General features: G+C 35.4%; 3 protein-coding genes across 3 annotated transcripts; all 3 read left to right on the top strand.

Moving 5' to 3' along the window:
• Positions 1–1,431: 1,431 nt before the first annotated feature.
• On the top strand, positions 1,432–15,727 carry LOC141297617 (next to BRCA1 gene 1 protein-like). The gene is made up of 21 exons (XM_073828038.1): positions 1,432–1,640; positions 2,047–2,109; positions 2,965–2,983; positions 3,099–3,121; positions 3,257–3,439; positions 3,610–3,687; positions 4,409–4,623; positions 5,139–5,258; positions 6,153–6,404; positions 6,645–6,804; positions 6,894–7,139; positions 9,114–9,236; positions 9,332–9,407; positions 9,522–9,632; positions 10,132–10,308; positions 11,016–11,147; positions 11,272–11,737; positions 11,829–11,911; positions 12,146–12,212; positions 12,552–12,654; positions 14,815–15,727. The coding sequence occupies exons 1-21, from the start codon at positions 1,539–1,541 to the stop codon at positions 14,992–14,994; spliced, it is 2,979 nt and encodes a 992-aa protein (XP_073684139.1). The 5' UTR covers positions 1,432–1,538; the 3' UTR covers positions 14,995–15,727.
• Positions 15,728–16,347: 620 nt separating this feature from the next.
• On the top strand, positions 16,348–23,036 carry LOC141298183 (transmembrane protein 106B-like). The gene is made up of 8 exons (XM_073828695.1): positions 16,348–16,415; positions 18,062–18,228; positions 19,722–19,785; positions 19,881–20,034; positions 20,126–20,266; positions 20,386–20,429; positions 20,949–21,002; positions 22,542–23,036. The coding sequence occupies exons 2-8, from the start codon at positions 18,105–18,107 to the stop codon at positions 22,654–22,656; spliced, it is 696 nt and encodes a 231-aa protein (XP_073684796.1). The 5' UTR covers positions 16,348–16,415; positions 18,062–18,104; the 3' UTR covers positions 22,657–23,036.
• A 4,547-nt stretch (positions 23,037–27,583) lies between these two features.
• Positions 27,584–30,057, top strand: LOC141297830 (ADP-ribosylation factor-like protein 4D). The gene is made up of 2 exons (XM_073828292.1): positions 27,584–27,716; positions 28,789–30,057. The coding sequence occupies exon 2, from the start codon at positions 28,917–28,919 to the stop codon at positions 29,517–29,519; it is 603 nt and encodes a 200-aa protein (XP_073684393.1). The 5' UTR covers positions 27,584–27,716; positions 28,789–28,916; the 3' UTR covers positions 29,520–30,057.
• Positions 30,058–61,574: the final 31,517 nt, after the last annotated feature.

Genomic DNA, 61,574 nt, shown 5'->3' with positions numbered 1-61,574 from the left:
TTTAGCTGGTTTTTAGCTTTTGTTGCTTAATCAGCTGCTTTTAGCTGTTTTTTCTTTTAAGTTTGTTTTCACTAAATTAACTGGATTCAGAATTTTTTTTTGCTAAATCAAGTGGTTTTAGCTGTTTTTTTAGCTGGCTTTTTGTTAAATCAGCTGATTTTAGTTGGGTTTAACTGGTGTTAGCTAATTCAGCTGGTGTTTTAGCTGTTTTTTTTTACATTGTTTACACTAAATTAACTAGTTACAGTTGTTTTTGTTGCTAAATCAGCTGGTTTTAGCTGTTTTTTTCTAAATCAAGTGGTTTTAGCTGGTTTTTGTTGAGTCGGTTGGTTTTAGCTGGTTTTCGTTAAATGTTTTTTAACGGAATCAGCTTGTTTTAAGCTCTGTTTTTGCTAAATCGACTGGTTTCAGCTTGGTTTGTAGCTTGCCTTTTTGTTAAAATAACTGTTTTTAGCTGGGTTTCGCTAGTTTTACATGGTTTTAGCTGGGTTTCACGACAATAATTGTTTTTTGCTAAATCAACTGGTTTTAGCTGGTTTTTAGCTTTTGTTGCTTAATCAGCTGCTTTTAGCTGTTTTTTCTTTTTAGCTTGTTTTCACTAAATTAACTGGATTCAGATTGTTTTTTTTGCTAAATCGAGTGGTTTTAGCTGTTATTTAGATGGCTTTTTGTTAAATCAGCTGGTTTTAAGATGTTTTTTGCTAAATCAGCTGGAGTTAGCCATTTTTTTGCTAAATCAACTGGTTTTAGCAGTTTTTTTACCTTGTTTACACTAAATTAACTGGTTAATTGGTAGTTTTACCTGGTTTTAACTAAATTAATAGTTTTTTTGCTACATCAATTAGTTAAAGCTGGTTTTTAGCCTTTGTTGCTAAATCAGCTGCTTTTAGCTTTTTTTAAACAAGTGATTTTAGCTGTTTTTTGTTACTTAAGCTGGTTTCAACTGGTCTTTAGCTTTAATTTCAATAAGCTGGCATTAGTTGGTTTTTAGCTTTTAAAAACTAGCCAATTACAACTATTTAAAACTGAAAACCTTTAAACTTTAAGCTTTTAAAATTACTTAACTTTCTGACTAGGCTTTTTTTAAGCCAACTTAAAGTTTGTCTACAAACCTTTTAATCTATTTTTAAATCTGATATCATGTGAGAGAGATGCAGAACCAAATCAATAAGCATAGCTAAACGGTATCTATCTATTCATACATCTATGTTCAGGACGACTTCGAAAGACGCAGGGTGCATGCGTGCGTCATATTTTTCACTGTAAAATATTATTTAATGGAATCACAAGATAGGCACTTACAAGAACCAGTTAAATACTTTCACGAGCCTTTAAATGTGTTTCATTTTATTTTTTTTAATAATAATAAAACGTAAAGTAAATCTGACACACTTCCTCTGACGCGTGTTGGGGGCGTGTCCGAATCAACGATGTAAACAAGAACGCAAAAGACAAGTCTGACAGTGTTGACACCACCACGGGCATTTAGAGCGTCACATCCCCGCATCAAACGCATTAGTTGACTCTGGCTAATAGCCATGAACCTCCCCGTCACTGTCAAAGTGAACTTTAGGGGCAACGTGAAGAAATTTCCAGTCTTGGACACGAACAAAGCACAGTGGGAGACTGTGGAGGCCTGGGTAAGGAGTCATTAAGCCTTGCTGGGTGGCGTTTATGTGGGGACGTTTACATTTCTTGGTCCTGGAAGGCCGTAGCCGAGGCCTACATAAACAAACCTTAACCGGAGGGTATAAGACGTTTAACCTTCAGTCTAAACATTTAATCCTATTATAGCAGATATGTCTTAACATATATCACAGTTGGGTCTTTTTAAACAAACCATAGTGATATAAATTGCAACAATATCTGTCATTTGCTCTTGACCTTTCTGTTCGGCCATAAATCAGATGACAGCTTGTAAATAAAGGGTAACGTTGGAGAATATCGATTTTCACTCGAATCTGCCTGTAACTCTTCGACGTCTTTAACAAAGTCTCTAGTTTCTGATGGTGTTTGTTTACATTGTTACCTTTTTATAACTTCTAGATTAAAACTACATTCGGCTTGAGCCATTTTCAAGTGAAATATTTTGACGAGGACAACGAGGAGGTAAATAACAGTTTAATAACGAGTTTATATCATTTTGAATGTAAATGTGATTTCATAGTTGTTCATTGATGGATTGTACACTACCAGTTAAATGTTTTTGAACAGTAAGATTTGTAATGTTTTTTAAAGAAGTCGCTTCTGCTCACTAAGCCTGTGTTTATTTGATCCAAAGTACAGCAAAACAGTACAATTTTAAAATATTTGTACTATTTAAAATAACTGTTTTCTATTTGAATATATTTTAAAATGTAATTTATTTCTATGATTACTCCAGTCACACAATCCTTCAGAAATTACTGCTTAAAAAACATTTATTATTATTATTATTATTATTATTATTATTATTATGTTGACAATATATTATGCTGTGATTATGTTGGTATAGTGAATGGTATAGTGTATAATGTGTATAATGTCATCAAAGAATCCTAAAAAAAATGTACCTAATTGTTTTGAACATTAATAATAATAACAATAATAAAAATGTTTCTTGAACTGCAAATCAACATATTAGAATGATTTCTGAAGGATCATGTAACACTGAAGACTGGAGTAATGATTCAGAAAATTTAGCTTTGATAACAGAAATAAATTACATTTTAAAATGTATTCAAATGGAAAGCAGTTATTTTAAATAGTAAAAATATTTCACAATATTACTGCTTTTGCTGTATTTTGGATCAAATAAATGCAGGCTTGGTGAGTAGAAAAGATTTATTTAAAAACTGTTAAAAAAATTATGACTTGTAGTGTATTTTTTTTAAGTACAAGTTTGACAACAGTCCATCGACTTTTTATGGTTATGAATGTATTTTCAAAAGTACTTCTGTTGACTTTGTCTTCTTATTTTTACAGGTGTGCATAAACAGTCAAGGTATGTAATACATTCAATCACCAAATATGTTATCTGCGTGTTCATATATTGATATTAAAGTGAATAAAAATATTATTGTTTATATTAATTACTATTTTTATTATCATTATCACAGATGAATATACAGAAGCTCTAAAGGTAAGAACACTAATCTTTTTTTATCTTTTGTGTGATGCATAAGACAAAGCTGAGCCATGCTGCACAAAGGCATCATTATAATGATCATAATTAAACAAATTTTAACGCAATGTTGTCATTATATTTTTCATTTAGAGTGCATTTAAGCAGGCCAACCAGCTACATATGAATGTCTATAAGATGAAGGGTCAGGCAGAGGGTGGTGCAGTAAAGGCAGAGCTGAAGGAACTAAAGATAGATCCTAGACCAGCTCCGCCGTATCGAGCAAGGGTCAAGATGGCAGACAAGGAGACCCAGGTGACCCCCGAGCGGGACTCGGTAAGCAGTTTTCAGTCTTTAGCAATGAAACATCTTATATGTCATTTTTATAGTGTGAGCTGTTTATTAGTTCATGCCTATTTTGATGAATAAGACGTTGTGAATAATAATGGACAAACTGAGATCATCTCAGACTGAGAAAACCTGTTTCTGTTGTTTTCCTTAAACAGGCTGTGGCCAAAGAAAACAAAGGGATGAAAACTGAAGAGGAAGCAGTACCAACATGGTTCAAATCCTACATGGACAGGGTACTGTATCCTAAAAAAAAAGATATATTTATAATTTTATAGATCTTTGCTTTTGATTTTAATAATAAAATTGCACCTGAGAAAAACATGAGAAACTAGCATCTCATAATAATTTACAGATAATTTACTCACCCCTTTCTCATCCAAAATGTTCATGTCTTTCTTTCTTCAGTCATAAAGAAATTGTTTTTTAAAGAAAACATTTCAGGATTTATCTCTATATAGTGGTTTTCTATGGTGCCCCTGAGTCTGAACTTCCAAAATGCAGTTTAAATGAAGCTTCAAAGGGCTCTAAACGATCTCAGCTGAGGAAAAATGGTCTCATCTAGTGAAATGATTGGTTATTTTCAAAAAAAAAAAAGTTACAATTTATATGCTTTTTAACCTTAATGCATTTGAGGTTAAAAAGTATATAAATTATTTTTTCAAGAAAAGATAAGACCCTTCTCTAGGTAAGACTAGATAAGACCCTTCTTCCTCGGCCGGGATCGTTTAGAGCCCTTTGAAGCTTCGTTTTAACTGCATTTTGGAAGTTCAAACTCGGGGACACCATAGAAGTCCACTAAATAGAAAGAAATTCTGATTTCTTTATGACTGATAAAAGAAAGACATCTTGGGGGTGAGTAAATTATCTGTAAATTTTTGTTCTGGAAGTGAACTTCTGCTTTAATGTTGAATCTGGTTCAAATTGTTGCTATATTGTTCTCAATCTTTTTTTCAGTTCAAAGATCAAGTGGTAAGGGAGGTGGTGGACAGGATGTGTAGTGAGTTTTCTGGCCAGTGTTGCACACACAGAGCCTTGGATCCTCCCGCGGAGGAGCCAAGCACTTCTGGCACTCAGAAAGCTACGAGCTCCACCACGCTAAGGGCCTCTAGCTCAACTCCAAATTGTAGTAATTGCAAAGGACCAGCCACTGGAGGGGGATATCAGTGCAGGTGAGAATGTCCTAAAACTTGTCTTACAAAGGACTCTTTATAAAAAAAAAAAAATGGACCACAAAACCAGTCTTAAGTAGTACGAGTATATGTGTAGCAATAGCCAAAATTAAATTGTATGAGTCAAAATTATACATTTTTCTTTTATGCCAAAAAGCATTAGGATATTAAGTAAAGATCTTGCCTCATGAAAATATTTTGTAAATGTCCTACCATAAATATATCAAAACTTAATTTTTGATTAGTAATATGCAATGCTAAGAACTTAATTTGGTCAAATCTAAAGGTGATTTTCTCAATATTTAGATTTTTTGCACCTCAGATTCCAGATTTTCAAATAGCTGTATCTCTGCCAAATATTGACCTATCCTAACAAACCATACATCAATGGAAAGCTTATTTGTATGTATAAATTTCAACCCTTCTGACTGGTTTTGTGGTCCAGGGTCACATTTGAAAAAAATGGAATTACAGGATGTCAAGTTCTGTATGAAACATTATCCTTCTATTTGCAGTGTTTGTCCATCTTGCATCTTATGTGAGCCATGTAGTCATAAACACGATCCCAGCCACAACCTAAAGAGAACAAGGACTCCTTTGTCTGTCCCTGAACGTGGAGTTACTCCGGAACCCAGGCAAGCCAAAATAAACACTTTTTGTTTTCATCATGGGGTCCTGGAATCGATTCTAGAATTTATTCCTCACTGTTGTTTGGGAGGAACATTCCTACCTAAACTGAACTAAAGGTTCAAGTTAATCCAAAAATGAAAATTCTGTCATAAATGACTCACTCTCATGTCGTTCTAAACTTGTAAGACCTTCGTTCATCTTCAGAACACAAATTAAGATGTTTTTGATGAAATCTAAGAGTTTTCTGACCCTGCATAAACAACAACGGAACTGACACGTTTAAGGCACAGAAAGGTAGTAAGGAAATCAATAAAATAGTCCATAGGACTTCAGTGGTTCAACCTGGTTTTATGAAGCTACAAGAATACTTTTTGTGCACAAAGAAAACAAAAATATCAGCTTTATTTAACAATTTTTTTTCTCTTTTGTGAATGCGTGTCAAAGACTGACACAGAAGAGAAGACATTTTTGAATGAAGCCATTAATTTTGTTTTCTTTGGACACAAAAATGTTCTTGTAGCTTCGTAAAATTAAGGTTGAGTCACTGATGTCAAATGGACTATTTTAACAATGTCCTTACTACCTTTCTGGGCCTTGTACATAGCATTTTCACCGCTGTCTATGCTGATGCTCAAAGCTGTTGAATTTCATTAAAAGTATCTTAATTTGTGTTCAACATGAGGGTGAGTAATTAATGACAGAATTTTCTTTTATGGGTGAACTATCCCTTTAAAGATGAGTCAATAGATTTGATCAATTTGGAATTGATTTTCGATTCCCACTGCCTCAGAATCAAGACATTGGTTCTCAGCCCTACTATCTTCTACTTAGCCTGAATGGTGTTAAGAGATATAATTACACTTGCTAATTGAATTTGATTAATTTCGGCTTGTTCTCAGGTTTCTGAGGCGGGGTGACAGGACGGTGAGAAAAGCAGAGAGACAGCGGCTGAAAGCGGAGCGGAGGCAGCTGAAGGCCGAGGTGAAGGAGATCAAGAAGAAGCTGAGGTTGGAGAAGAGAGGTCTGCTGTGGAGTGGAGCCTCCAATGGGACCAGCACCTCGGGCCTTGCCCCCGCTCCCGTCACATCTCTAGGCCCAGGACCAGCCCCAGCTCCGTCCCTGTGCCCAGACCCTCAAACATCCAGTCCAGAGTAAGGGCCACACTGAGAGGGGTCAGGGCTGGGTTGACCTCCCTACCCAGCCCAGAACAATCATTATCACATTGTCTGTTATAGTTGAGTTATCGCTGGCAAGTGGATGGAACTACCTCAAAATGCACCCGCTGCCTTTATGTATTACGTCCTTTTTGTACTTTTTTTGATATGAGCTTCAAGGAAAAGACAGACGCTGAAACAAAGCTGTTCTGACGATCCTCTGTGCACTCAAACCAGGGGTCCCAAGGTCTCCTGCTCCACCTTGGTGCCCACAATGACTGCCTTGTTTCTGGATGAGAATCTACCAGATGGCACTTGTCTGGAGCCAGGCACCAAGTTCATCAAGTACTGGAAGATGAGGAACACTGGCAACATCAGCTGGACTTCGGATACCAAGGTACTTTTTGAAACTCACTATAGGTTGAAATAAATGCGTTTCCACACATGTTGTGGGCTGTTTTTGCATGTATGTTGTGTCTTTTGTAGTTGAAGTTTATGTGGGGCAACCTGACCCTGGGAACACGGGAGCAAAAAGAAGTTGCAGTGCCCTTTCTGCAGCCAGGTCAGGTCGGTGTGGTGAGCGTGGCGTTTGTGGCACCCCTGCTGGAGGGCACCTACACATCTCATTGGCGCCTGGCACACTGCGGGGTGCAGTTTGGGCCCAGAGTGTGGTGTAGCATTGTAGTGGTGCCAAATGCAGAGCAGAAGTCCATCCACTGCAGCAAATCACTGGTGAGTCAATTTTAAACTATAGTACCTTAAAGGGATAGTTCACCCAAAAATGAAAATTCTGTCATTAACAGTGTTGGGGAGTAACTAGTTACATGTAACGGAATTACGTAATTTAATTACAAAATAAATGTAATTGTAATTAGTTACAGTTACTGAGAAAACGTGTGTAATTAAATTACAGTTAATTCTGAAAAATGCCAGAGATTACAAAGGGGATTACATTTGATTTTTTTCACACACTCACCCCCACTTACAGATTTAATTGACTTCTTTCATAAATTGCATTGAATGCTCTAAAATGAGACACCAATGTTTCAGGAGTTTAGGACACAGAATAGGACACATGCTTATTGTTTTTTTTCCTATTTGGGTTTATAAATATACTTTATTTTTTAAGATTGTTTTTTCCAAGGCATTGTTAGATGCTTGTGTTTCCTGTCATAACTATGCAAACATTTAATTTCAAACCCAGTATCACAGCTATTAAACTATTTCTCATGATGTTATTTATGTTATGATCTTGTTATGACAGATAGTGCAACTGCGCTCACGGTGACCCTAGTATGATTCCCGTCTCGAGGTCCTTTGCCGATCCCGCTCTTCTCTCTCCTCCCAGCTCTTTCCTGTCATCTCTCTACTGTCCTATCACAATAAAAGGCATAAAAAGACCCCCCCCCCCAAAAAAAAAAAAAAAAAGTGGAATGCTTGATTCTGATTGGTCAGTCACGACATTCAGGGCAACCTAAGTCAGTGCTATATGCTTGATCATTTTTCTTGGCGGAAGCTTTGTGTTTGGTTAGCTAATAAATTATTAAAGCTTAATTCAATATTATGTGGACAAATGGACTCACTCTATTGTTTCATACAAATGAAGCTGCTGCCATTTTTTGTACACTGTAATGGATTATAAGATAACTAACAAACTAGTACTACTTCCTTAATTATTTATGTGTGAAATGTTGTGTAAGAAAACTGGTAAGACTGCACTGTATACCTAAAATGTCTAATTTGAACTTGCCGTTTGCTAGCAACTGATTTCTTCATGGAAGCTTTGCGTTCAAATATTTCAACTCAGATCAGTGTTTCGTGTCTAATAATTTTGACCTAAATCTTAATAATCTATAAAGCAGTTGTGTAATAAGTGGGATAATGTTGTTGATAATGTAGCCAGTTGTTACCGCAAAATAAAGATGTTTATTATCCCTTACTTTATTCAAGTGATGAAGGATTTTGAAAGTCTGACAATAATCAATGTTGAGTGCTACTGTAAGATAAACTCTCCCTGGTTTAAATTTGAATGCTGAATAACAGTTGAAAATATAAAAATTAATAAATTTAGAAAAGTAATCAAAAAGTAATTAAAAGTAATAAATTACATTACTTTTATAAAGTGATTGAAAAGTTACACTACTTATTACATTTTAAATCAAGTAACTTGTAATCTGTAACCTATTACATTTCCAAAGTAACCTTCCCAACACTGGTCATTAATTACTCTTCCTCGTGTCGTTTTAAACCTGTAAGACCTTTGTTCATCTTCTGAACACAAATTAAGATATTTTTGATAGACAGCAATGCAGTAGTTTGACCGTAATGTTATGAAGCTACAAGAATATTTTTTGTGCGCAAAGAAAACAAAAATAACAACTTTACAAGAAGTATTCTCATAGCCTCAAAACATTATGGTTGAACCACTGATGTCACATGGACTATTTTAACGATGTCCTTACAACCTTTTTGGGCCTTGAACATGTCAGTTGCATTGCTGTCTATGCAGAGTCAAAAAGCTCTCGGATTTCATCAAAAATATCTTAATTTGTGTTCCAAAGATGAATGAAGGTCTTACATGTTTGGAATAACATGAAGGTGATTAATTAATGAGAGAATTTTCATTTTTGGGTGAACTGTCCCTTTATTGTTTTCAAATATTGCTGTTTTAAGGGTCCTCAAATATTTTAATATCTTCTCTTGTAGAGAACCGATCTCTGTCTTATGAGGAAAGATGGCATGTTCTGGTCAGGCACCAGAGATTGTGAAACATCTACCAGCTCCCGGAGAGAATACTACATCCCCTCTGTGGACTTATTGACAGCACAGGTATGTGCGTTGTTGGACACAAAGACACACAAACATTATGTTTGTTCAGTGATGTGTGCTTATCTACTAATGTCCAAAGTCTTGTTGTTTTCCAGGATCTGTTGTCCTTCGAGTTACTGGATATAAACATTGTGCAAGAGTTGGAGAAAGTCCCAGCCAACACTCCAGCTGGTAAGGCTTAATTTTGGTCACAATTATGTAATATTTCCTCAGGGTCTGATTATCAACAAACTGTGCATAATTAGTCTGGCCTCATTTTTTAGAGTCATTGTGTAATCTCCTCAGATATGACCCCCGGCGTGTCTCCACTTCTTCATCATGGACCCTCGTTTGGAAAGCACGGAATGGGGCTAAGCAAAGTCGAGGCTGGACATTCAGGCAGGAAAAAAAGTCAAGGTTAGGGCATCTTATGTGGAATTTCAATTACTGATTATTCATAAACTCAGAAATCAGTATTTCACGTGCAAACCGTTCAAAAGTTTACAGTCTGTAAGATTTTAAAGGGATAGTTCACCCAAAAATTAAAATTCTGATGTTAATTACTCACCCTCATGTCGTTCCAAACCTGTAAGACCTTTGGTCATCTTCGGAACATAAATTAAGATATTTTTGATGAAATCCGAGAGCTTTCTGACCCTGCATAGATGGCAACAGAACTACCACGTAGTACTGCAAGGCCCAGAAAGGTAGTAAGGACATTGTTAAAATAATCCACGTGACATCAGTGGTTCAACCTTTGGCTTTTGCCAAAAAATGATACTACACTTTTTACATTCACTCCAATTAGTTTTTTACATTTTATAACCAGATTTAAAATGATCTGTTTGTGAATCAAAGCCTTTGTTATTGAATCACAGACTGATTATTGATACTGATGTGGCTTGTTCTCTGTTAGTGTTGCAGCCTCAGAGACAGAATGAACTTCTGGACGTTCCCGGCAATGAGGAAGGAGATGAAGACATCAGTGGGACCCAGTTTGTGTGCGAGACTGTAATTCGCTCTCTTACTCTCGAGGAGGAACCAGAGCGCAAGCCTCAACGCAGGTCTCGGCCCAACATGAGGAGGCATGATGGTGAGCTTTGGTCTTCTGTATTAGTGCTCACTAGGGATGTAACGGTATTATCAATATCGTGATATTGCGATATTATCGTGGTCATATGACGATATGAAACGATAAGTCTTCCGAGCAGTAAGTGTAGTTTTTTTTTAAATATATTTAAACTTTCTAACATAAAATATCTTGAAAGTTGTGTTTTGGGAAATTATGCTTTGACACAGTATCTTAAAAATGAACTAAAACCTAAAGCACAATATGGCTTAATAAAGTCTGTTTTCGCTGTGTGTTTCAAAGCGAAGCATGCACTTCGTTCAGACTATGCAATGGCCACCAGTTATGCTTTATTTCAATATAAATTAGACTGAGACAGTATATCAAAAATAAAAAGAGGGTTGAGTCCCCTTTAAAGTTCAGGTTCAAATTCAAGTCAATTCACTGACTTTTTCTGAATAAAGTTTTCTTAAGAGCATGGGTTGGAGCTCTTATTTTGAACTCTCAGACTGTGTTAGAATACTTTGTACAACTTTAAAATGTACAAAATTGTTCTTTCCAAGTCTTTGTCTTTTTTTTTTTTTTTAATTATCGCAATAAATATCATACTGCGGACTTCATATCACGATATTATATGCTTTTGTTGCATCCTTAGTGCTCACAGATCTCAATTTTGTTCATTTCCCCAGTAGATATTTTAGATGCCAATCATTGTGCCAATCATTTTGCAGTTTGCGACACCGTTCGCTTTCAGGAGAGATCATTGCTGGTGAAAAACAACAGACCTTTGGCAATCATAAACAGGCCAGAGGCTCCAGTCCCTGTGCCAAAGCCAGTTATAACAGAGGAACCTGTCATGCCAGGTGTGTATGTTTATTGTTGTCTGTAATGCTACAGTTGCTGTGAAAGCAGTGCTAAAAATAAGCATGCCTTTAATGCATGCTTAAGCTGAATCTTCTTTCAATTTACACTTGGTTATTTTCACAGTCTTTTCAGAAGCATTGATTGGCTCAAATGAAAACCTCTATACGGACCCAGCTGCACAGGATGAGAACGAAGAGGAAGTGGAACAAAAGGGACATGAAAATGATCAAGAAAAAGAGGAAGAAGCAGGAGAGTGGGATGAGGTGAGCAGCCAGGTGTCCTCTGCCTCATCAGAGGACTACATTGTCATCCTGCCTGACTGCTTCGATACTTCCAGGCCCCTGGGCGAATCGATGTATAGCTCAGCAATGTCCCAGCCTGCAGTCCCTCTTGCCAACGAGCCAGAGGCACCGCAAATCCCGAGCACGGCCGAAGGAGAAAACGAGGAACCCATCCCTGTTCCAGCTCTTCAGAACAGCCTGAACCGGATGCTCTGCACCTCTCAGATACTGGACACTCCTCCTCTAATTCCAGAGATGGTACCTCCACCCATAACTCTTTCACCACCTCCATCTCTTCGAACCCACAGGTTAAAATGCATTCGGAGAATAATGCAGGATGCAATATAATATTATGCATTGACTTTCATTCGGTTTAATCGCTTCATGATTCTTCTGCAGATCAGTGAGATCTCATGATCTTGAGTCAGGACCAGGGGCCTCTGAAGACAACACCTCATGTCAACCTGATGATGACTCAAGTGGTGAGTTTCCACATCTGATAGACTCAGTGTCAGATGTGTGAAAAAAAAAAAAGTTTCTCGACTGCAACAGTGTTATAATTTTGGCTAAAAATGTTTATTTATATTTAAATAAAAACTAAATGTGTGTGTGTGTGTGTGTGTGTGTGTGTGTGAATAATGTTTAAGTGTTAAAGACATTAGCTAAATGTTGGTTAAAAAAAAAGTGTGTGACACAATTGCATGTCTTTGCTCTAGGTTGCAGATCAGCTCATTTAGAGGCCCCTGTTAGTGCCTTTGAGACCTGTGGCTCCCAGGATCTCAGGTATAACAACACCGTGAGGTCATCTTATTGAGCTAATAAGGTTACATGCATCTTATTATAAGATTTATTTCAGGACACATGTTTTAGAAAAGTGAGAAAGGCTTGAATGCAGCAGAAGAGGAAGTAGCTCTGCAGACAAGTTTTCCTGTGGTTCACCACAGATGTTTTCTTTGTTGGCATAGTATGGTTTACAATTAAATATGCACACCATTTTGCACTTTAGGTTGCATTATTTATGTAGTTCTCCTCTAGTTTTGCTTCATGACGGTTTCATGAATGTTTTGTTGGCACGCTGCTGTTATGACACAACCTTTTGTTCCTGTTTTTATTCTTCTGCAGGGCACGTCACGGTGGTCTGACAGAGGGGCTGGTGAAGGGAGCTCTCTCTGTGGCTGCCTCTGCTTATAAAGCACTCTTTACAGGCCAGAACACACCTGCACAGGTGAGACATTTTCCTTGTCAGTGCACAACACACTAGACCAGAACATAAACAGCCACTAGTTGTCCTAAAACCAAAACAAGACCCTTTTTTTGTTTTAGGACAACTTTGATGGAACTTTTTTGATCCACTTCAAATGATGACTACTGTATATCTTTTTTTCTTTTTATTACACTACCGTAAGATTGGGGTCAGTATGATATTTCTGAAAGAAGTCTTTTATGCTCACCAAGGCTGTATTTAATCAAAAATGGTTAAATATTATTAGTTTTAAATAACTGTCATTTATTCCTGTGAATTTTCAGCAGCCATTACTTCAGTCTTCAGTGTCACATGATCCTTCAGAAATCATTCCAATATGCCAATTTGGTGCTAAAGAAAAATTTCTTATCATTATCAATGTTAAAAACAATGTCTTGGTGCTTAATATTTTTGTGGAAACCATGATATGTTTCTATTATCGGGATTCTTTGAATAAAAAGGTTCAAAAGAACAGCATTTATTTGAAATGCCAAGTTCTGTCATGAAACTGTAGATGGCGAAGGCTGATGGGTCGTTAACGCAAATTGATGATATTCAGGACATTAAACTACTTGGCACAAGCGGATTGGTTCATGTTGCATATGTGCAACATGGAACAATCAGCTTGTGTCTACGCTGTTTCTTTTTAGAGGAAACATGTAGGGTTTCATGTTTCCTCTGAAACCCTCCACCTGTATAGATCTGCTACGGGTTATTAAACAGTTGAGGTCAAAAGTTTAGATCCATTTTGCAGATTCTGCAAGGTGTTTATTATTTTACCAAAATAAGAGGGAGCATACAAAATGCATGTGATTTTTTATTTTTATTTTTTTATTTTTTATTTAGTACTGACCTAAATAAGATGGTTCAAACAGAAGGATCAAACATCACTGATGCTTTAGAAGGAAACACAATGCATTAAGAGCCGGGGGCGAAAACTTTTTGAATTTAAAGATCAGGGTAAATTTAACTTATTTCGTCTTCTGGGAAACATGTAAAGATCTTCTGTAGCTATTGAAAGACAATATTAAATGAAAAAATATATGACAGGCAAAATAAGAAAAATGTACACATCTTGATAATGCATCATTTTTCATTTTGGAGCATCAGTGAGTGTTTAAGCTTTATGTAATAGTTGCATATGAGTCCCTCAGATGTCCTCAGTGTGAAAAGATGGATCTTAAAATTTGTTGGAAAGGGTTCAAATATGCAAAAATGCTGAAAAACCAAAGAATTTGTGGGACCTGAAGGATTTTTCTGAAGAACAGCAGGCAGTTTAACTGTTCAAGACAAATAAGGGACTATCACTAAAAAAAAAAAAAAAATCACAAATGTGGATCATTCAGGTAAAACCACAGTATTAAGAATCAAGGTTATGTAAACTTTTGAATGGGCTCATTTTTTAATTTTTTTTTTATAATTTTCTGTGGTGTGGTCTACATTTGTAAATTTATTTTATGTTAAACATCTTATTCAGGTCAGTACTAAATAAAAAGATAACATGCATTTTGTACGATCCCTCCTATTTTGGTAAAAAAAATTACTTTTTGCAGATTCTGCAAGGTGTATGTAAACACTTGCTATTGTGTTTTTACGTCACATTCGCTTTTGTTCACAGAGCATTAGATTCATAGCGCCACTCAACAGACATTTCAAGTCTTTTAGCGTCACTTAGTGGATATTTCACATTGAATACATCACGAAACATACATGACACATCTTGTGAAAAAGTTCCCACAGGTATGTTTTCATCATGAGATCAGGTTCTGAAATCTTACTGACCCTAAATTTTTGAACAGCAGAAAAAACTGAATGCAAAAATTTGGTCCTATACAGGGTTGCCAGGTTTTCACAAAACCCAACCAATTGCTACTCGTCTCCAGTAAAAATTGCATTCCGGGGGGTAAAATAAAATTTTTGTTTGATGGGTTACCCTGGTAAAATTTGCTTCAACCTGCAGACATAAAAAAACATCCTGTGGGAAAATCGCAGACTTAGCTACACTGGTCCTATAATCATTGTAGCTGCATCATGCATTGTGTGCTTCAGTCTGGATTTTCTGCATTCCTTATTATCTCTAAATCCTAGTCTTGGAATGTGAGTGACGTTCAACATATTAACTTTAGTTTGCTTGTTTTTCAGCGGCCTGCTGTTGACCCAGCCTGCGAGGATGCCTCCATGATGGCTGTATTACAGGAGATGGGTTTCAGTAACCAGCTGCTCAATCAAAGGTTGCTGAGAAAGCATCACTACAACTTGCTTGATGTGGTCAACGAGCTGGTGCAGTTGACCGACAGCGAATGGCACATCTCAAGACACTAGGAAGCACCGAGCAACCTCAAATAAAGTGTAAGAATTGTAAATGATTTCATCGTGTCGCAGCATTCTGTCAGAACAGGAGTGGGGGAATGGTGAAATGATGAAATGTTCTCTGAAAATGTCTGATGTTGTTTTGTTAGAGAAATAGTTTGGACTTTGGAAAAAAGAGAACTGTATCCTTATAGCTGCAATGATGCAATTACTTGATTGTACAATTTTAGTTTCATGTTTATATAGGACATTATGAATGGGGAAACAACATAAGGTTTAATAAGCGGTCTTAATGCTATCTTTATTCAGTGTGTGTGTGTGCCCTACTAACACATATAGACTGCTGTTAGCTAGGCTTCAGGTATCTTTTGTACGGCTTGATTAGATAAGAGGGATAAATTTAAGACAATGCCCAAAGGGTTTCGGTTTGTTCTAGCACTTTTGCCTCTCAGAGGAAAGATATAAAAAGAAAAGCCTGTATTGATTTTGTTATTTGTCACAGTGACCTCTATATTTGTATATCACACTAATTCATATGTCACACTAAGGTGTTGGGCTGCCAAACCTATAGGAATGTGCAATGAGTGTTTTAGTCATGCTTAACCAAACCAGTGATTGATTGATCAGAGTTTTTGCTAGGCTCCATCTTTGTCATTTTCATGTGCAATGTATTACTATGAACTGAAGGCTTATCAACATGGCTTTTTGTGTCCAACACAGTGAATAAAAAAACATTCCAAAATGATTTCTGTGTGTTTGAGTTGTTTGCTTTGCAAAAGCATGAATCTTCGTGCTATTGTTTGAATCCCCCAATCAGCAAAAGTATGTTTGGTTAATGTACACGCATCTGACTTGCTGAAACAACGGAATGTTCTAAAGGTTAAAATAGTTACTCCTTTCGTCAGCTTCCTCCTGTGAGACAGGAACTGAGCACAGATTCCCCAACCCCTGAGATTTTGATTTTGTTTCTCTTTTTTAAAATGATATTTCTGTAAATTATTAAATGACAGTCTAAAAATGTTTGTATTTGATTCTGTGTGACAGAATACTATGTTGTATATTGTACTAAAATAATCACAGACGATCTAATAGGAATCCTTGAGGATTTTGAGTCTAGAGATTAAATGAATAAGAACTAAATTTCGTCACGTAACATACAGAATACTCCATTTTAATATAATAGTTTAAATTGTAGTCTAACGAGACTGTATTCAACCGCAGTGCATAAACACGCAGTATCGATTATGAACGCAAGATGGCGATACCAAACAACTGAAGAGGATCAAAGAGGGAAGTAGCTTCGTAGTCGAGAGTTCATACACAAGTCTTGAAGGAAATGTGCGTGTGTTGTCTTCAATAACTCATGAAAGAAGTGACATTAGTCTGCGAGACAAAGTAAATCGAGATATCAAGAATGCTCCGGTGAATTCACGGTAGGTGGAAAAGCGCTGTGTGGAAATTTGACAAACGCATTTAGTAATGTTATGATGACACGAGAAAGATGTGTCATGATGTTGTGACAGGAATTCGCCTAGTCTTTTGTGATTTAAAACAGTCAAACCTGTCTGACACTGTGATGATGGTTGTGTACGTGTTTTCTGTCCTAAAATGGTGTTAGTTTTATGTATTAAAATGTATAAAAGTTGCCTACCTAGACGCGCAGCTCACTTCAACTGTTTTGCAGTTTTACAGCTTGAGGAAATAACTTGGCTAATAACTCCGAATAATTAAACGACTTATTTTTTTTGCACCACACGAACATAATTAACTATCTTAGCCATTTTTGTTTCTAACGTAGGGTTATGAACTATTGCTCTGCAAACTTCAATTCCACTTTAATTCAAAAATAGAAGTATGTAAATTGAGAGTTGACCTGCATACACTACCAGTCAAAAGTTTTTGAACAGTACGATTTTTAATGTTTTTTTTTTAGATCTCTTCTGCTTACCAAGCCTGCATTTATTTGATCTGAAGCACAGCAAAAATAGTACAATTTTGAAATAGTTTACTATTTAAAATACTTATTTTTTTATTTGAATATATTTTAAAATGTAATTTATTCCTGTGATTTCAACGCTGATTTTTCAGCATCATTACTAAAGTCACATGATCCTTCAGAAATAATTCTAATATTCTGATTTGCTGCTCAAAAAACATTTATTAATATGTTGAAAACAGCTTAGTAGAATTTTTTTAGGTTTCTTTGATGAATAAAAGGTTCAGAAGAACAGCATTCATCTGAAATAGAAGTCTTTTGTAATATTAAAAATGTCTTTATCACCATGTTTAATCAATTTAAAGCATCCTTGCTAAATACAAGTATTCATTTATATAATGTATTTCCAAAATAAATAAAACAAAGATACTGACTCCAAGCTTTTGAATGGTATAGTGAAATAATGTTACAAAAACTTTGTTACAAAAATTTCAAATAAATGCTGATCTTTGGATTTTTCTATTTATCAAATAATTCTGTGAAAAATTTACTTAACCTTTTTAAATAGTAATAATAGTAATACTAAAAAATGTTTCTTGAACAGCAAATCAGCATATTAGAATGATTTTTGAAGAATCATGTGACACTGATCCTTCATGTGATGCTGAAAATTTAGCTTTGAACACATGAAATTACATTTTAACATATTCAAATAGAAAGCAGTTATTTTAAATAGTAAAAATATTTTGCTGTATTTTGTATCAAATATGCAGGCTTGGTGAGTAGAAGAGACTTCTTTAAAATACTTTAAAAATCGTTTTACTGGTAGTGTAAATATTAAAAGACAAAAATATGAAAATTCTAAATGAATGACGTGTGAACTGCCATTTAAGGTCTTTTGATCATAATGATCTAAGGAGTTTTATTGTTGTGGAGCTTTATTGTTTATTTGGGGCTGTTTTACTGTTTTACGGTAGTTTTACAGTGAGACCATCAATGGATGTTTTGGAGACAGTTTGGTTCACTACACTAATGTATAACTAGAACAGTACAATTGCTTTCACCCTAAGTAAAAGATTGTCTTTGCAATTGCGTACCTACAACAGACATACTTCAGTGAAGCTCTCTTATTGTTTATCATAGAGGTCTTTGGTTTTGACCCTGCAACTTCTGGAAATACAGCATTATGACCCAGAATAAAAATGGAGAGAAACGGAGGCTTTCCAAATGGTTGGACTATGGCAGTATCAATGGAGAAGGACAGACGGATCCATGTCCTACCTGCCAGGGCACAGGACGCATCCCGAGAGGCAAGTTTGAGTCACTCTGTTGACATACTACCAGGCAAAAAATTTTTTGTAAACCGTAAAATGTTTATATATTGTAAACAGAAATATTTATACTTAAGTAATTCAGCGTTGATATCACAGGAATAAATTACATTTTAATATATATTCAAATAGAAAACAAGTATTTTAAACAGTAAAAATATTTTAGTCTTTTACTGTTTTTGCTGTACTTTGGATCAAATAAATGCAGGCTTGGTGAGCAGTAGACTTCTTTAAAAAAAAAAAAAACATTAAAAATCTTACTGTTTAAAAACTTCTGACTGGTAGTGTGTACAGTTCTGTATTATTGTATTATTGGTTACAAAACAATGTTGCATTTGTAGTTTTAGGTTTTAAACACACTCATCTAGGGCTGGGTGGTATGACCAAAATTTTATTTCACGGTATGAGAAATTTTATTTCACGGTAACGATGTTTTTCACAATATAGTTTTTTATATAGGTAGTTATTCCAGAAAATGTACAAAAGGGCTTTATAATAAACTAGAAGCTAAAGTTCGATAACAAACTTTAGATGTTGGCTTGGAGAGCCAACCTGGGCAGCCTTGGGGAAAAAGAACCAGAGCACTTGTGTGTCCGAGTTCTGGCTTCTAAATGAAACACTGTAAAAAAAGTCTTTGAATTGAGATCTGTTATCCTGTGGCCCCCTCTTGTGGACAACATTAGCATTATGGACCACAGTAACATTTCACAGCATTCCAGAGCGCGAGCAGTCAGCTCACGTTCTCATGAAAGCCGACACGAGGCTTTAAATTGTTACATAACGCAGCTAGCAAACACCTGAATGTAACGTTAGCTGTTGATGTGTTCTAATGGGTGGATGGACTGAAATCGCTGGAATATTTACATTTTAAAGGCGGTCAAATTCGTGCAAATGATGTAGTTTTGTGGGCACTTACACAGAATGTACGCGATGAAGGATCTGCTTTTGGTTTTGAATAAAACAGCTCACAAACAGCTGAATTTAGCTCTTGGTGTGTTCTTATGGTTGGATGGAATGAAATCGCTGGAATATTATAATTTTAAGGGCGGTATAATGCTGCAAATTAGTTTTGTGAGTACGTACACAGAATGTATGTGCTGAAGCAAAAGTGCAAGTAGGTAAGAGGTCACCGCTCTTGAGTGGAGTGGAATTGCTCCTTTAGAGGGGGCATTTTTTCTCAGCCAATGCAAGTCTTCAGGAATTTTTTCATTAAAAAAATTAATAATAAATAAACTAAGTCTGATCAGTCTAAAAAGATACAGCAACAATCTCGTGGCCAGGGCCCAGGTCTCTGCCAAATTTGGGGCTTCTGCACGTTAGTTGGCCACGCCCACTTATTTACATTTCGCGGTATACACGGAATAAAAAATTCTTTTACGGTACACATTTCATTCCGCGGTAACGATATATACCGTCATACCGCCCAGCCCTACACTCATCCTTATTCTGTCATGTTATCTTAACATCCTCAGGTCAGGAGAACCAACTCGTAGCAGTCATTCCTTGCAGCGACCAAAGACTGAAACCTCACCACACGTCAGTATCACTATGACAAGAACACTATACTTCTGTAATTTTCAGTTTCAGGCTTTTACATATACTGATGTAAAACATGGTTTTATGTCCCACAGGAAACTGTATGTGTTTATATCAGTGGGGCTTTGCCTTTTGATCTGCTCCTTAATCCTATTTTTCCTCTTCCCACGGAGTATGGATATGTCAACTGTGGATCTAAAGTCATCTATGGTCTATTTTACTCCAGATAAAGTAAAAATGGTGATCACAGTAAGTGCGTGTTAATGTCACCCTAAACCTGCTGCATTGCATTTGTTTTTATAAAACTTGTAATCCTCTGTCCTTATTTTTCATTCTTCAGCATGAAATGAACCTTACCAACCAAAACTTTGTCAGTATCACAGCTGGTAATCTTAGCGTGCAATCGTTCATTTTTGAGACGGTGGTTGGCAACAACAAGTTCCCCAATGTCACCGTACTGCCTCCTCGATCACAGAAAACGGTAAAATTTTACGCAAACATATATAAAGCATTTTTCTGTTTTCTCAGATGCATTACACCAGCCATCAATCTAAACAAATCTCACACATAAGATGCCATCCTTTTTCTTTCATCTTTCAGATTAAAGTTAAAGCAGAAATTGCTATTGAGGACACTGGCCTTAAGTAAGTAATAATTCAGTCAATATCTATGTCTCATCATTAAGTTCTTTTAATCATTATGTACTGTTTTCCACTATAATCCTATCATGTGAACTCTCAAGTACTCAAAATACAGTTGTAGTCAAAAGAATCTGCAAAATGTGAAACATGATGCTTTAAAATCCGTGCAATGAGAACTTTTTGAATTTGAAGATCAGGGTAAATTGAACTCATTTTATCATGCTTCTGAAGGGCAGTACTAAATAAAAAAAAAAGATATTTAGGCAAAATAAGAAACGTTTACTCTACATCTTCATTCTGTTCAAAAGTTTACAGCCCTGGCTCTTAATGTAATGTGTTTCCTTCTGAAGAATCGTTGAGCGTTTAGCCCTTCTGTAATAGTTGCATATATGAGTCCCTCAGTTGTCCTCAGTGTGAAAAGATGGATCTCAAAATCATACAGTCATTGTTGGAAAGGGTTCAAGGGTAAACTTTTGACTTCATCTGTATACTAACTTTTTCTAATGTCTGTTCCTTTTACAGTAATTACTGCAAGTCACGTTCCTTTCGGATTCACACCTTATTCTTGCATTTGCAGTAAGTATTCATCTTTATTTCATCAGCTTTGTTTTAAGATTTGCATTAGAATAAACCTCTGAACACTGGTCAGCTCTGGTTGACATGTTGAACACTGGAAGGTGCTCACTAAAGAACTGTATAATTTTACATTTGATATAACTTGTACAAAATGTACAGTATTTAGCAGTAATTGCTTGTAATTTTGACTCCCGTTCAATAGCTTGTGCTTGTCAGTGAGGTCTAGAGCAGTGAAGACCACTAGAGGGCCTCAGCAAACTTCCAAAGGGGAACCTAGAAATTTGCTGATGCCCCTTAAATCACAGTCTTAGACCGCACACACAGAAGTTATTGTATTCATGTACCGTGAAATGTTCTCTAGAGAACAGTTTCTGTTTTAAGGAGGTCAGATCTGCACTGAGGTTTTTGTAAAAATCTTTACAGCTTAAATGTGACCCTGGACCACAAAAAGTCTGAAGTCGCTGGGGTATATTTGTAGCAATAGCCAAAAATACATTGTATGGGTCAAAATTATTGATTTTTCTTTTATGTCAAAAATCATTAGGAAATTAAGTAAAGATCATGTTACATTAAGATTTTTTGTAAAATTCCTACTGTAAACCTATCAAAATGTAATTTTTGATTAGTAATATGCATTGTTAAGAACTTAATTTGGACAACTTTAAAGGTGATTTTCTCAGTATTTTGATTTTTTTGCACCCTTAGATTCCAGATTTTCAAATAGATGTATCTCGGCCAAATATCGTCCTATCCTAACAAACTATACATCAACAGAAAGCTTATTTATTGAACTTTCATATGATGTATATATCTCAGTTTTGTAAAATTTAACCTTATGACTGGTTTTGTGGTCCAGGGTCACAAATATGTTATAGGCCATGACACAGAAATGGCCACTGTGGTTAAACCAAGTGTGAATTTTTTTTTTCTGTCAGTCATGTGAATTTTGTGCACTTTGGTCTATATTGAAATTTTATAGGTTACAAAGTGCATGACATAAAACAATACACACCCATAGTAAAATATATAAACTACTGTTCAGCAACAGTCAGTTTAAAACTACTGTTTTCTATTTTATTGTATTATAAAGTGTAACTTATTCATGTGATGCAAAGCTGAATTTTCAGCATCATTACTCCAGTCTTCAGTGTCATGTGATCCTTCAGAAATCATTCTAATACGATTGGGAATTGTATACTAAAAATAAAGTATACTGAATTATTCTAATATGCTGATTTGCTGCCTAAGAAATACTTAAGCGCTGCTGCTTAATATTTTTGTGTAAACTTTGATACAATTTTTTCAGCATTCTTTGATGGATAGACTGTTTAAAGTAACTGCATTTATTTGAAATAGAAGTCGTTTGTAACAATGTAAACGTCTTGACAAATTTAATGCAACCTTGTTAAATAATAGCAATAATAATAAATAATAATTTATTTTTTAAAAAACTATATTAAATTCCAGAAATGTTTGGTGTTATAGAAAAAAACAGTTCATATTTAGTAGTTTATGTAAAATTCTTTGTGTTCTCCACAGACTGACTATCAAAGTCTCCTACCTGTCCCATTCAGAACAGATGTCTACAGATGCCTATGAGTATATTGACTGTGGAGTGAATTCAACTGTGCATCATGACGTTCCTCTGACTTGAGACAAAACCATTGCCAATGTACGGCCATAAACGATGATGTTATAAAAATCAGAATGGGCTGCTTTCAAAAAGATTGCCATTTTATGCTATAGTTTACTACAGTTCACTTAAATGGTTTTTGACTATAACATATGATACAATATAAATATCACAGGAATAATGAATGTGAGCTGTTAACTTTGACTACTTTTCTTGTTTGTTGATTAGTTAGTGTTTACATTATGTGTTTTAAAATTTGCACAACAAAATTGCACATTAAATGACCTGCATTTTATTTGTTGAGAATTGAGTGAATCCAATAAGAACTGGCAAGACACCAAGTTCTGTTTTAATTAGGATTATTAAACTTAACAATAAAGTCAGTTTTTCGATGAAATACACCTTGGTGTTGGAGTTGATGCTATCCAGTAGTCTGGCCTTCATCTTCACCATTGCTGGGAATACTGCAGAGACTAGAGCAAATGAAGCACACATGTAGATGCTGCATTTTCTGGATCATCTCCACATTATCCACCTTATTTTTTCTAAGAGTGGGCACGGCCATATGTAAATTTAATGTGTCTGGCTTCTGGTTTCATCTGCGTCCAGCTATTTTTGCTGCTTGATATTGCCAACTGGTAAGTATTACCATATTATTTTAATGTATTACCTTAATTATGAACATGAAGGTTTGTAGTGCAAACAGTTTTACTGTACTTCGTTATTTCCCTACAACGGCTTACGAATCAGAAGTCTCACACATTACCAGAAAACAACTTACTCCCACATTGAAAAGTAAGGTGGATAAGCTCTTTAATTCATCATTTTGATATTATACATTGCCATATGGACAAAATGGAACATAAAAGTCGAAAGAAAGATTTGTTTAATCTTACTGATACATAGGAACAGGTTAAACAAGTATAAAATTAGCCACTGCATTCTGTCTAAAGAAATATGCTGTTATGTACTCACTGTGTATCTTTTGTTCATCTTGGCGTGACACTTGCAAATGCATTGCTTGTCAGCCTCTAAAGAACACAAATAATATGTTTTACACTGATTAGGATTCCATATATCATAGTTTGTTGTTAATTTTGGTTTTAATTATTTAAATTTAGTTGCCTCTAAAGCGGTGACTCTGTGTTCTTAATGGCATGCAACAATGGAGAATTCTTCAGTGTGTTCTTTAGATCTTTAAGCTGGTATTTTGAGCAGCTTTACCTAGAGACTCACAGGACCCTGCAGGTTCACAAGGTGTTACAGGTGCCACAGACTCTTCTTCCTTTTTATCTTGGTTGCTTTCCTTAAAAGCAATGAAAATCCATGTTATATACAGGCCATTTTACAGAATTGATCCAAAAGAGTTGGAAATGTCTTGGAAAAAAATGTCTTTCAAAAATTCTCATATTGTATTTTCAGAAAGTTTTGGAATATTTCTCCTCTCCCCAAATTTGCCACAACTGAAACAGCAATAATAATTGTATTAATATGGTTATACTGACCTAAGATTTTGCTTACATCTACATTGTAAATATATATTTTGGCTATTTTTTTTTTCCACCAGAGATAAAACAATGCCAATTACATTTTTTACAATATTTCAAGTGTAATTTATGAGATTTTTAATTTATGATTTTTATTTGATTTATTTTGAATCAAATTTTTCTTTGTAAAAGGCAAAAAATGTATAAAGTTAAGGATTCATTAGTTTGAATATACTTAAACTATCATAACATCTTAGTTGATAATTTAGTGTACTTTATTTTTGAAGTTTCTGTACTGTCAATTTTAGTTACTTTTGAACCTACACTGTAAAAAAAACACAATTTGTTGTTCAGTCAACTCAAATAAGTTTAGAAAACTTGAAATGTTAAGTTGTACTTAACATGTAAGTTGTAAATGACAACTTAGATATTCAAGTTGACTAAACAAAAAAATTAGTTTGTTAAACTTAAAAGCTGTGTTTGTTACCTGGCTGCTCTAAAATTTTAAGTTGAATCAACTCAAACATCTAAATTGTCACTTTTTAAAACTTTTTCAAGTTGACTAAACTTTTTTTTTGAGTTGCCGGTAACAAATTAATTTAAGTTGACTCAGATTTTTTTTTTTTTTTTACAGTGTTGTTCAAAGATGCTAATCAGCACATGGTTAGCTAACACAGTTCTGAACGGTGGTACACATATAAAAACTAAATGTTATGGAATAACTGCCAAAAAAATTTGCTTAATTGCAGAAAGGTGTTCGGTATGACATTCCTTTAAGTTACACAGTTTTTTCAGACTTTTGAACACATTTACCTCAAAATGATGGGGCCTATCTACTCACACATTGTAGCTATGAAAGAGAGGAACATAAAAATATTTTCTGGTCATAAATTTAGGGCTGTAGTTAAAATCCATCTTAGTCTCAGCCAATGGAATAAAACAGTAAGGACATGAAAATGTGGGATTTTTTTTTTAACATTAAGTTTAAAAATTTACAAAGAAAATATACAATACATTTTTTGTTTAACTTTACTTTTTAAAAGAATCAAAAAGATACTTTTAAAAACAACAACAGAAATGATTTTAATATCATTTTCATTAGTTAAAAATTTAGGGCTTAGGGTTCAGGACAGCTACCTCCCAATATAAAAGTACCCAATAAATGCTGATTTTATATATATTAAACTTATTATTTTAAATACTGTTTTGGGTTTTAATAGATAATATTAAACATCTAAGATTTGCATACTTAAATTCTTTTTTAATGTGTTTTTTTAATTGTGGGACAGCAGTTTGCACCAATTCTGTAGAATGGCCCATATATGCAATACAACAATTATATATATATTTAGGAATTTGAATATGGGCACCTGCTTAACTCTAGCAGATACTCTGCGGTCCAGCACCTGCTGACGGCGACGGGCCTCCCAGTGCATGGCTGACATGTTACACCACCCGCTGGCCTGTAAGAGAGACCAAGTCAATGTGAAGTAATGTGAGACCATTTCCTGATTAATGAAATTCAAACCCAGATGCTGAGATGTTTCCTTTGTCACGACACTCATAAAGAAATAAACACTGAACTGATTTCTTAGCTGCTCATAAATGTTTACACTAGGCGGTAGCCTATATACAGTAAGGTAAACCAATGCAGTTTTAGAACATTTATTAGTCCTGTGGCTTTCATCTAGAGCACGCCTGATACCGTTCCAGCACACATGTCTATAACATGCAATAATTTGTCCTAACTTAAGACAAACTACAAAGGCAAACTAAACAATAAGATCAAACGTTCTTAACAAAATGCCAAGAAGAGCTAATTTTGCAGAGCAGCGGAAACACTTTACCAAGTTGTGATGTTCTGCAGATAATTCCAAACCACAACGAACTCCACTGTTACGTCCTCCTCGGACGGCTTTGTTGGTTTCCAAGCAACGTTCAGCAATCACTCACAACGTGCTGACGCAACACAGTCCGACTGTAGCGCATGTTACGTCACTTTCAATGTTTATCATTACTATTTTAAATGGCAAACATTCATTAACATTATTAGAGGTGATTGAAAAGTCTGCAATAGACAGGTTGTAACATTTAGTTCACAGCCTTTTACTGTGTGAAACGTCAGTAGTTAGTCAGAAAAATATACACAAAATGCAACTACTTTTTTAAAAAGTATATTTCTGTAATGTGAAATCTATAAAAATGTGATTATTATGTGAGAAATTAAAAAAAATATATTGGACAGAGAGGAAAAAAAACTGAAACGTTGTTCAAAACGTCATTGCGACTTTATTTATTTATTTATTTTTTCACAGACAAAAAAATATATTACAAACAATTGGTAGTTTTTAAATTATATTGAGATGTATAAATATATAAAAACGTGTTTTTGACTTCTGTAGACGTGCTTTTCGATACAAACAGCATTCGCAATCATGCATTTCATTGCATCGTGATTTTTTAATTTTTGTGTTTACTTTTTTATGGCTTTTGGTAAATAAAGTACAACACATTACAAGTGATAAATTCAACAAATAACAGGGTGAGGAAAAAAAATAAAATAATAGAGCACAGACAGAAAAAATAAAACGTCATTGCAACTTATTAACTTTTTTATTAGGCCTATTTTTTGGTAGTTTGGTAATAAATTATTTGTTTTCTTTACTGCTAAGTTTAATTGTAGGCTTTCACTGTGAATATGTGACTCTTTACCACAAAACCAGTCATAAGTAGCATGGGTATATTTGTAGCAGTAGCCAAAAATACATTGTATCGATTAAAATGATCGATTTTCTTTAATGCCAAAAAGTATGTTTTTGTGATGTGTAAATCTATAAAAACGTGATTTTTGACTTCTGTATATGTACTTGTTTTATATAAACAGATCATCGTCAGTGTAGGCTATACGCATTTTGGTAAATAATGCAAATTCAACAAACTAATAAATAATAATATAGGAACAAAGAAAAAAGTTTGCAAACGTTGTTTAAAACGTCATTGCAGCATATTGAAACATTTCACAGACAAAAAGATACAATATTTCCCACTAGGTAGTTTTTTAAATTATATTTCTGTGATGTGTAAATCCATAAAAACGTAATTTTTGACTTCTGTGGATGTACTTTCTGATACATTCAGAATTATCGCGAGAGCATTTTAAAAGTCATTGCAATTTACGTGTAAATACTTTAAAACCCCAAACTTCTCCAAGAGGTTCTCTCTGCATGCACAGACAAAACAAAGTTTCTTCGACTTAGTAAGTTTCGATGCCTCAGGCTCGCCACAAAGAGGTGCTGTTTGGGCAGGAAACAAACCGGACTTGACATTCGATATCAAGACGCCGAACAATCAAACGCTAGAGGGAGTAGCGAGGGAGGAATGAGGGGTTCATCTGACGTCACATGCGGGGATTGTTGTTCTTCTCTAGATCTTGCGCGCTCAGCTCCACTTTCATCTCTGAGGTCACTGGTATCGGAGGGGAAGAGAGACTCTGGGAAAAATGAGCATTGTTTTGAGTCGTGTGGATAGCCGGACGCCTGTGTTTTTAAAGTGAGACATGGTAACGATGCCTAATACGAGCTAAACACCTTTTAGGTAAGTGATGAAAATATTCACAGAGATTAAACAGCAAGAACGAGCTTTTCGTTCTTGCTACACTGCGGTTTTCGTTCTCAGCAATCTCAAGTATCTGCTTAATTTACTCGACAAAGCTGTTTTTGGTTTTAACTTTGAGTCTGTGATCTTTTTAATGCTTTCTAAAGTTGTTTCTAATAGGATTTCACTATTTCCAGTGTTTTTTTATAGTAGCAGATTTCATAGTTTTGACATTAGTGGTAATACTACTCAGACGTTGAAGTAACGTTACCCATAATTTCCATTTAAACGATATGGGTAAAAATGTAGTAATAAATCAGTCACAGTACAGAAAATTATCATAGCCATGTTACAATGTTTGTCTGAGGTTTATATCTGCCTTCTAAAACAAAGATAAAACTGTCTTTTTTTTTTAGAAATCTATTTCTGTTTAGACTGTTAAGAGGATTTAGTGCTGCAAATAAGCATACCGAACAACCTCACGGCACTCAATTATAGACAGTCTTTACTTACAAAAACATTATATGTTTTTTTTTATTGCTAAGTTTACTTTTAACCTTTCATTGTGAATATGTGACCCTGGACCACAAAACCAGTCATAAGTAGCATGGGTATATTTGTAGCAATAGCCAAAAATACATTGTATGGATTAAAATGATCGATTTTCTTTTATGCCAAAAATCATTAAGATATGTTCCATGAAGATATTTAGTAAATTTCCTACCATTAATATATCAGAACTTAATTTTTGATTAGTAATATGCATTGCTAAGAACTTGATTTGGACAATTTTAAAAGCGATTTTCTCACTATTTAGATTTTTTTCACCCTCAGATTCTAGATTTTCAAATAGTTGTATCTCAGCCAAATATTGTCCTATTCTAACAAACCATACATCAATGGAAAGCTTATTTATTTTTTATGATATCAAAGCATTTTGGCTAATTTAATATCTTTTACAGATATTTATTGTATAGAACCAAATACTTTGTCTGCTTTCGCTCAAAGGCAAAGTTGTAAATAACTTTCATATCTGTGATGATAATCAGCTTTTGTTTTTTTCTTTAATTAGGTTCCACACGGTGCCTCCGATCTTACAGCACCTCTTGTCTGTCTGCAGTACCTTTGAAGTAGGTGCAAATGCCAAACACTTAGACAAATCTGCTTCTCCTTACAAGAGGGTGAGAAAACCAAGTTGCCATGGGAAACCAGTTGACAGAGATTGCCCCCAATACACCGTTCCTGCCTAACTTCCAGTCCCTCCACGTTGTGGTCATAGGCTTGGACTCTGCAGGCAAAACCTCGCTTCTCTACAGACTGAAGCTGAAGGAATTTGTTGAAACTATCCCAACCAAGGGATTTAACACTGAGAAGATTAAGGTTCCCGTCGGAAATGGCCGTGCCATCACCTTCCAGGTGTGGGATGTGGGCGGTCAGGAGAAGCTTCGGCCTTTGTGGAAGTCCTACACACGGAGGACGGACGGCATGGTCTTTGTAGTGGATTCCACGGAGGTGGAGCGTATGGAGGAGGCTAAGGTGGAGTTGCACAAGATCACGCGAACGTCAGAGAACCAAGGAGTGCCGGTGCTGGTGTTGGCTAACAAACAGGACCTTCCAGTCGCACTGCCTGTTTCTGATGTGGAGAAGGTTTTGGCAGTACACGAACTGAGCGCCTCCACCCTACACCATGTGCAGGGATGCAGTGCGGTCGACGGGCAGGGGTTACAGCTCGGTTTGGAAAAACTCTATGATATGATCCTCAAACGAAAGAAAATGGTGAAGCACAGCAAGAAAAAAAGATGAGCTGAATGGGACAGCGTACTTTGCGAAGCTCCTCGGTTGTAGGATTTTCCAGCAAATCCCTGAATGAAGGAAATACTCCAGATGGCCCAGTGGTCAGGAGAAAACAGATTTGACCTTTATGTGTCACACAGTATTGAACTGCTTTCTTCCATGCCTAGTAATTGCTGTGCTGCTCCCCTTTGTAATCAAGGAATATGTGATAGCATTGATAGGCTGTAGTATCAGCAAAATTCAAGCCTACGTCCTTGCCTTTTTTCTTTTTTCATGCAAGAAAGAGACTAAATTATAGCTTGGCAACATTTTCACCAGACTTCAGACATTTTTTCCACAGACGTTAAGTTGATTGCTGGTGCCGATATAATACAAGGCCATATAAATGTTCACGCTACGCTAGTTGTGAAACTGAAGTCTTAAGCGAATCACTGAGATTCACTATTCACAGATCTACGTTTCAGTTGGAAAACCTGTTTGTTTTTACATGCTGTAAATAGTTTTTGTAATGCTGTAGAATTAATAAATTATAGACTGCTTTGACACAGTCAATGTTTCAAAAGCCACGTCTTTTATTTCTGAGGCTGAATGGTATTTCCTGAAATGGTAATTAGTCAAAAGTTTTTGAACAGTAAGATTTGTAATGTTTTTAAAGAAGTCTCTTCTGTTTACCAAGCCTGCATTTATTTGATCCAAAGTACAAGCAGTAATATTGTGAAATATTTTTACTATTTAAAATAACCGTTTTCTATTTGAAAATATTTTAAAATGTAATTTATTCCTGTGATCAAAGCTACATTTTCAGCATAAATACTCCAGTCTTTAATGTCACATGATCCTTCAGAAATCATTCTAATATGCTGATTTTCTGTCCAAGAAACATATTACTATTATTATTATCATCAATATTTAAAACAGTTGGGTACATTTTGATTAGGATTCTCTCTTTGGAACAGAACGATCCAAAGATCAACATTTTTTGGATTTGGAAGAATTTATAGAAAATAATTGTTTTGTTTAGCAAGGAATGTTACAATGATTTCTATTTCAGATAAATGCTGTTCTTTTGAACTTTCTATTCATCAAAGAAACCTGAAAATATTCTACTCAGCTGTTTTCAACATAATAAATGTTTTTCAAATCAGAATATTGTGACTGAAGTAATGATGCCACAAAATATGCTTTGAACTCACAGAAACAAATTACACTTTAAAATATATTCAAATAGAAAATATTTCAGAATTTTACTGTTTTTGCTGTACTTTGGATCAAAGAAATGCAGGCTTGGTGAGCAGAAGAGACTTCTTTAAAAAACATTAAAAATCTTACAGTTCAAATACTTTTGACTGGTAGTGTTTCCTGCTCTGTACGTGCTGTTAGCCCTAAAAACAAAATCCCACTAATATATTTGAAATAAGGTTTTAATTCGCTGTGATGAAAGTGAAAACGGCCCCTGTTAAACTATTAATAGACCAGGCGTTCATGCTGATGTCATCTGTGTTCAGGGAGAGTATCCCACAGGAAATGCATTGATGCTGAAAGAACATTGTTTGATGCAACCTTGGTGTTATAGCCTAATCGGAAGCTGAGCTTAGAAATGGGCGGAAGCAACATTATATCACATTTGCTGCCACAATATACTAGATTTATTAAACAACCAAAGTGAGATGGCTGTAAATAGAGACAAAGGCATACAAAACAGAACGTTTTCAATGCAGCAGTGGCATCTTTAATGTAAATCTAGTATTCTTTTGCCACTAGGATTGCATTGTTGTAGGACAGCAAATGGTTTTTGAATGTCCCGACCCCCACTATTGCACAGACACAAATCTATTTACTTTGCTATCAACTTCCCAGTGAAGCAGCTGCTTTGCTCTGATTGGATTAATTGGTGCTCTGGGTTTATGGTGAGCGAAATTGCATGAGGAAACTGAAACAGGGCTGATTTATGAGATCAGGGAATGTGGTAACTTAATAAGACTTCTTGGCCTCTGACAGGATGATATGTATTTGCCATTTTGATAATTGGTTTAGAATTAAAATATTTGTTTTAGTATATAACTTGTGTGTTTTTCAAAACAACATATGTGTTTTCTAAAGTACCAGTGCCTACTTTTCCAAACAATGGACTAAAATAGACTGAAATTCATCCGTCAATATCCAATATGCATCTGCTGTGCTGAAAGGGACACCACCAAGTTAAATGTTAAAGATTTCATTGATCTCTGTGGTCTACACCCTGCCTCCATCTCAGAAAACAGATGCTTGTCAGGGTTTCTGATCCACGACCTCTGGTTGTCAATACACTATGAGTATCACACGGGTGGAGCTCTGAAGACGAAGCCAAATGTCATGGTTTCAGTGGCATTTCGCCTAACTGGTTCTCTCAATGTTATCTTAAGAATGAGGCAAGTCGCCCTGCTGAGTCGGTTAATTAAGAAGTGGCACTGTCCTCCTCAGCTGAAGACAAACAGTAATCCTCTTTAAGAAGCCGGATTTAGTTATGTAAATGTTTGTCTAGGTATTTTACTACAATGAAGTGGATCTGAGTCTTGTAAAAAACAGTATTTTTAGGCTTAGATGTCCTTAAAAAGCAAAGATTAAAAGTGTTATGTAACAAAAGCTGTTCCAAAGCATTCTAAATTGTTCATGTTCCCTCCGGTCAGCCATGCATGATGTCACATTGAGATGAGATGAGCAGTCATTGATAATGCACTGCTAGTACACCACTAAACAAGCCCTGTGGAGTATTTCCATGTTCGTGCTTGCAGCCTCTCCCAAACTATTAAGCCTTTCACGTTACACTCAACATTTATCTTTTGAGTAAATTCGCTGGAGACCTTCACGATGGAATTTTATCAGCGCTGCCGATAGGGTGTTCCATGTGGCTTTGTAAGCAGTGTTAAAATAACCAAAATCCGGGTGCCCATATTTAAGAAGAAAAAAAAAGTTTATTTACAGCAATGCAAGTTACAATCTGATGCTCCTCGGAACCTTGAATCAGTTTGGGTTATTAAACTTTTAAAACAACTTTAAAAACAAAAACAACTTTTAGATAAGGTTTTCTTTCTAAATCTATAACAAAATTTCCTAATCTTTTGAAGAATTTAATACTTTTTATTCAGCAATGATTTAGCAAAAAACTATGGAAGCCTGTTTCCGCCACTGAATTAAAAAAAAGGTAATTGCGACTTTTTATCTCACAATTCTGACTTTTTTTCACAGAATTGCATGATACAAACTCACAATTCCGTGTGAGATATAAAAAGAGTTGCGTGATATTAAAAAATGAACGTGCAATTCTGAGAAATAAAGCAATTGCGTGTTTATATCTCACAATTCTGAGAAAAAAATTCTTTGTATCTCTTGTAAAATTCTGACTTGATTTCTCACAGTTGTGAGTTTTTATCATGGAATTCTGACTTTATAACTCACAATTGCGAGTTTATATCACAATTCTCACTTTATAATTAGCAATTGTGAGTTTATGTCATGCAACTGACTATAACTCGCAATAGTGCGTTTTATATCATGCAATGACTCGCAATTACAATTATGACTCGCAATTGTGTTTATATCACGCAGTTCCCATAATGACTTGCAATTGTGAGTTTATCACGCAATTGTAACTATAACTCGCAATTGTGAGTTATATCATGCAATTCTTACTTCATAACTCGCAATTGTGAGTTTATCACACAATTATTACTATAACTCGCAATTGTGAGTTTATATCACGCAATTCCGATTATGGCTCGCAATTGTTTATCGCGCTATTCCAGGGTTTCTGCAGATATGAACAAGTGAAATTTAAGACTTTTTAAGACCTTTTTAATACCACCTTATATGAAATTTAAGACCGAAACCTGTAATGGAAATAGATATTATATTACATGCATATATGTAATATTTAATGTGTTTAATGTAAAAAGTAAACGCAATTTCATGGCTGTCATAAATTAAATTTATTACTACGATATACAGTGAACTTTTCATATCAGCAGATACTATTCCACACAAAATATCCCCATAAAAGTACCACTAGAAATATCTGATGTAAAAAAAAAATTAGCTTTTACATCGTAAATCTGCATATTTGATTTACCTTTATAAATGCCTTTTTTTTTACTTTTGAAATGTATGCATTACCTTTGAAATTTATTTTATGAATTTATCAATAAATTCTAAATGGCTGTTAACAGTGAGATTACATAATTTACACTGCAAAATTAAAAGTGAGATTAATGTTTTAAATACATTTATTGATTTATAAATATATACATTAGAAATGTTGGGTGTGGAGGCATACTTTTAAACACACTAAACTACCAGCAGGTGGCGGTAAGTCACTTCATGAGCGAGTTATTTCAACTGTTTCGAGCAAAACGCTGAATCATAGCAGAAAGTTGCTAGGAGAATGCTTCTGCTAATGTTGCATATTGTCTAATATGTACAGGGTTTCCGCGGGGTCTTAAAAAGTCTTAAAAAGTCTAAAATTTAAAAATCAAAATTTTAGGCCTTAAAAAGTCTTAAATTCGCTGTTCTAGGTCTTAAATAATTATACACAGGTCTTATTTTTCCGATGTCCATGTAACGCTACCTCTAATGCTCATTTAAATTCTCTTTCTGTTGTTTCCGTGATGTTGTAGTTCTTTATTTCACTATTCCAAATATAATTTGCTGAATTTAAACTACAAATGAGACCAGCATGCAATAGCCAATCAGCTTTCTGTTATTGGCGCGAGTCTCTCTCGGATTGTACCGCAGAAGTCAAATGGATTTAACTTTTTAGCTATGAGGAAGTGCAAGTTTAGCGAAACTGGGCTTGGAAAAACTGAATATAGGGCTTGGCTAAAGCCAGTTGCTAACAACTGTAGATTTTTTTCTCCCTCTGTGGAAGTTTCTGCGTCTTCAGACAGAATCGCAGTATTTATATAACATTTATAATATATATATATTTATAAATCAATAAATGTATTTAAAACATTAATCTCACTTTTAATTTTGCAGTGTAAATTATGTAATCTCACTGCTAACAGCCATTTAGAATTTATTGATAAATTCATAAAATAAATTTCAAAGGTACGCATACATTTCAAAAGTAAAAAAAAAAAAAAATCGCTTCAGAATTTTTTTTTTTAAATCAGATATTTCTAGTGGTACTTTTATGGGGATATTTTGTGTGGAATAGTATCTGCTGATATGGAAAGTTCACTGTATATCGTAGTAATAAGTTTAATTTATGACAGCCATGAAATTTTGTTTACTTTTTACATTAAACACATTAAATATCACATATGCATGTAATATAATATCTATTTCCATTACAGGTTTAGGTCTTAAATTTCATATAAGGTGGTATTAAAAAGGTCTTAAAAAGTCTTAAATTTCACTTGTTCATATCTGCAGAAACCCTGTATGTAAGTAACTACTTGACTAACTACTTTTTTATTGAGCTAAAATTAATGTAACATTTGTAATTGTGAGAATTTTTAGCAAAAAGCTCACTTGGTATATTACTGAACTATATCATGTTATAAATAAACTATACATTTTAAATTTTTACCTCAGTGTGTTTCTTTAGAGTGCTGTTACATTCATTTGTTTTAAAGTATGTCACAAATAGACCAGAAATACACTATCCATTATCAATTTCTGTTTACGTTTAATGTATTAAAATATGAATCTTTCTTGCCGTTGGATGCTTCACTAGTTGTTTTTGTCACTTCAGTTTTAATCAGGCGGTTTGTTCGGTCGGGCAAGTAAAAAAAAAACATTTTAAAAGTATCTCGAATGCTGGCGGTCAGCTAGCTCGACCTATATTTCTTATTATTATTGATAACATTATATACAGAAAAAGGTAGTTTGACCTGTATTCTGCTACTGCGATTCTGAAGACGCAGTAACTTCCACAGAGGGAGAAAAAAATCTAGTTGTTAGCAACTGGCCTTAGCCAAGCCCTATATTCAGTTTTTTTCAAGCTAAGTATTGCTAAACTTGCACTTCCCCATAGCTAAAAAGTTAAATCCATTTTACTTCTGCGGTACAATCCGAGAGAGACTCGCGGCAATAACAGAAAGCTGATTGGCTATTGCATGCTGGTCTCATTTGTAGTTTAAATACAGCAAATTATATTTGGAATAGTGAAATAAAGAACTACAACACCACGGAAACAACAAAAAGAGAATTTAAATGAGCATTAGAGGTAGCGTTACATGGACATCGGAAAAATAAGACCTGTGTAAAATTATTTAAGACCTAGAACAGCGAATTTAAGACTTTTTAAGGCCTAAAATTTTGATTTTTAAATTTTAGACTTTTTAAGACTTTTTAAGACCCCGCGGAAACCCTGTATTCTGACTGTAAATCGCAATTGTGAGTTTATATAATGCAATTCTGAGAAAAAAATCCAAATTGCGAGTTTATATCTCGCAATTTTGAATTGTGACTTTATATCTTGCAATTCTGACTTTATAACTCCCAATTACAAGTTTGTATCACACAATTCTAAAAAAAGTTTGAATTGCGAGTTTATATCATGCAATTCTTACCTTATAACTCGCAATTGTGAGTTTATCACGCAATTCCGATTATGACTTGCAATTGTGAGTTTATATAATGCAAGTCTGAGAAAAAAATCCAAATTGCGAGTTTATATCACACAATTCTGACTATACCTCATAATTGTGAGTTTATATCACGCAATTCTTACCTTATAACTCGCAATTGTGAGTTTATCACGCAATTCCGATTATGACTCGCAATTGTGTTTATCGCGCTATTCTGACTATAAATCGCAATTGTGAGTTTATATAATGCAATTCTGAGAAAAAAAATCCAAATTGCGAGTTTATATCACACAATTCTGACTATAACTCACAATTTTGAGTTTAAATCACGCAATTCTGACTTTATAACTCCCAATTGCGAGTTTATATCACGCAATTCTTACCTTATAACTCGCAATTGTGAGTTTATCACGCAATTCCGATTATGACTCGCAATTGTGTTTATCGCGCTATTCTGACTATAAATCGCAATTGTGAGTTTATATAATGCAATTCTGAGAAAAAAAATCCAAATTGCGAGTTTATATCACACAATTCTGACTATAACTCACAATTTTGAGTTTATATCACACAATTCTGACTATAACTCACAATTGTGAGTTTATATCACGCAATTCTTACCTTATAACTCGCAATTGTGAGTTTATCACGCAATTCCGATTATGACTCGCAATTGTGTTTATCGCGGTATTCTGACTATAAATCGCAATTGTGAGTTTATATAATGCAATTCTGAGAAAAAAAATCCAAATTGCGAGTTTATATCACACAATTCTGACTATAACTCACAATTTTGAGTTTAAATCACGCAATTCTGACTTTATAACTCCCAATTGCGAGTTTATATCACACAATTCTGACTATAATTCACAGTTGTTTATTTCATGCAATCCTGACTTCACAACTTACACCAAAAAAAGACAGAAATGCGAGTTTGTATCACGCAGTTATGAGAAGAAAAATTGAGAATTGTGAGATAAAAAGTTGCATAACATTTTTCCTCCGGCAGTAAATTGTTGCCTCGTTCTATGTATGACCTACTGACACAAAGTTCAAATGATTTGCAACGGTTGCTTGTCGTGTCCAGTGTATACAGCCAAGCTGCTGTGGCGTGACGTAACAGGACAACTGTCGCATCCGGTGTAGACACTAAAAAATATTACAAAAATATCCACAAACATGTTAAGCAGCACAAGCATTTTCAACATTAAAAATAAAAAGAAATGTTTCTTGAGCACCAAGTCAACTTTCTATGATTCTATGCTGCTGAATAAATTACCTTTTTAAATATATCAAAATTGAAAATAGCTTTAAATTCTAATAATATTCTACAATATTACTCTTTTTACTGTATTTTTGAGCAGCCTTGGTGAGCATAAAAATCTTACCCACCCCAAAACCTTTAAATGGTATTGTATATCTGTGGTGTAGAGCACTGTAAGCTGATATTTTAATTGAGGTTATTAATAACTAACTAAATAACTAAGGGGTTTTGGCCTGCTATAACCCTACATATTATTTGAACACTATAAATACAAAGGCTTAGACAGCATCTGAAATAAAACAAATTTGAATCCTTCGTCTAACAGAATTTCAAATTGGAAAGTCATTATTTAAGCATATCCCATGTCTACTGTGTCTAAAACCCTATAAGGATCTGGATGTTGGTGAAATGATCTGTCGATGTGTTGTTGGACACAGACCCAAGTATAGCAGGGGGAGCCTCTAGGATTATGAAAGGATTAAGAAGGGGAATCACAAGATGGCAGGTGCATGCTACAAACATGTCACATCCATCAGAGTGGTTCCCCACAGTATTTCCAGTCACTGTACAACCCTTTATTCTCATTTATTCCAATCTAGAATGGAAATAGAGCTCTAAATGTAATTTACATACAAAACAACAGTAACAGTTACAGTTTACATCATTATGTGCAGCTGCGAAAGCACTCTATTTTTAAATCTAGTCTAGATTACAGGACAATAACATCAAAGCTGCCATTCTGGGATGCAATTTTGGCCTCATTCCAGCTGTAATTTCACACATCACAAAAATAAGAGCGCATAGGTGCTTGGGGAGACCCTTCAGTGGAATAGCTGGCAAATCAAACGGCCCAGACGTTCTTATTTGTCACCTCAGCAACTGTGAGCGTGTAACCATGGGTGACCTCAGAGAGCTGCGCAGGACCTTTTAATTGCCTTTGTGACCGGGTATGTATTTCATGTGGGGGTGACAGAGGGGGCAGAGCGGCATATAGAGTATTAATGGCTACTGTGTCTCTTAAGATCTCCAAAACTCTTTATTGCTAAATCTAATATTGTGTTGAAGACACCTCACGGGTCTGGAAGAGATTCAATGCAGTAGGATTGTAAGACCGCCTCTCACACTGGGGGATGTGAATGTGTTTATCGTTTAACCGTTGTTGTCAGGAGGTGGGGATCTCTCTAGCCAGCACTATTTTCCACAGGCTCATAAAGCTGCCACTGGGACTGAGATGAGAAAGCGTCCTGGGGAGTGGGATTGCCGAGAACCCAACACAGTCCCAGGGCAAGATAGCGTGGGTCATAAATTTATACCCCAGCTCAAAAGGTTTGCTGGGGAGCACAGTTTCACTCTTTGGAGGCTGAAGAAATAGCTTGAAATAGCTATATCTTCACAACTAAAACTGGGTCTTTGCTAGATTAAAATCTTAGAAACACCTTTTTTTTCACGGGTGATGTTCCCACATATCTAGTAAATGCTATTTATGTTCTTGTGGTTCTTAGTTGCCTGGTTTTGCAAGTGTGATTCATTAGGCAGGAGGCCCCACTAGAATTATTGCCTTACATAAATACAAAAATGCTGGTGCCAAAGGTTTCACATAATTCAACAGTGGGCCTCTTGAGCATTCAAAACACAACTCATTAATGTGTAATACAAACCTTAATATGATTAGCTCCCGTGATCAACAAATTTCGAAAAAAGATCGAATTGCATCATTCTAAACAGACGTTTTGACTATTTTAAGAATGCATTGTGTTGATACTCTTTGTGTCTGGTTTACTGTAAAATCCTAGACATGCTAATCCTAAATATTGTTTTGTAATGCTGGTGTGGAGCGCTGGGATTCGTAAGCAGCCTTCATACAAGTCCAGGCAGGAAAAACAATTTTTATGTGTTTATCAACAGTATTTTCTCTGAGGTCTAGTGATCCTGTACCAGGATTACCCCAGTATCCCATCTGGCCAGACAGCTCTTGAGGATTATTGCAGCAATATCTGATCCACTGCTAAACTCGACAGCTGATTTATGTATTGCAGTGTTGTGGTTGCTGAGAGCGATTGAGAATTGATCTGCCTCTCTTTTGCTACACTGGAATTTAAACCTGGAAATTAACAGATGTTGAAAAATTAGGATTTAGAAATGAAAGCAATAAACAAATGCAGCTAGTCTAAATCTAGAGTGAGATTAGATGTAGAGCAGGTTTTATAAGCACACGTGATTTGTAGTAAACAGTACAACCTATGCCTCTTCTGCAAGATAGGGTCAATAAGTTCTTCTGCTTTCATTAAGTTAATGCATGAGACTCAATTGGGACGACAACAGCACATAAAGCAAAAATTCTCTGACTCAGCATGTCTGAGGCTTCAGGTAGCTTCATTATTGTCTAGTGTTGCTTTAAACATCCCACAGTACCAATAAATGTAGTGCTCTTTGGCTGTGTACTTTAAAAACAGGATAGCATGATTAAAAAAGTAAATATTCCTGATCAATGTTATGACAGAAAACCTTTAGAACCAGTTCAGGTAAACACAGGAATTCAATTAAGGTCAGTTAACAAGGCTCACACGTGCATTCTTCCACTGCTGTAGACAAAACATTACTAAAAGTGGCATGACAACACAGCTACAACAGACTAAACATATTGCCATCAGTGTATTTTGATTCCTAAATTAACGTCTCTTATGATCCGGGTTCTTTATTTACGGATCCAAAACATAAACCATAGTTTCACAGGGATTGTACCGGAGCTTTTCATCACTCAAGTGCAAAACTGCACTGCGTGAGCTACCGAGCAAACCTACTAAATTAGAAAACAGAAAACATGCATATGAAGCTCACAACAACAATGTTGTTTTGAAGTCATAACATAATATTCTACTAGTAATTGTGTTCAAATTTTAAAAGCTTTCTTAATCGAAACTCTGTATGTTACCTGTAAATGAAGCTTTGTGTGTGAATAAAAGTTTATAAGAGTTTTACAGCCTCTAGTGTTGATTTCAGACGTTTTTAGTGTTTGGCAGAAATGTATATCAAAACATGTATTTCCAATGAGCCTATGTTGCCCTGTTTAGTTTGATTACCAAAAAACACTTTTATTAGATGAAAAACATACAGCGTGACAAGTGTAGTCTGATTCCCAAATGATTTACTCTAATGAGCCAAATCTGTTACTGAATCAAATGGATGATACATGAGTCTTAAAAGCTTGAGCTTATATTCTTGAAAAAATGACTCTTATGAAAAAGCTTGATCACTGAGATAAAAATAGTCAGATTCCCAAACAAGCGAGTCTTATGAGCTGATTCTGTTAGTGAATCCAAAAATATACGGCATGACCTGGGATGTTTCTAGAGCCTTTTTACTGGGACACAAGCCCCACTGAAATACCGCTGTGCCCCAGTAAAATATATAAATCCTTGTCTGAGGATAGAGATTACCATATACTGACCTGATAATCATTCTTCCCTTATTATATTTTAGCAGCCATGTCAAATATGTATTATGGAGCCCCAGACATGAAAAATACACTTTTATTTGGCCACAAATTAAGAATTTGTTCCCATGACTTAAAGGTTTAGTTCACTCCAGAATGAAAACTTCCTTATAATTTCTGTCATCCAAAATGTTCATGTCTTTCTTTCTTCAGTCGAAAAGAAATGAAGGTTTTCGAGGAAAACATTCCAGGATTTTTCTCCATTTAGTGGACTTCAATGGTGACCAATAGGAATAGGTTGAAGGTCCAAATTGCAGTGTCAATGCAGCTTCAAATGCTCTACACAATCCCAGCCAAGGAATAAGGGTCTTTTCACAAATGCTTTGCGTATTACGTAGTCAAGTTGGAAAGGTCACATGTGACATAGGCGGAAATACCGACTTAGTGTTTACAAAGCAAACGTGCAAAGAAAATCAAACGCCCTTTACAAAAACGGCTGGAGAAGAAAATGAAATAAAGTTTTGAACCAAAGTACACATTTCAAGAACTAACCACGCATGAAGTCGTAGACGCACATTGCAGAGCTAGTGCAAGATGAGCATTTGTGGTTAAAAAGTATAATTTTTTTGTTTTTTTTAGAAAATGACTAATCGTTTCGCTATAGATAAGACCCTTATTTCTGAGCTTGGATCGTATAGAGCCCTTTGAAAGTGCAATTTGGACCTTCAATCTGTTGATCCCATTGAAGTCCACTATATGGAGAAAAATCCTGGAATGTTTTCCTCAAAAACCTTAATTTCTTTTTGACTGAAGACTATTGATTTGTGAATAAATCACTATTGATCTAAATGGTTAAATGAAAATGTGCCAAAACGGCTGTGCGGATCACTCCGCTGTGGCGACCCCTGATAAAGGTAGCAAGCTGAAGAAGAGAGAAAGATCTAAATGGTTAAATGGGTTTTATTCAGTTTTCATTTGTGAGTTCTATTTCATAGGCTATTACGTTTGATTGCACAAATGATTAACAAAACACTGTGCTGGCATATTTTGCATTACAGTTGCAGATGCAGCAAAATTCATGTTTTTTGCACCATACTACTTCTTAACAGATCAAAATCTTTTATCGTATCACTCCATCAGTAGCCTGCCTACCCATACTCAGGGCTCTTCTTTCACCACCCACAGTTTGTTTTCTGATAGTAAAGCAGTTTTTAGTGTGGGTGGGTGATCTCACTCTCTCCTGTGCTGCGTTTGGCAGAATGCACACTGGTGCAAATGCCTTTGTTGTACAGCAGGACACCCCTCTTGCTCCAGCATCCCATTGTCTAACTCATTTAGCAAGCAGCATAGTGTTGTACAGTATGCTAGATACAGTATTCTAGTGCCATTATTGCTCAACCAGCCACAGAGAATAGTGAGTGGGGTCATGGTGTGAGAGAAAGGAACACACGTGTGAAGTGAAGCCCACGTGAGTGTGGGAGCTCATGTAGTAAACCAATTCGCTTGGTAACAAAGGAGGTCCTCTTCACTTGTTTAACAGAGAATATTTCTCTTGTCTTTTCACAGACTCAGAAGAACTCTCATCTCTGATTTAGAATTAGAATTCCCATTCCCAAGAACTCCCAGACTCCAATAAAGAATAAACGGTAAATTCGGTGTGAAGTCCATTGAGTGGTGCTAAAAGAGTGTTCGTTTTTTTCCCTGGAACAGATGAACGTACATATGGTATGTTTTATGTGACGTTGGTTTTGTACGTGTCACCGCAGTTCTGACTTGAAATGTCTGTTGATTGGCGCTATAACTCTAATGCTCTGTGACGTTTTAAAATAACATACCATCTGCACTACACCCAAACCTAGCAAATGTGACGTAAAAATGCTATCGCAAGAATGCTGTTTTAGCTTGTTTTTCGAACTCTCATCTTTCAGCTCTTTCATCTTGAGGCATGTTTTTCACGGGATTCGTACCCAAGGATTCCCCATCCTAAATCCAACTCCGTGCCGGCTGAGCTACCGAGCAAGCTTGTCACGTCTGGAAAGACGGAAACGGAAACTGTTTCTGTAAAGCTAGATGTCTACGTCTTCTATGATTAAAATTAATAGCTGGTGCAGTGGCTGTGATATATGTAAACCTACCAACATCCATCACCATGACTTATCACGAGAGGAAAAAAGTATGTTTAGTCGCATAACATCAGTTAATGGAAACAGCGTCATTTCGCAACTGTTTTTACCGACATTTAGAAAATATCACAAAAGTTTTGTGCAAATCTGTAATGGAAACACACCAACTGTCACTTTTTAGTCAACTGTCCAATCACATTGGAGGATGGGCAGGACAAACACACCGACCAACCACCACATCCTCCTTGTACAACAGCAAAAGATGACAAAAAAGCACAACAAAGGAACATAATCATTTTAAAACAAAAGCCAGAGCAAATACTTTATATTGTGTCAACATTTTTATATCATAATTATAGCGAAATAGTAGTTTCGCTTCTACACTACAACAACATGAACAACACTAGCTGTTTATGAGTCCCTTGTTTGTCCTGTTCTTAAGAAAAGTCCTTTAGGTCCCACAAATTCTTTGGTTTTTCAGCATTTTTGTGTATTTGAACCCTTTCCAACAATGACTGTATGATCTTGAGATCCATCTTTTCACACTGAGCACAACTGAGGGACTATTACAACTATTACAGAAGGTTCAAATGCTCATTGATGCTTCAAAAGGAAACATTTTCACTTTTTAAACTTGAAGATCAGGGTAAATGTAACTTATTTTGTCTTTTGAATGGCAGTACTTAATAAAAAAAATAAAATAAGAAAAATGTGCACATATTCATTATGTTCAAAAGTTTACACCTCTGGCTCTTAATGCATTTGTTTTTTCTTCTGGAGCATCAGTGAGTGTTTAAACCTTCTGTAATAGTTGCATATGAGTGTCTCAGTTGTCCTCGGTGTAAAAAGATGGATCTCAAAATCATACAGTCGTTGTTGGAAAGGGTTCAAATACACAAAAAATGCTGGGACCTGAAGGATTTTTCTGAAGAACAGTAGACAGTTTAGCTGTATATGACAAACAAGGGACTCATGAACAACTATCACTAAAAAAAAAAAAAAAAAAACAGCAGTGGATTATTCAGGTAATAACACAGTATTAAGAATCAAGTGTATGTAAACTTTTGAACGAGGTAATTTTTATAAATTCAACTACTTTCTCTTGTGGACTATATTTAAATGTCTTTTATGTGAAATATCTTATTCAGGTCAATACTAAATAAAAAAATATATACACATTTTGTATGATCTCTCTTATTTTGGTAAAACAATTAACATTTTGCAGATTCTGCAAGGTGTATGTAAACCTTTGACTTCAACTGTATTATGTTACCTAATTTGAATACTTACTATTGAATCAGGTGCTTAAACAACACAAACAGGATATGTAAACAAATGACAATGGTAAAACATTCTTAGTAAATTTCCTCCCACAACTTCAGTGCAAACAAACATACGAGGTCCACAACACTCTTCCTTCATTGAAAGAAAACTATGATCTAGGCCTTTCTGATAGGCCTGGACTTTTCACGCCACTCACACCCTTTAGTTCAGAAAACAATTGCCCTATTTAAGAAGCCACTCTCCCCTAGTGCGTGGCAGTGAAAATAGTTTTCATGCTGGCAGCTGGCAGGCTCTGCAGGTGAGAGTTCAGGTAGTTGTTAATCATGCGCTGTGTGTGGGTCAGCTTTGAGCCCAGGGCTGGAAGCCAAGCACGGTTCCTCTCATGATTGTTAGGAGGAACCCATGCAAAGCAGATTAGGTATTCACTCCATGGCCCCTAAATGGACACCTCGATAAAGACGCTTTTGTTTATCCCTGTTGCTACCCAGCCCATCACAAGCTTCCCGGACAATTATTTTCTGGCCTGTGCTCGCTCAGTTGATTATTTTCTGAACCTATTCTTCCAAAGCGGTCATCAGCTCGAGTTCAGAAAGGTGAACGGATATTGTTCTATTCTACTCAGTGCTTATGGGTTTCAAAAATGAATGTAACCTTAAATGTCCAATGAAGATGCTTACATATGATCCATTAATTGTAACAGACAGCTAAATGGCCTCAAAAACTTTGGGAGTTTTATAAAGAGCAGGCCGCCAGAGATGACAGCATTACTTTTCCATTGCCTCACACGTTAGCACTGAAAACCAGCAGACTCCTTGCTGTTATTGCCTGATACCATGTTTGGGGACAAACTCACTCATCTTCTTGGAACCAGCTCTTAACTTAAGTAAGTAACCGACATTTGCATAAACACCAGTAGGGCTTGTTTGGAGAGGATCAGAATGTTTAAAGTTTAACCACAGGCAATGAAGACACACAGACACATACTAACAGATGAGAGATGGAAACTTTCTTTTTATGACTGTAAATGCACAATACAGACAAGATGGTCCCTTCATTAAGTTTTACCATCACTGAGACAAGAATGACTGCTTGTATTTGACATTTTTGTGGTCTTATTTAAGGGAGGGAGGCTAAGCAATCATGTGAAAACAGAAAAGCTACAATTAATCTACCATAGCACTATGGCTATGAGGAGAATTTGGATACAGGGCACAGTAAATGATGCAAATGATGAGATAAGCTAATAGTTTAGCAGTATTTTAGAGTGGCTAATTGCTAAAACAAACAGCAAAAGCTTTGATTCTAGTCTACTGTTTGCACTCATTCCATTTCCATCTCATTAAACCCACCAAGCCCCCTTGAAAACTCAGTAGTACTGCAAATAAGAAGTTTAATTTGTGCCCAGTGGCCAGTTTCAAACATGCAATTTAAAATAAACTGCATTTTAGGATATTATTATAGTCTATTCGGAATAAACGTAGAACTAATTATGAAGTTACAAACTATAATCGTTTGTAGTTGTACTATGAATTATTCATTGGACACCATTGAGGTTTTGCTCTTTTTCTGACTGAACTGTGTATGAATGCAAAACAAGACAAAGTGAATACACTTAAATTATTGGCATTGATGGTTCCATGAAAAACCATCAACATTCAGGCAACCTTTCCATTCTATAAAAGGTTCTTTATAGTAGAAAAAGTTTCTTCTTCTATTAAAAAAATTCTTCACACTGAGGTTTTTTTTTGGGCACCCAAAATGGTTGTTCCTGTGAAAACTCTAATTTGGAACCTTTTTTTTAAAGTGAAGTTTAAAGGGATAATTTGCTATTTTTTTTTTTTAATTCTGTCATTAATTAATCACCCTAATGTTGTTCCAAACCTGTAAGACCTTCGTTCATCTTTGGAACACAAATTAAGATTTTTTTTATTAAATCCAAGAGCTCTCTGACCTTGCATAGACAGCAACACAACTACCACGCAATAGTCCCAGAAAGGTAGTAAGGACATTGCTAAAATAGTCCATTTGATATCAGTGGATCAACCTTAATTTTACAAACTACGAGAATACACTACCAGTCAAAAGTTTTTGAACAGTAAGATTTTTAATGTTTTTAAAGAAGTCTCTCCTACTCACCAAGCCTGCGTTTATTTGATCCAAAATACAACAAAAGCAGTAATATTGTTTAATATTTTTACTATTTAAAATGTTCTATTTTAATATATTTTAAAATGTAATTTATTCATGTGATCAAAGCTCAATTTTCAGCATCATAACTCTTCAGTCTTCAGTTTCAACTAAACCTTCAGAAATCAACCTTTCAATATTCTGATTTGCTGTTCAAGAAACATTTTTTTTCAGGATTCTCTGATGAATAGATCCAAAGATCAGCATTTATTTAAAATAAAAAGCTTAAAATTGTAATTGTAATTTTATTTCAAAAGGATGCTTTAAATTGATCAAAAGTGATGATAAAAACATTTATAGTGTTACAAAAGATTTTCTTTTCAGATAAATGCTGTTCTTCTAAAATTTCTATTCATTAAAGAAACCTGAAAAAAAACTTACTCAGCTATTTTTTAACATAATAATAATAATAATAGTTTTTTTGAGCAGCAAATCAGAATATTATAATGATTTCTGAAGGATCATGTGACTTGATGCTAAAAACCTCTAATGATGCTAAAAACTCAGCTTTGAAATCACAGGAATGAATTACATTTTAAAATATATTCAAATAGAAAATAATTATCTTAAATAGTCAAAATAATTCAAAATATTACTGTTTTTGCTGTACTTTGGATTAAATAAATACAGGCTTGGTGAGCAGAGGAGACTTCACGATTAAAAATCGTGACTGGTAGTGTACTTTTTAGAAAAATAATGACTATGTTCCGAGGATGAACGAAGGTCTTACGGGTTTGGAACGACATGAGGGTAAGTAATTAATGTCAGAATTTACATTTTTGGGTACACTATCCCTTTAATGTACACATAATAATAGAACTAAAAATAAAGTTTTAAGCAGAAATAAATTCTGGTGTCATTAGTTAATAATACTAAGTTACTAAATATAGTACATATATGCATTTCCATTCAATGTGGGCATAATATTTCTCCTAAGTACTGTGCAATAACAACGTGACAGTAATAAGCAACATTATGACACACTGTTTTAGGAATGTGTCGAGCGCTGCACTCCCTGTCTCCGGCGTCCCACAATTCCCACTTTGCGATATGTGGGTCAGCATTAATGTATGCAGCACCTGAGCTAATTGGTGCAGCACAGAACCTCAAAAGACTCTGTAATCACAGAAAAAACAGCTCACACTATCAAAGTACAAACGGGACAAGCCATCCATTTCAATGCAGTTAATCTACGTGCGACGGGCTGCACAGATGGACAGTCAAACGCAAAGCGGTGATGCTGACTGCATGAGGGGAGCCTGACAGCTCACAATTTCGAGGCAGCAGTCGAGGGAAACAAAGCTGTCAGAAAGGTGACTGTAAAGGACGATGGGGACTGTGAGGAGTTATGGATTTAAAAAGCATAGATGTATGGCACAAAAGAGGAGAAAAGAGAGCAAATGGATGGGATACAAAGCAGCAGCAGCACTGGAGCTTGCAGCTCTGCTCCCCAGGCAGGTTCATACACTTTACTGCATTGCAGAGAGAAAAAAAAAAAAGGGTGGTGGTGCACACACACACACACACACACACACACACACACACATATGCGTACACAAACACACTCACAAGTACTTGCGCAAACTCTCAAAAGCTTCACTTCTCTCTCTCTCCTCACCGATCTGCAAAGATTATTCTTGTGCTGAATTATTTAAACAGTCAGGGATGGTGTTTTTCTTTAAAACAGAAGCCCTAAATAAAGAGATTTTGTGCACTTACAGTATACTGACTGGATAAAAGTGCACTTAAGAGGTTAGAACTGATCTATACATTAACATGAGCTCATTTACATGCAAATGCAAATTAGTGCATATATTTAAACTCACTCACACTCAGGTAACATAATGACATTGCTGTGGATGGGTAACCTCTACTGTCCACCTGTCTCGATAGCTGATGTCTGACCCTGATCTGTCCTCTGGAACCCGCTGTGGACTACAGAGTAAGGCTAACCGCTGTTAGAAAGCACGCCAGGCCCTATTTTGGCAGCAAAGTTTTTATGTCCTCACTTGATCCTCCATTGCAAGGTTAAGCGATCACATGCTAGAGGGAGGAGATATGCCCTAAATAGATAATGGTAATCTCCTAATAGATAAATCCCTCCATTGCCACTTGTAGTAAAAATTGTTGAGATGCAATGAGACAATCTTGTACTTGTAAGTATTGAGAAAACCACACATGCATAATGTTATTCTGGATAGGGCTGCAACGATTCGTCGACGTTGTCGACAAAAATCGATAATAGAAATAGTCGACAATGAATTTCATTGTCGATGTTGTCGCCAGACATGTTTTTTCCGACCGAGTGAGGCATCTCTCTGCCGAGAGTCGCACATAGGCATTAGCTTCTATGCTGAGCGATAACATGCAGAAATGGCGGCGTCCAATGCACTGAATGCAGCAGCTGCGCGCAGTGTTGCCAGATTGGAAATGTCCAAGTATCGTACCAGAAGCTCACAATTATCGTATTTGGGAGAAAATTATCGTATTTGAGTCAAACGTTCAAAATAAAGATATTTATCTAGATGTTACAGCTATTTCTCCTTTTCAGCACTCATTTTCTATACCTTATTGCAATGCTAAACTAATTATCTTACCCGAGTCAAACGTTCAAAATACAGCTATTAATCTAGATGTTACAGCTATTTATCCTTTTCAGCACTCATTTTCTATACTTTATTGTTAAACTAACAACCTCAGTTTTGAAACAACTGACCTAAGTGCGACAGGAACGTTAACTTGTGCTTGTGAGAGAGAGCCATTCTCCACGATGATTGGTTGAGAAGACATAAGATTGGATGAAAGACATGCGTAACACCACGTTGTTCACGTCTCCTCTCACAATCATGAAGGTAGACGTAGGATCCACAGAGCTAGATCTTTGAGAATAGAAGCTCTATAATTACAACGACCATGGTGTCACAAAATTCTGAAATTATCGTACATTGTGGTATTATTGATCGTACATCGTACAGAGGTCAAAATTATGGTACAAATACGATAATTATCGTACGTCTGGCAACACTGGCTGCGCGTACCAAAACACGCCCGTTTCACACATACTCCGTCTGCAGTGCGTATTTTTTTTCCACACCCATGTTAACGGATTACAACGTTCACAATGTACGGACTGTAAACGCGTTCTGTGTGAGCGCAAAACGAGTCCGTGCTGATTCTGCACCGCATACGTAACGCACACGGACTGTAGACGCAATGCAGACTGAGTATGTGTGAAACAGGCATAAAGTTTGGGAGCATTTTAGCCTGCTACGGCGAATAAAAAGATTACCTGCATGGTTTGTAAAGCAGTCCTTGCGCATCACGGCAGCACCTCTGTGATGCACGAACATTTAAAGAGAAAGCACGTCGGACAGTTGAATGAAACGGAGTTTGGCTGGCCTCGGTAAGATTTAAATAACATGGAAGCCAGTACGTTGTGTTTTGGATATACATTTTTGTTTACGGTATTATTGCTGCTGATGTGCCTGCCCCTGGTTTACAGGAAGAAAATGTTTACTTGATTTTAATTTATTTTTTCTTATAAAACAAATGTGCCTGTCCTTTAAAAAGATTATAGAGTTTCTTAATTTATGCATTTATGTCTGTACTGACCAAGCACTGTGCCTAAATGGTTTTAGACAGGGCATTTTTATTTACTTTTAGTATGAATTGGCCTATCAGCAGCAAAGTTCAATAAAATATGCATTTTTCATTGAAGTACCCCCTTCTTTCTTGTGTTTACTATCATTTTCCACATAATTAAAGCAATCGCATGCTAAATTTGAGAAAAATTGAATAATTATCCGATTAGTCGACTAATCGTTTCAATAGTCGGTGACTAGTCGACTATTAAAATAGTCGTTAGTTGCAGCCCTAATTCTGGACTGGTGTTGGATCCAAAATGTAATGTGAGGGCGGTCAGTCGGCCTACAGGAGGAGGAGGTGTTGTAATGTGTGTGTGGGGGGGAAGGGGGTGTTTATTACAAACATAAATGTCAGTTTTCACTATAACAATCTCACACAAAGAATAGTGTTTTAAAATGTTAATTATTTTATCAAAAAAATAGGAGGTATCATACAAAATGCATGTTATTGTTTATTCAGTACTGACCTGAATAAGATATTTCACATAAAAGAAGTTTACATATAGTTCACAAGAAAATAAGAGTTGTATTTATAAAAATAAACTCGATCAAAAGTTTACATACACTTGATTCTTAATAATGTGTTGTTACCTTAACAGCCCACAGCTGTTTTTTGTTTTTGTTTAGTGATAGTTGTTCATCAGTCCTGAACAGTTAAACTGCCTGCTGTTTTTCAGAGAAATCCTTCAGGTCCCACAGATTCTTTGGTTTTTCAGCATTTTTGTGTATTTGAACCCTTTCTAACAATGACTCTATGATTTTGCGATCCATCTTTTCACACTGAGGACAACTGAGGGACTGATTTGCAACTATTACAGAAGGTTCAAACACTCACTGATGCTTTAGAAGGACAAATGATGCATTAAGAGCCAGGGGGTGAAAACTTTTTGAATTTTAAGAACAAAGTAAACTTCTTTTGTCTTCTAGAAAATATGTAATTATCTTCTAGTACTGAAGGGCAGGACTAAATGAAGAAAATATGTTATTTAGGCTAAATAAGAAAAATGTACACATCTTTATTCTGTTCAAAAGTTTACACCCCTAGCCCTTCATGCATTGTTTTTCCTTTTGGAGTATCAGTGAGTGTTTGAAACTTCTGTAATAGTTGCATATGAATCCTTCGGTTGTCCTCAGTGTGAAAAGATGGATCTCAAAATCATACAGTCAAAGGGTTTCAAATACACAAAAATGCTGAAAAACCAAAGAATTTGTGGGACCTGATTGATTTTTCTAAAGAACAGCAGGACAAACAAGGGACTCATGAACAACTATAACTAAAAAAACAAAACAAACAAGCAAGCAAACAAACAAACAAACAAACAAACAGCTATGGATCATTCCGGTAACAACACAGTACTAAGAATCAAGGGTATGTAAACTTTTGAATGGGGTCATTTTTATAAATTCAACCATTATTTTTTCTTGTGGACTGTATGTAAATGTCTTTTATGTGAAATAACCTATTCATAACATGCATTTTGTATAATCCTTCTTATTTTAGCAAAACAATTACTAAAAAAATTTTGCACATTCTTTAAGATGCATGTAAACTTTTAATCTCAACTGTATATTTTTACACAGCGATTGGTTTAGGTTCTTGAATGGTGTTCCAACAGCACTTATATACAGTAAACAGTACAGATTTTTAATTTTTGTTTCACTCTCCTGTTGAATAAAACTGCTAAAACCAGCCTGGTTTTAGCTGGTCATAGCTGGTCAGCAGGCTGGTTTTAGAGGGGTTTTGGCCACTTTCCCAGCCTAGCCAGGCTGCTCAGGCTGGTCTTAGCTGGCCAGGCTGGGAGACCAGCTAAAACCAGCTACTTCCAGCTTAAACCAGCTAAGACCAGCCAACCAGCCTAGGCTGGTATTAGCTGTTTTTTTCAGCAGGGTCTGTTTATCTTTTTTGTGCATTCCAGACTGACTGTCAGTCTGTGGATTTTTTTTGTGGTGATTATTTAGTGACTCTTTCTAGTGTCTTTATTAGTGAATCACTGATTCATTCATTTAACCAATTAGTTAAAAAAACAAGTGACTCCATGCATCTGAATATCCCTACTTCTCTTCCATAATCATAGAAAAACACAATGCGAGAAGAATAGTGTCTTAGAATTTGTATTCTTTTTTGAAACAATAGACAAAAAATACCTGGAAGACATACCCTTTCCATCTGATACTTTACTATCCCAAAAGGCCACAGGAGAGAAGTCATGAATGGCAGTAAAGAAACGCAACTGACACTGTAAGTCACATGACAATAACAACATGGCGGATACATGGCACATTGCATTAGAGTGCAATTCCATAAAACCGCAGATGGGAGTGTGGTTTACTGACAATGCACACATTAAAGAACACAGATGCAGCCAGATCATTTCCAAAATGACCAGCACAATCTACCAAGAGCGAGATTAAATAATGGAGCAAATACCAGTAATTTGACAAGCACAATTGTTAGTAAATCGTAAAAATGCATGCAATCACATTGGAAAGGTAACACGTAGGTAGTTTTTTTGTCTGTGCACTCCAGTTCAAAAAGGTAGGGTAGGGTGAAAAACTCTTATTTTCTCCTCCAACTTCAAAATCGTCCGACATCGTTGTTTTACCTTTTTTTGTAAAGGGTGTTTGACATTCTTTGCATGTTTGCTTTGTAAACACTGGGTCGGTACTTCCACCTTGGTCATGCGTGACCTTTTCAACATGACTACTAATGCGTGAAGTCCTAGACGCGTATCACAGAGCTCGTGCAAGACAGGCATTTGTGGTTAAAAAGTATAGATAGATAGATAGATAGATAGATAGATAGATAGATAGATAGACAGATATATATATATGACAGTATACTCTGGAGTTAAAGCAGGACATGTCCCCTGCTTGTTAAACTTCACCCTAACAGTTAAATATCAGAGGCGCACACACATAAACTCTCTCACCTCTTTATCACATACAGATACACACACATAAGTATCTCACTCAAGTGGAGCTCGTGTTTTCACAAAGCATGCATGTGCGGGGGCTGAGGCCGTGGAGAGGCGTCGGTGCACTGCCTCCAGCTGACAGCTCCCTTCTGCCTGAGATCAAGGCCAGCTGAGTGCACAGTCATTTATTCTCACACAAAAACATGTGGCATGTGCTTCTCAGAACTAGGTTTCAACTAATCTGCCCAGTAACAGTTGCAGTGTGCAGTGGAAGGAGTGAACAGTGAGGAGAAGGGATAGTAGAAGAGGAGGAGAAAGCCACTAGGAAAACAATCCAGCAATAGCTAAAGATAGATCTGAGCTTCCAGGCACGCTAAGGCCTGGCATACTCAAGGTTAGTAAATGCACTAGGCCACGCAAACACACATGCGCACAAGGAGAGAGAAGCACAGATGAGAGGCCTATGCCGTGGATAGAGGGAATATGCACTGCTTATTTTGGCCTTCAACATTCAGAGCAGGATTACTTTACTATCACTGAGTTACTATTATATATATGTGACCCTGGACCACAAAACCAGTCATAAGTAGCACTGGTAAATTTGTAGCAATACCCAACAATTCATTGTATAGGTCAAAATTATATATTTTTTTATGCCAAAAATCATTAAGTAAAGATCATGTTCCATGCAGATATTTAGTAAATTTCCTATCGTAAATACCTCAAAACCTTTTAATTAGTAATATGCATTCCTAAGAGCTTCATTTGGACAACATTAAAGGCAATTTTCTCAATATATATATATATATATATTTTTTTTTTTGCACACTTATAGTTGTATCTCGGCCAAATATTGTCAAACCATACATCAATGGAAAGCTTATTTATTCAGCTTTCAGTGTATAAAAATGTATAAATCAATTTTTTTTGTATTTACTATTTAATTAACTTTTAGTAATCTTGTGTGTTTTTGTCATTTTTATTTTTGGTTTTAGTATATCTGTATAGATTTTTATTTCAGTTTTTTTGAAGTTCGACTGAATGAAAAAAGTACATATATAGCATTTTTAAATTATTTTATCAGCAAATACCGATACCGATAACCATAAAAAAGCTTAATATCGGCACCGATGTATGTACATATATAGCATTTTAAATTATTTTATTGGCAAAGCGGTTTTGAAAATGACCGATACCGATAACCATAAAAATACTTTATATCGGTGGTAATGTATTTACATATATAGCGCTTTTAATAATTTTATCGGCAAAAAGGTTTCGAAAATGACCGATAACCATAAAAATGCTTAATATCAGTGCCGATGTATGTACATATATAGCATTTTAAATCATTTTATTGGCAGATCGGTTTTGAAAATTACCGATACGACAACCATAAAAATGCTTAATATCGACGCAGATGTATGTACATATACAGCATTTTAAATTATTTTATCAGCAAATTGTTTTTGAAAATGACCGATACCGATAACCATAAAAATGCTTAATATCGACGCAGATGTATGTACATATACAGCATTTTAAATTATTTTATCAGCAAATTGTTTTTGAAAATGACCGATACCGATAACCATAAAAATGCTTAATATCGGCACTGATGTATGTACATATATAGCGTTTTAAATTATTTTATTGGCAAAGCGGTTTTGAAAATGACTGATACCGATAACCATAAAAATGCTTTATATCGGTGCTAATGTATTTACATATATATCGCTTTTAATAATTTTATAGGCAAAAAGGTTTCAAAAATGACCGATAACCATAAAAATGCTTAATATCAGTGCCGATGTATGTACATATATAGCATTTTAAATCATTTTATTGGCAGATCGGTTTTGAAAATTACCGATACGACAACCATAAAAATGCTTAATATCGACGCAGATGTATGTACATATACAGCATTTTAAATTATTTTATCAGCAAATTGTTTTTGAAAATGACCGATACCGATAACCATAAAAATGCTTAATATCGGCACTGATGTATGTACATATATAGCATTTTAAATCATTTTATTGGCAAATCGGTTTTGAAAATTACCGATACGACAACCATAAAAATGCTTAATATCGACGCAGATGTATGTACATATACAGCATTTTAAATTATTTTATCAGCAAATTGTTTTTGAAAATGACTGATACCGATAACCATAAAAATGCTTAATATCGGCACTGATGTATGTACATATATAATGTTTTAAATTATTTTATTGGCAAAGCGGTTTTGAAAATTACCAATAGTAATTCTTAATGTCATTCCAAACCTTTGACTTTCTTTCTTCTGTCAAACAAATTTTTTTTTTTTGGCCAAGTGTCATGAACGTCTGCTCAGACGGACTGTCACGTGTACAGTATGTATGCCAAGCTGTGGTTTTGAACAGGCCCATCATTTTGACCACTGTTTGAAGAGGAATGAAATTATGAGAAACACCACATTACTCTAGGTCCATTTTTGGGTCGCATATTCACAGGACTTGGCTTTGGCACCATAACACACTACATTTGCAAAGGCTTTAGATAGAACTGAACTTGTGCTGAACTCCCACGAATGAGACCTTTTAAATCCAGAGTAATACGTTCAAGAGATCCGAGTAAAGTTTTGTTTATTTGTTGTCGTGTCCAGCCAATAATCTTTCCATTGAGACACACTAAGCCATTCAGAGACATTAGCTAAGGTAATATGGTCTTGTCCCTTTGGCTAACCTAATAAAGCCTAACCTCTTTCCGACAGGCCTATTACACCAGTCTAGCCTTGTTCTTAGGTGCGACATCCTGTGTTCATTTCAAAAGGGTGTTGCAGTCTGAAAGCTGTGCTCTTTTGAACCTATTTAAAGCAACACAATCTAGACTCTCTCTTCTCTAAAACGGCAGTGAGATATTTTCTGAAACATACTATTTGGTGTCAAACAATGTATAATTAGAGTTTACAAGTATTTAATGCGCATAAGATAATTGTAGCCTTATTTCAACCCTGTGCTTATAAGCACTGAATCCTCATGTGACAGAACAGTCATCAATTTGGATTCAAAGATACAATTTGCTCAAAAAAAAAACAAAGTCCTCTCAGAGAATGAAAACAAGTGCAGCCTTCAAATTACATAAGAGAGCTCTGAGGAACAGCCACCGGGGCTTGTGTTTCAGGGCCAGTTACATACTGAACTCATGATGTGGAAAACAGTACTCTACTGAGCACTGATGGGGACTGTTTCATGGCACGGATGATAAGAGGAAGAGAGAGAGAGATGACAACACTTCTACAGAATCTTTCTGTTTGTTTTATTCCACTAATACAGTTTTTGAAAAAAACTAAGTTATTTGTGTTCAACAAGACCTCTATTGTATTCATTCTAATTTGGTCTGGCATGTTTGTTGGACCTCTAATTACTACAGCACAACAAAAGACTCCTGTGTGGATATTTGAACTTTATACAGGTCGGATGTTATTAAAAGTGCTTTAGATAAACTTTTATCATGTGACAATTTGGTTTTTTGATGCTGTTGTTTAGCTATCACTTAAATAATAAGCTACAGGGCATTTCTGCTGTAAACAAACTGAAAGCTAAAGCTCCCTACAGTACTGAGGCATTTCCCTTGACAACATCTCTCAGCCAGTGCATCAAGTTGGGCCGATTGTGTTGACAATTTTGAAGACACTTGTTTATCTGAGCAGCAATGCCTGGTATCTGTTGTCAAAATGTATTTAGGGTTATTAAACATGTTTAAATCTCCTATGAGAACAGTCTAAACACAAAATACATGTCTAGAGTACTAAATAAAGCAATAATTAACTCCTTATAAGCTATAAGTAATATTAATTGTTTAACTTAATGTGTGCTGGGGCTGTCATGATATCAGATTTTTCACTACACGATTATCGTGGCCACAGAAATTCACAATAACGATATATCGTGATAGCTATAGAAATCTTGAAAAAAATAAATAATAATAAAGTCCAAGAAAGACAATTTATGAGAATACCTATATTTTCATTCTAAATTTACGCTATAGCATAGATCGAATGTTTGAAATAACCTACTACTATTAAACTGATTTTTATTTTATAGAGGGTTTGCACTTACATCACGATTTAGTCAGTTATACGGATGCGTGGCAATACTGGCGATACTCGGATGTAAAGAACAGCATGGATTGCACAGTTAATGCACTACTGAATATATTGTTCTGCTAATTTATGCTGTCTAAACCACAGAAAAAAACACGTGGAAGCTGCTAAATCATATAGGGAACTTAGTAAGCAGGAAAGGGTGGAATATTTTGACAAGCTAAAGTTAATAAGGTGGTAAAGACACGTACAAGCAGTATTTATTAAGATATTAGCCTAATCTTTCATCTACCTGACTGGAAATGATAAGAACAAACATGAATGTTATCAAGATTGTTGCTCTGGAAATCCTGGTTCAGTTTGGCCAACCACAAATGCCTTTTGTTCCTCAGGCAGTTTTTTGCACTCTTCTTCTTGATTTGTTATAACTTTAGGCAGTCTATAATACTGCAAATGTATTTCCTGGTTTGACTGATTAGTACAGCCCAAAACACGACAATAACTAACCATTTTCAGCAGCAATAATCAGCAAAACATGCGAGTTTCGTTCGGTTCAGTGGCACTGTTTACGTTCAGTGCCACCAATATGGCAGATTGATGACAGTGAAAGGCTATGTTGATTAGTATTGAAATATAAGCATACATTTTCCATGTGAAATACCAGAGATGGTTTGAAGAACAATGATAAACCACACTGTTGTAATCGTGTGCTGATTCTCGTCATGTCTCATTATACAAAACATTTCTTTCTGTATTTTTTTCAGCTACAGCGACAGCTGGATGCATTTGTCTATATAGGGGATTTACTGGAAAGTCATATGTTTTAATAACGTTACTTCTGTGAGTCTTGCTTGTGGATTTTCTTCACGAGGGCGCCCTCCGGTGTCGAGTATGAATAAAATAAATCACACGTGAGAGTTTAACGCTCTATAATGGCGTATTCATCTAAAATATACCAATATGGGTATATTGCGACACACCTAATTAACACAGTAACAGTATTTCATTGTTTAAATATCGCGATTATCTACCTTTTAATTCATTGTGGAAGTAAGCCTATGGTTGAGACTTCTGGGTCATTATCCACAATAGGGAAATATGAAAACGTCCAGTAAATGGTATAACTGTTTGCACTACAAACCAGTGTGTTCATAATTAAAAATACATTAAAATAATATGGTAAACCAATTTGCAATATCAAGCAGCAAAACAAGCTGTTTTGTACAGCTAAAAATAGTTGGTTGCAGATGAGGCTGGAAGCCAGACCCATAAAATGTACAAAAGGCTGAGCCCGTTCTTCACGGAAAAAGGTGGATTGTGTGCAATGAATATTGTAGAAATAGTGTAGAAAAACAGAACATATCCACAATGGATGCTTATGCTCACCAAGGCTGCATTTATTTGGTCAAAAATACAGTACAAAGTAATTTTGTGAAAAATTATTACAATTTATAACAAAAACTTAAAAAATAAGAAATAATAATCTATTTTTCATATATTTTAAAATCTAATTTCTTCCTGTGATGGCAAAGCTGAATTTTCAGCAGTGTCATATGAAAACATTATTATTGTCAATGTTGAAAACAGTTGTGCTGCTTAATATTTTTTGCAAAAAACCCTGTCATATTCTTTTCTTGATGAATTTGAAAGTTCAAAAGGATTTATTTCAAAAATAGAAATCTTTAACATTATAAATGTCTCTTATTTTTGATCAATCTAATTAATCCTTGCTAAATAAAATTGAAAGTTCTTTAAAAAAATGTTGATGATCTTACATGAAATATCTGTGACCTAAGCCCTAAAATATGCAGAAATCATTGTAAATTACATGTAAACGGTAATCATAAATGATCCAGTGTGCTAGACGTTTAGGATGTGGAGAGTTTCAGTGTGTCGCGTCCTGTTATTTAGGTTAGAAAACGTCCTGCTGCTTAGTTATGCACCAATGGAGCAGGAGAGGGTATGCGGGAGGTTCAATGAAAGTGCAGATCAGCACAGATTCAAATTACAAAGGAATACATCATGTAAACCCCATGTACCCCATGATTTTTTAAATCGTAGCATGGTGAGATATTGATAGGTACAGGCTAAACAGTTCTAAAAATATATGAAAACTGAATGCATCTTTTCTAAATGTCACTGTCTCAAAATAAACATTATGATCCTCAGGTCTAATGAAAACGAACAAACAAAAAGACTAAGCTGCTGTGGACCAGATGACCTGATCTCAATGACAAACATCGTGTCGTGACCTCATTTCTCAAGTGTTAGATTCACGCAGCCATTATGCAGCCACCCACAACGAGCTGACAATGGTCAAGGAGGTCTCTGAAACTCTTAGTATCTCTGAACACCTCTGCAAAGTCAGGCTGTGTTTCTTGCTGTCATGTCCTGAGACTGCTCAGGTGCTTCAGCAAGCAGATGGTTAGATTATGCATGACTCCCTATAGTGTGGTGCTGTCTCAGGGGGCTATATTGTCTTGAAGGTCATTAGTCAAATATTCTTCCAGAAGGAAGAAGGATCAGTAAATGCTGAGAGTAAAAACGTCAAGGTCATAATCAGAATGATCGCTGTGTTGTACAGGTAATATTTACCAAAACATGATTTGCTATGATAATAACATGTTAAGATCTTGTCCTCAGCTGTGGTGACATCCTCTGTGGTTCAGTGCTCTTACAAATAAAAATGTAGAGCTGAGTGCCACCTACTGGCTGAGAAATGATACTGACTACTGCAGTAAGGTTTTTCCTGAATCTCTGAATCTTTCTCTTAAGGTCTAAGTTCTAAAATTAGGGCAAAATACACTTATGAAGAAGCATTTAACTTTCTTTATCACTCTGCTGGTTCAAAACAGACTGTTTTGTATATATCTGCATGCAATATATTGCTCAAATTAATCAGAATGCACACTGTATAGTCAAATTCCCTATGGATTTCCCAAGAAACATGCTGATTTGGTATGAGGGCATGGTGCTCCCTGGGGTAATGTGAATTATATCTCCTTGACAAACATGTAGGCCTAAGAAACCAAAATGTACAGAGCTTAAGGGTGTGTGTGTGTGTGTGTGTGTGTGTGTGTGTGTGCACTTGTATACCTATCTTTGTGTTGAGTTTTAGACCATCGGAGTGAGGACAATTTAGTAATTTTTGGCCCTTTAAAGGCCTGTTTGAGGGTCAAAACTTGGTTTTAGGGATCAGGTTATAATTGGGCAAAGGTTAGGTTTAGGGGAAGGAGCTAGAGATTGCATTGTGTCAATGTATGTCCTCACAAAGATACATATATTGTAAGAACATTTTGCAGTATTATTGTTTTTTCTGTACTTTTTTATCAAATAAATGCAGTCTCTTATGCTCATCAAGACTGCATTTATTTGGTCAAAAATGCAGAAAAAACAATAATACTACATAATGTTATTACAACATAAAATAATGTTTTTTTTTTTATTTTGATATACTTTAAACATAATTTATTCCTGTGATGCAAAGCTGAATTTTCATCAGCTGTTACTCCAGTCTTAAACGTCACATGATCCTTCAGAAATCATTCTAATATGCTGATTTATTATTTGAATTATCAATGTTGGAAACAGTTGTCCTGCCAAATATTTTTTGGAACCTGTGATTCTTTTTTTCAGGATTCTTTGATGAATCCTGCATCACTTTTTATTAATTTAACACATCTTTGGTGAATAAAAGCAGTAATTTCTTTCAAAAAAAAAAAAAAAGAAGAAAAATGTACTGAGCCCAAACTTTTGAACAGTAGTGTATATTGTTAGAAAAGATTTCTATTTTAAATAAATGCTGTTCTTTTGAACTTTTTATTCATCAAAGAATCCTGAAAAAAAGGTCACAGGTTCCAAAAAATATCAAGCAACACAACTGTTTCCAGCACTGATAATAAATTAGTATATTAGAACGATTTCTGAAGGATCATGCGACACTTAACACTGGAGTTATGATGCTGAAAAATTCAGCTTTAATGACAGAAATAAATTAGATTTTTAATGTATATTAAAATAGAAGAATATTGTTTTACGTTGTAATAATTTTCTATCTAAATTAGTTGTTTAGTAAAGAATTTTTTTATTTTATTATATATTTGTTGAAAATAAAATTCCTATTTTTAAATGTTAAATCTTTTTTTAAAGACAAATATGTGTAAGTGTTTGTTTATATCACACACACACACACACACACACACACACACACACACACACACACACACACACACACACACACACACACACACACACACACACACACAGATAAATTTATATATATAAATACACACACACATTTCTTTTGTAAACAAAAATTTGACAAATGAGCAAAAATCACTGCACAAATGTGTTTATTCCTATATATACCTATACACACACACACACACACACACACACACACAATACATATTTGTAAATGTATTTTATTTTATATTTGTAAGAACTAATATTTATATTTTTAAATGTTAAATGTTTAAATACATTTTTAAATTGTTAAATACATTTTTTATATTTGTTAGAACTAAAAAAAAAGACAAGTGAGCAAAAATGAC

This window comes from Garra rufa, chromosome 22, assembly GCF_049309525.1.
Source record: "Garra rufa chromosome 22, GarRuf1.0, whole genome shotgun sequence".
Taxonomy (NCBI): domain Eukaryota; kingdom Metazoa; phylum Chordata; class Actinopteri; order Cypriniformes; family Cyprinidae; genus Garra; species Garra rufa.
Note: the sequence above shows the minus strand (reverse complement) of the source record. Positions and strands in the feature narration are given on the sequence as shown.

Excerpts from the sequence above, each read along its gene's own strand:
- LOC141298183 (XM_073828695.1), top strand. The coding sequence starts at position 18,105 with ATGACCCAGAATAAAAATGGAGAGAAACGGAGGCTTTCCAAATGGTTG. Across the intron at positions 19,786-19,880 it reads AGACTGAAACCTCACCACAC|GAAACTGTATGTGTTTATAT; the intron begins GTCAGTATCACT and ends TATGTCCCACAG. Across the intron at positions 20,035-20,125 it reads AAGTAAAAATGGTGATCACA|CATGAAATGAACCTTACCAA; the intron begins GTAAGTGCGTGT and ends TTCATTCTTCAG.
- LOC141297617 (XM_073828038.1), top strand. The coding sequence starts at position 1,539 with ATGAACCTCCCCGTCACTGTCAAAGTGAACTTTAGGGGCAACGTGAAG. Across the intron at positions 3,122-3,256 it reads AATATACAGAAGCTCTAAAG|AGTGCATTTAAGCAGGCCAA; the intron begins GTAAGAACACTA and ends TTTTTCATTTAG. Across the intron at positions 7,140-9,113 it reads TCCACTGCAGCAAATCACTG|AGAACCGATCTCTGTCTTAT; the intron begins GTGAGTCAATTT and ends CTTCTCTTGTAG.
- LOC141297830 (XM_073828292.1), top strand. The coding sequence starts at position 28,917 with ATGGGAAACCAGTTGACAGAGATTGCCCCCAATACACCGTTCCTGCCT.